The sequence below is a fragment of the Zingiber officinale genome, chromosome 7A (assembly GCF_018446385.1).
Source record: "Zingiber officinale cultivar Zhangliang chromosome 7A, Zo_v1.1, whole genome shotgun sequence".
In the NCBI taxonomy this organism is placed as follows: Eukaryota; Viridiplantae; Streptophyta; class Magnoliopsida; order Zingiberales; family Zingiberaceae; genus Zingiber; species Zingiber officinale.
Genome location: NC_055998.1, coordinates 12,996,463 through 13,068,551, shown reverse-complemented (window position 1 = coordinate 13,068,551; position 72,089 = coordinate 12,996,463). Strand labels below are relative to the sequence as shown.

The following is a 72,089-nucleotide window of genomic DNA, read 5'->3' as shown; positions in this document are numbered from 1 at the left end:
GTCACAAAGTGTGCAAGGATTGCGCTTTGATTGCCCGGCGGGCTGGTATTGGATATCAAATTCACTTAGTTACTGTCGTCCACTTGATGAGCCGTCCGGATAACCACAGTTCTTGACACTCTTCCTGGTGGACTGTTTGTCCGGACAATGATGGTGTGAGCCAAGAAATATGGTCGAGGCGCGGCGGCTAGAATCAAGCAAGGAGCCAGCTTCTCGAGCCGGTGTAGCAGTTATCTTTTAAAATGTGGCTTAGAAAATACACGGTACTCTTCTCGCTCGCCCTCACAAGTCTTGAGAGCCTCGCTCTTTCGATTGTGACGGAATCACGGATAAAGTGACTCACCCCGATCGGCTTGCTTAGTATAAGCGAGAGAATTCAGATATGTTTTCCAATTCTCCGAACATAGGTCACATTCCTCGTCCAACGCTGGAACTGTGTACGCGAGATCTTGAAGAATGGTGACTCCCGATTTGGCCAGTTTTCGGAGATGAATCTGGACAAAGCGATTATCAAAACCGGTTAACCATTGCACTTCCCTTGTATTTACGGGGCATGTCTTCGCGAACTTTCACCTTGCTAGGATTGGCTTCAATTCCCGCTTTCGGTCACTATATATCGAAAGCGCCCCCTTTTGCTCGAGCAAGCATTTCTGAGTTTAGCTTGACTCCATATCTGCGTAGCATTTGAAAGGTTTCTTCCATGTCCTTGAAGAGATCAGCGCTCGGAAGGATTTGATAGAATGTCGTCCACCAAACTTCCAGATTCCGCCCGATCTGCTCCTGAACACTTGTTCATCAAAGATTGATAAATTATTTGCGGCATTCTTCAATCAGTGACTGTCGCATTGTGGCAATATGTGCCGTCGGCGATCCTGAAATAACCTTTTCCTGATCTTCACGGTGGCGGTACTTGATGATAGCCTAGTAGGCGTCGAGCATGCAAATTAGTCCCGCGACCGACGTAGGAGTCCACCGGTGATCATCCAGGAAGCGAAGGATAAAAATCTTTGGGGCATGCTGTTTAAGTCCGAAAGTCGGTCTGAGCTCTCTACTTGCCGCGGCTTGGAGACCAATACCACGTTAGCCCGGCCGGCTCGGGAAGCGCACCTCGTGGTAAGCCTCCGAGGAGGATTTCTCTGCTACGCGGGATGATCAGCATTACGCTCGGCCTTTGAAATCTCTTTTCCTCGCTTCAGCGGCGGTACGGTGGTTCACAACTCATGCTGCGTTAGGCTCGTGAAATTCCGAACAACTCATGTATGCGTCGGTTGAAGACATCATGTTCGTTGGAGGCATTGGATCGAGTTCTCATACATTTCTTGCTCGGATCGGGAGGCGATAAAGTCATCGTGGCTTCGATGGTCGGATGGATCAGACTTCCTCCTTTCATCATAAATTAAAGCGGGAAGTTTCACCGGTTGTAAGTGTGCCGATTGGTGGCCTTCGGGTGGAACAAACTTCTGCCGGATCATATCTATATAGCACCACCCAGGGCTGCTAGGCGATCTCCGCGTACTTCTCTACTTTATCCTCACGGAATTTTATCTTACGGTGAAGGTTGAGACAACCGCTCGGAATTAAGCCCGTGGCCGTGTCGATCAAAATGACGTTGTGGGGCGAGGATGAGCCACCACGAGTTTATTGTCCTGGTCTCTGACGGCTCCTCTCCAGCGAGGTAGCGGTAGGATCTGTCGACCAAATTTGAACTTCGTTGCCGTAAACATTAAATGATGACCATGAGCATGACTCGGCTGATCAATTTGCGGTGATCAGCGCCTTCTTGAATATGATGTTGGCCGGGCTCCTGTGTCAACAAATATCGGTGAATGGTGTAATTTGCTATTACGCTTTGATAAGCGGTAGCGTCGTCATTGGGGTACTTCTACTCCCTCTAGTCCACAGGGTCGAGAAAGTGATTCCAGGTCCACTTGCCCGCTCTTGCTATAGCCGACGCGTGGATCTGCAGCTGCAGGCCCGCCTTCGCCCGGTTGGAATCTCTCCGGTCGGCCCACGGCAATAACGTTGATCTACTTGGGAAGTATTGCTCTGTTCCTCCTCCGGCGGACCAGTGTGGCCGCTCTACGGGCCTTGGCGATTCTCCACCGCCTCGGAGATGCATGCCCGTCGGGTGTGTGATGTTGCCTCGATGCGGGTCGGTCGACTTAGCTAGGTCCTCGTCTCACGTCGATGGAGCGGCCGTCGTTCGACTTTCACAGGGAGCGAGTTGGACCTGAAGGAAGACTTGACGATCCCTCGTGTTGTCATGTCAGTCGGTGGAAGGTCACGAACATGGGGTCCACCTCTTCTTTGGCTGGTAGGCCGCTTCTTATCACCCGTCGCAGTCGCGTGCGGGGATCGGTGCTTGACCCTCGGTCCTCTGGTCGTTAGCGGCGTCTTACATCTCCGCTCGTCGCCCAGGCGGTCTTGGCTGGTGCGGGTTTTCCTTTTCCGGGCTTGCGGCTTCTTCCGTTTATATATTCGTTGGCCCGATGTAGCATGTGATCGTAATCTGGGCGGCTTCCGGATGAAGCGTAGGAAGAGTCCCCGTCACAAGGCCTTGAAGGCATTCATCATAAATCTCCGATGTGGCGGTAAGGATATCCGCCGCCATGGTTGAATATTTGAATATAACCTCGAGCGTTCTCCTCGGCTCTTTCTTGATGGCGAATGGTGACACTTGTCTTTTGATATGGCAAAATTCATGGCGAAGTGGTGGAGGAGGCAGATTCGAATTCCTTGAAGCTAGTGATGGATCGATGAAACCTCACGGAACCACGGGTTGAGCGGATCCAGGAAGGTGGTAAGAAAGACTGGCACTTCACTCCATCGGTGTATTGATGGAGGCGTGGTTTGTCTTACAAACTTACCCGGATGATCATCCGGGTCCAGTTTCCATTGTACTTTCGATTGCTTGAGGCACGTAGTGCTAGTAGAGGGTCCTAGGAATAGTTTCGAGAATTGGCGACATCCCGCCGAGACAGTCCGCCCGGAGCTTTTCTCTTTCGGCTATCCCGCCTTGAATTTCGTCTCAAGAAGACGACCCTCTTTGCTTGCGCGCCTGGTCGTGCGAATAAGGCTCATGGAACGCGACGGCAATGAGGTGCTTCCGCTCAGCCACCGTATCATGGATGTTGCTTTGTTGTTGCTCTGGCCATTGGTATGTTTTTTGTCTTCGCCCACTAGTTTGGCAGCCCCTCATCTCGACTGTGAGTTTGGTTTTCCGCTGAAAGCGCCACCGGTGTCACTGCCTGCCTCGCTCCACGCCTTGCTCGAACGGAAAGTGCCCTGCACGGCGCCAATTTGTTCCCGCTCAACCAGAAATCACGCACACGTGGCTACGCCTCCTCGGCTCAACATGTAGATCTCCGATCGTGGCGCGATATTCGCTTAACTCAAGACAGAAGTCGCCTGAAGGTTCCCATGACGACCACCAACAAGTAAATTACGATGAACAAGGTGGCTCCCAAAGTCCGTGGTGAGCACGCACTACGTAATCCTTTGGTCGCATGGAAACCCCGAGGTTCTTTAGGTAGAGTCATGGAAAGGTTTGGTTTGAGCCGCAATGCAAGGTGCATAAGTCATCCTAGGTACGCGGCCATTTAAAGCCACTCTGTCCTTTCTTAGGTGTTGACTGTCAGGAAAGTCATATGACCCATATCGCTACAGTCAAAGCATGCCCCATGGAAGAACTCGTCACAAGATTTTAAGCATGGCACACACGTGAAACTCCATGTGCTACGCAAGAAAGAAATCAAAAAGAAATCCTTCGCTTCCAAACCTGTGTCCGAAAGTGACAGACACCCAAACATCCACCCCGAGCATCCCGCAGCGGTTTACTTGTGCCGGTGGAGACTAACAAACAAAGTGCTTTATGATCGCTACCGGCCAAAAGGTCGCCTACCCATGACCTTAATCGAAAGCCGAATCCCCGAAACCCGAGTGTGCTTCCTAACTATATGCGAGTTTACCGACTTCTCCTGCATCGCCGATCGATTCGTCGTCGGTAGTCCATCCGATCGCCGCTCACGACTTCGGTCCGTCCGGTCGACCACACTGGTGGGCTACCGTCTTGGCACTTCTCATGCTGACTTCTGGTAAGCAGGCAAAATTTTACCACGGATCAACAATCGCTCAACTAAACTAAACTATAAGGAGTTTAAAAAACTGACTAATCAAAACCTCCGTTATTCTCATGAAAATTTGGAATCTATATCTTAATACACCGGGTTGTAAGTATATGCTAAAGAAGGAACCTGAACTTTTCATTTGGTCAAAGAGCTGAAATCATACACTTAGCTGAATGATTTAATCGATCGGCCGATCGATTGGAGTTATTTTGATCAATCCACCGATCGATTCAACGCGGCTACCGCACGGAGGTCAATTTCGATCGACTTGATGATCGATCAGCCCATTCAATCGATCAATGATCGAATAAACATCGTCACGGAATTAAATTCGGACGATCGGCCGATCGATCCATGGTCGATCGATCAGTCGATTAATTCATCAGCTTGTCGACGCAGTTAGATTACTTCCTAACCGATCGGGTCAACGGTGACCCCGATCGGCTGATCGACTGATCGATTTCAAACAATGACCAGAAAATTTCGCGGTATGTACAACATGGATAACCAATAAACACTAAACCTTACTAAACAAAGTCATGATTCATAACTTCACTTGTACCAACATCAAGGCATTCCAGCCCAGGGCATAACCCACATACCTTCTTCATTCATCATAACATTTAGACACTAAAAGGTGTGGTAATAAACCAAGAGTTCTAACTTTAACTGTCGGGTCTCCCAAGGTCTTTATTCCAAGTTCCTTCTCACACACATCTTGTCGCATTGTTCTCCAACTCACTAATCCATCTTCCTTACCTTTATCCGCAGAGGAAAAATGAAACTATAAGCTCGAGCTTAGTAAGAATCATCTACCCTACACAACATGTGACTGAAATTTCAAAAAAAGATGCTATTTTGAAATACATAATATGATCACGAAAATGCTAAAACAAGGCATATGGGCATACAAGTCATAGCAATCAATCACCAATATGAAGCTATTTGTTATATCAATATAAAACTAAACCTAAGCTGAGCTATTTCTTTTACATATCTGGTTTTGTGGAAGTTCAAAACTATTTTCAAAATAGATAAAATACTAATCATGTCATTGAAGGGCCCATAACCGTATGTGTTATGTGCGCATCCTCAACTAGGGCCCGAGGATATAATCTAGTAGGGTTACTAGGTTATCTAAACCTAGGGGCGATAGGAGCCAACCGGGAGCCCAACCTATGACAATCGAAAGTCCAAAGATGGTCAATTATAAAAGCAAATAACTTATCTTACCTTGCCACACTAGAGTTATTTACTAGGTTATCAACTCAGAGGACTATGGAGCCCACCCATTGAATCGTAGTCCCATATCAACCGAGGCAAGGTTTAGCATGCTATTTTAAATACATCTATTGCATTTAACTAAGCTATTAGCCCCACGGGTGGGCATTTAACTCGCATTTAGTACCTATCGAACACTTGTGTTTTCTAAATCTCCTTAACCGAATAATCATGCATAAATAACTAAAAAAGAATAAACTTAACACGATTAACTACTTATACCGCAGTTCACTGCGCTAAATTTTCTTACAATCCGATAGCTAACCACCCGCTTAGGTTTCCTGAAAAAGAGATCTTCGGCCTTCTTTCTTGCGCCTTCATGGAGGGCCCTGCCGGAAAGGTCGCCGAAAAGCTTCCCACACCCTAGGATGGAACCCTAGGTCTCTCGAGGTCAAGGCCGAGAGAAAGCGGGAGAAGAGAGGTGTATGTAGGGTGGAGGGAAGAGAGTTGTCATCGTAATAATAACTCCCCACTTAAATTCCCATTTATATTAAGGGTTAATGCGCCCAACTACATCTAAATTTAATCTCTCCTCTCTTTTTCACACCCACTGGGGCCCCTTGGTTACTACAAAGTCACCTTATATGTCATAGAGTCTATAATGCAGTTCAACTCGCCTGTGCTATTTTACGCTTTTATTTAATTTTGCTACTTCAACTATTCTAAAAATTCCATAAAATATCCTAAAATTTCAGAAAATAATAGAATATTTCTAAAATTTAATTTGAGAATTTTATAATCCCCCATACCTTATAAAAAGTTAGTCCTCGAACTTAGAATAACTCTGGGTACTTCATACTAGCTTCTGTCTCCCAAGTTGCCTCTTTTGTTGTGTGATTTTGCCAAATAACTTTTACTAATGGTACCTCCTTATTCCATAATTTCTAACCTTTCGGTCTATTATCCGAATAGTGGTAGCCATGTTGAGGTCTTGTGACTTGATCCAGGGGCTCAATCACAGGTGGCATCACGGATATGCTTCTGACAGAGACATGAAATACGTTATGGATAGCCGACATCTCACAGGGTAGCTCTAGCTCATATGCTACCTTGCCAACTCTTCTAGCGATAAGGTATGGTCCCACATATCTGGACTTAATTTGCCCTTCTTCCTAAAATGCATTACTCTTCATGGGAGCCATTTAGAAATACTATATCCCAATGAAAACTCTAAATTAAGCCTTGTATCGGCGTAGCTTTTAGCGGCTACAGGGCCTCTATCCTCTGGCGGATCTCTTGTATAGCTCTTGTGGTATCTACTACTAGATATGTCTGGAGTTCTAGTTCTTCTCTCCACTTTCATACCAGCAGATTGGAGATCTACACCTCCGCCCGAGAGAGCCTCATGGGGTGTCATGCCGATAGTGGCCTGATGTTGTTGTATGATGCACGCTTTAAACACGGATATTTGCACCAACTTCCTTGAAGTCTAGGGCCACGCTCGAGCATATCTTGAGTACCTAATTTACTTCTCAGTTTGACCATCTGCTGGGATGGAAAGCATGCTAAACTTTAACACGGTGCCCAATCTGTTGCGTACACACTCCCGGAAGTGTGGCGTGAATCTCTGCTCACGAAATGATGGTCTGTGGGACTCCATGCAGTCTGATGATCTCCTTGAGATACAACTGAGCTAGCTGCTCCATGGAGTAGGATATCCTGATAGCTAAGAAGTGGGCTGATTTAGTCAACCTGTCGACTATTACCCAGATGACATCGAAACCGTTCGTGGTTCTGGGTAGTCCCACTATGAAATCCATGGAAATATTTTCCCACTTCCATTGTGGGATTTGAATAGGCTGCAGAACTCCTCCTGGTCTTTGGTGTTCTTCCTTGACCCTATGACAGGTCAGACAGGTACTGACATATCTAGCGATGTCTCTCTTCATTCTAGGCCACCAAAAATGTCTTTTTAGGTCTTGGTACATCTTGGTGGAGCTAGGATGCATCGCATAAGGAGTCTTGTGAGCCTCGTCTAGGATCTTCCTCCGTAGTTCCTACTGATCCGGAACACATAGTCTGTCACTAAAATATAATATCCCACTATCAGATACTCTGAACTCTCCACTTTCTGATTCTGTTAACCCTTCCTTGATCTTCTGAATTTCAGGGTCATGATCCTGAGCTGTCTGGATGTCACCAAGCAGGATAGATGCTAATGTCATAGTAGAGAGTTGCCCAACTATAAGTTTGAGACCGAACTCTATGATTTCCTTTTGTAGGGGCGGTGACATGGCTGCTAGGGATAGTAAGGTGGCACTGGACTTCCTGCTAAGTGTGTCTGCTACCTTATTGGCCTTTCCTGGGTGGTAGAGGATGTCTATGTCGTAGTCTTTGACCAGCTCGAGCCATCTGCGCTGTCGCATATTCAGATCCTTCTGAGTGAAGAAGTACTTCAAACTCTGATGATCTGTATACACTCTACACTGAGCTCCATACAAGTAATGTCTCCAAATTTTGAGGGCGAAGACAACTGCTGCAAGCTCAAGGTCATGAGTAGGGTAGTTCCTCTCATAGTCCTTGAGTTGTCTGGAAGCGTAGGCGAATACCTTGCTATTTTGCATCAATACTGCTCCTAGTCCTAATTTAGAGGCATCACTTGTAAATATCAAAGTCTGTGTTTTACGGATCGAGAATGGGAACCTTGGTCAATCTTATTTTAGCTCGATGAAGCTATTCTCACGATCCTCCGTCCCGAAAATTCATTCTTCTGGTGAGAGCTATCGGTGGGAGGCTATCCTAGAAACCCTCAAATTTTACGTGTTAACTGCTAGTCAAAGCTTACGATTTCAGGCGTTCTTAGGTCTTTCGATTACTCACGCCTCTATCTTCTTGGGGTCTACCATGATACCATCTCCGGAGATGATGTGACCCGAGAAAAGGATACTGATCGAGCAATTCACATTTAGTGAACTTGGCGTACTGTTGGATTCTGGCGAAGGATGCGTAGTACTATCTTCAGGTGCTCTGCATGTTCTTCCTGAGTTTTGGAATAAATAAGAATGTCGTCGATAAACACGATAACAAACTTATCTAAGTATTCTCTGAATACTCTGTTCATGAGGTCCATGAAGGTAGTTGGAGCATTCGTTACACCAAAGGGCATGACTATGAACTCATAATGTCCGTATCTGGTCTTGAAAGTTGTCTTGGGTATATCGCCTTCTTTAAATCTCACCTAATGATATCCCGACCTGAGGTCTATTTTAGAGAACACTGCTGCTCCCTTTAGCTGATCGAACAGGCATGCTCCCGTCCTTCTTCTTCACGAACAATACAGGTGCTCCCCATGGTGAGTGACTAGAGCGTATGAAGCCCTTGTCGAGCAGCTCCTGTAGTTGCTCCTGAAGTTCCTTCAGTTCGGCTGGAGCCAGGCGATAGGGTGCTTTGGAGATGGGATTTGTACCGGGGATGAGTTCTATCTCAAATTCAATCTCTCTGTCTGGTGCTAGGCCTGGTAACTCCTCAGGGAAGACTGCTGGGTAGTCACACACAACTCGGACCTCTTCTAGCTTTTGGTCCTCGTCTTGACTGGTATTGACTACATGTGCAAGGAACCCCCTACATCTTGACTCCAATAGTTTCTATGCTTTCAAAGCTGAGAGAAACTTCTTGGCCTTTCTCTTTGGTTCTCCGATGTACCCAAACTGTACTCCTGCTTCAGGTTGGAATGCAACTTTCTATTTATGACACTCTATGGAAGCACCGTACTTTATCAGAAAGTCCATTCCCAAGATGACATCGTAGTCAGTCATATCTAGCACTATCAGATCACCATAAAGCTCTCTGTCTGCTATAATGACTGGAACTGCTCGGAGCCAGTGCGTGGATGTCATGATTTCTCCTGAAGGTAGTGTTGTCAAAAACTGACCACTGAGTACCTCTTGAGGTATCGCCAACTTTTCAGCGAAAGTCCTGGATATATAAGAATGGGTTGCCTCCGTATCGAATAAGACAGTTGCTTTTCTTTGTAAAATCTGATCGACACTGTATAGCCTGAGGCATTCGCTACGTCCTCTCGGTGGTGAGTAGATCCTCGCATTACGTCATGGGAGGGGGCTAGTGCGCCTTGGCGATGTGTGACCATCTAAGCGACCGCATCTGGTGCAACTGGGCTGGTTTGTCTCCATACTGAATCGGCTGCGGTGGGGGAAAACTGGTCTTGTTCGGGCATTGCTTAGCCATATGCCCTTCCTGGCCACATTCAAAACATCCTCGTGTGCCCTTGTGACAAACTCCGGGGTGGAATTTCCCACAAGTAGAACACTTGGGATAGCTAGGCTGTTTACTAGCTAGTCCTCCTTTTGGGTAACTCCCTGGTTTACGTTTGTTACTAGAGTTCCCTTTCCAATTAGAGTTGTGGCCCTGGTGTTTCTGAGTACCTGAGCCTCCTTGGCCTTTAGACTCTGAAAAGGCTTGCTTCTCTTGCTTGATGTTGTTCTGCTAATGCTCGGTGATCAGAGCACTACTTACCATTTCTTCAGTAGTTTACGGCCTATGAACGCCGCTGGCCACATTCATTGCTATTTCCGGCCTTAGCATTTTGAGCATCAACCGGACTCGTTCTCTTTCAGTGCTGACTAGTTCAGGGCATAGACAAGCCAGTCTGTTGAATTTCTTCACGGCCTCCCCAACTGGAAGGTTGCCCTGGCGAAATTCAGTGAACTCGTCGTAGTGACGGTTCATGACCCGCATGTGAAAGAACTCCTCAAAGAATTCTCTCTCAAAGTCAGCCCATGTCATCTGGTTCACTGGGCGCTTCACTTTAATCCTTTCCCACCACATACGTGTGTCTCCTGCCAGGCAGAAGGAAGCACACTTCACCTTTTTATACTCTGGCCAGTCTAGAAGCTCCATCGTACTCTTCAGTGTTTTGAACCAAGTTTGGGCATCCCATGGTTCACTGATGCCTGAGAAATTCTCTGGCTTGATTTTCTACCACTGGATCAGATAAACTTCTCTCCTTGCCCCTGCTGTTGGGGCTACTGGTGCTGTAGGTTGGACTGGTGGAACCTCTATCACCACTGGGATTGCTAAGTTAGGTTTTGGAGTGACAGTGGGAGTGTTCTGCTGATTAGCTCTTAGGGTGGCTATCTCCTGTTGTTGTTCAGCTAGTTGCTTCTGTAACTGAGCCACTACCTCTGTAAGGTCTGGGGGAGGCACTGAGCTGCCAGCCTCATGCTGGGGCTCAGTAGCTGGTGTCTTTCTAGCTGGGCGTCCTCGTATCATTTTCTAAGGAAATAAAGGACATACATAACTAATACAATCATGTCTACATAACTACTATGATCTTGTTAGATGTTGTCATATATAAACAAGCTTTAGTTATCTATAAACATGAAAGCAAACAAAATATAAATAAAGTGAGAGGTATTCTTACTTGGAAGCTGCAGGTTCAATGCTGATGTGTGTGTGGAGGAAGTATGGAACTTGCTCTGATACCACTCTATAACGACCCGCCTCCTACTGACTAGGCTGCGAGGTCGGGGGTTACAATCATTATACTAAACTGAACTATAAGGTGCGGAAAAACTGGACTATTAAAACTCTCTGTTATTTGCTGTAAAATCTGGAATCTATATTCATAATACACCTCTGAAGTTGTACATATGCTAAAGAAGGGAATATAAACTTTTCATTTGGTCAAAGAGCTGAAATCATATACTTCTAGTTGAAATCAGACTTTCCAATCGATCGACTGATCGATTGGAGTTATTTGATCGATCCACTGATCGATTCAACGTGCTACTGTGCACGGAGGTCAATTCTGTATCGATCGGATGATCGATCCAGTCTGTCCAATCGATCCAATAATCGATTCAACAACTCTCTGTTAGCGGGAATTAAATTCCCGATTGATCGGCTGATCGATCCATGGTTGATCGATCTCTGATCCATTCATCAGCTTTCTATACACAACAGTTCACTTCCCAATCGATCGGCCGATCGATTGGAGCTCTGATTTCTGCTACATTTCAGAAATTTCGTGTACAACATGGATGTATCAACTAATAAACACTAAACTCTTACTAAACAGGTCATGATTCATAACTTACCGACTAACATCAAGGTAACTAGAAGTCTAGGCATAACCTAATACATACCTTCATGATTCATAACATTTAGACACTTAAAAGGTGCAGAAAATAAACTATAAGGAGTTCTAATCCTTTAACTTGCTGGTCTCCAAGGTCTTTATTCCAAGTTCCTTCTCACACACATCTTGTCGCATTATCCTCCAACTTCCGTTAATCCATCTTCCCTTTACCTTTATCTGCAGTATAAGGAAAAATGAAACTATAAGCTTGGGAGCTTAGTAAGAACCATCTACCTCACAAAACATGCATTCGAAGAAATCATGCTTTCAAAAGATGCTATTTGAAATACATGCTGATGATCATACTGAAAATTCTAAAACAAGGCATATGGACATACAAGTCATAGCAATCAAAGACTGAACATGAAGCTATTTGTTATATCAATAAGAAAACTAAACTGAAGCTGAGCTGTTTTTACATATCTGGTTTGTGAAGTTTGAAAACTATTTTCGTAATAGATAAAAAATACTAATCATGCTGCTGATGGGCCCGACAACTGTACTTGCTATGCGCACATCCCTAACTAGGCCCGAGGTAGCAAGTCCCGAATCTAGTAGGGTTACTAAGTTATCTAAACCTAGAGACGACTATGGGAGCCCAACCCAAGGACAACTGAAAGTCCAGTACAGTTCCACTAATAAAAGTAAAATATTGTTTATAAACTGATTTATCTTATCTTGCCTTTTACTAGGTTATCTGAACCTAGAGCTAGGTTATCTGAACCTAGAGGCGATTATGGAAGCCCACCCATTGGACCGTAGTCCCATATAAACTGAGGCAAGGTTTAGCATGCTATTTAAATGCATCTATGACATTTAACTAAGCTATTAGAATGCCTACTGTGGCATTTAACTGTACTAGTAATTCTATCGAACACTTGGTGTGCTCTAAATCTCCTTAACTGAATAATCATGCATAAGGCTGAACTAAAAGCATAAAAAATGCACGATTAACTACTTATACTGCAGGTGAGGGGTTACTTACTTCCTGCGCTAAATTTTCTTACAATCCGATCGCTAGGTTTCCGGAAAAGAGATCTTTTCGGTGATCCTCTTACGTCTACGCTTTCTTCTCGCGGAGGGGAAGCGTCCTCGTGCCGGAGTTGTCATCGGAAAGTGCTCCTACGACCCTAGGGATGGAACCCTAGGTCTTCTTGAGGCTGGTGTGCCGAGAGGGTGCGGGAGAAGAGAGGGGTGGCGGGTGAGGGTGAGGGGAAAGAGAGTTGTCGATCAAAAATAATAACTCTCCACTTAAATTCCCTATTTATATTAAGTGGTTAATGCGGCTCAACTACATCTTAAATTTAATTTCTCTCCTCTTCTTTCAGCACACCCCTGCTAGGGCCCCTTGGTTACTAAAGTCACCCTATATGTCATAGAGTCCATAGGTTGCAGGTTCAATCCCCACTCAGGCTATTTTAAGTTTTTATTTAATTTTGCTACTTCGGTTATTCTAAAAATTCCATAAAAATATCCTAAAATTCCAGAAAATAATAGAATATTTTTAAAAATTAATTTGAGAATTTTCGGGCGTTACAATAGTAGTAGGCATTCATGGCATAGCTTGCCATTTTGATGACATCCGTGGAGTAGCACAGGCCGTCTTCCTGTATCGCTTTGCAATATGCTAAGACGCTCCCGCAGGCATAGTTGATGTTCGCCACGAGTTTTTACGTTGTCATTCCCGGCTTGGACACGCACCACGATCTTGTGGCTGAGATCGTCGCCGCCAACACTGTCTGTCACATTCATTAATTTGTTCATTGATTAGATCAATCTTGATAGCACGACATATATTTCAAAACATGGGGAAAAAATTCTAAATGGTTTCAACTTTAATTAAATAATCAAAAATGATAATTATTTATCTAACAAAAGAATGAAAAAAATGACATAAGTTTGAGTTTATGAGAGAGAATCTCACCTTGCCATTCATTAGGTAAGGGAGGAGGAACATAGATAAAAGAAGTAAACTTGTGGCCTTCCTCGCTGTGCCCGTCATTGTTGATGGATTTGAGAGGCTTGAAGAAGATTTAATAGTGCTACTTGGAGTGGGAGGAAAAACAAGGAAGGTAAATAATTAAGAAAAGAAAGTCTTATTACATTATCGATTTCGAGCCAAGTAAATGAGAAAGGAAAATTAGAAAAAATGTCATTCAAATAAAAATATTAGCCGTGTCAATTAAAAATGCAAATAATAATTACATTAATATATCCCAAAGAGGAAAATAGTAATTATACATTAATATTTATACAAATTATAGGATCGGGCTCGGTCACCCGACGCTCTATCAAGGTGGAAGGCGGAGATAAAGATGCAAATAGTAATTATACATTACAATTTAAATAAATTTTATATTTAGTCAACCCATTAATGTTATAAGAACATCATATGCTGATGTTGATCAATCTATTATGTATAAAATGCTCATAAGAAATAGTCAAATCATGACTTCACTAAATAGTTCAAGGAAAATTTTTTACCCAATTTATGATTCCTTCCAAATTGAATTAAATATTAATATGGATCATATAATATATAGAATTTATATAATTAGTTATATATATTACACTTACTTTTTTTATAAAAAAAAGATAAACTTTAGAATATTACATTTTGAAATTCTCAAGATATATAAAATTTATCATAATAACAATTCATGTTTAAAGATTGCATTTTGAATGAAAAATTATTAGGATGTTCATGGTCATTTAGTCCTCTTGTAAGGGTGGGATGACTGTGATATGAGATATTATCATATGAGATCTTAGAGTTGAAATTTGATGTGTCTGAGCAAAATAAAAATATATATTAATAAATTCCATATATGATAAATAAAAAATATATATTTTTTAAAAAAATAAGATTATAATTAATTTAAAATTTAATTTATATCATAAGATACAATGATTAATATATTTTACTTTAATAATTAATGAAAATAATTATAATATCTATTATAAATATATATGTTTTTATTTATAGATGATGCACTTGTGACGAAACAATGGAGTTAAATTTTAAAAGTAGAAGTTAATCTAGCAGTAGATCAAAGAAATAAATAAAATAAAAAATATATTAATAAATTTTATACATGATAAATAAAAAAAATACAATTTTAAAAAAATAAGATTATAATTAATTAAAAAGATCATTTATATCTTATGATGATTAATATTTTTATTTTAATAATAAATAACTATAATATCTATTATAAATAGTATGTTTTATTGAAAATATTTATTCTTATAGAAGAAGTATACTGTCTTGTATATTAGGTAGTTTGAAATTAAGGTGGCATTCGGCATAGGGATTTGAAAATAAAATAATGGATTTATTCTAAACCTTGTGTATGGTTGATAAAAATGGAATTAAAATTTTAAAATGAAATCCAAAAATTTGGGTATTGATGAAACCTACATCCTCCTTTAGATTTTGATGGGGAATGAGTGTAACTACCATCCTTCTTACTACTACTACTACTCTCTAAGGATGACTGTTACTTAACTACTAACTCTACTTAACCGGTATGATTAAAAATCCTCAAAAAAACCCTACCGAAAAATTTCGACAAAGTCTCCCCTGTACCGGTGACCATATTCAACAATACATACAATATATACTCAGCCACAAGCGACTGGAACACATATCAATCAACCACGCAGTTAAATAAGCATCAAACACACAAATATCTACTTACTAAACTGGACTCATCTTACATGCAATCTAAACAGAATAATCTCAAATGACATGAACTTAAAATACAACTCAAATGTTTACAATAATTAAAATGCGGAAACTAAAATTAAAACTTCTTTCCTAGTCCCAAGGCTTCCATAGTCCTGGCATCACACATCCTTCGAACACCTCCTTGTCGCCTTCCTTTTTATATCTTTTCCTTTCCTGTATCTACAGTAAGAGGAAGTGTAGTCTATAAGCAAAATTTGCTTAGTAAGCGCTATCTAACTCACAAAAACATGAATGTGCATGTATACGAAAAGAACTAAAAACTATATGCTCTAAGAAGAAATAAAGTATAAACATAACTGCTCATGTCAAACTAATAGCAAAGAAAAGCTAAGGAATCTACTCATGTAATTCTAATAGCTGATCATGCTACTCATCTAATAGGTAAACATGAAAAACTACTCATCTACTAGATAAACATGGTAGAATAAAGAATTAAACTTACTGATTTTTAGAACTATATGAAACTTTATTTCATTTGTTCTAACTTATTCTTTAATACTTTATGTTTATGTAAAACTCGTTTTACTTGTTCAAAAACTTATACTTATAATACTTCAAAATAATAATCAACTTCTCTTGGGCCCGGCAATTGTACTTGCTTTTACTTTTGTAACGACCCGACCCATTTAGCGACCCATTTGACGGCTCATTTGGCAACCCTCAGGTCGTCGACCGTCGACCGTCGGCTGTGTCGTTACTACTAGGTTATCTGAACCTAGGGACTATAGAATGACCCAGACATTGAGAGTCGATCAAGATGCCACTGATAAAAGTAAAATACTTGTTATCTTTTAATGTTAGGACCAAAAGTAGCTAGAGGGGTGAATAGCTCGTCGCGTTCGCTCGGTACTCGGCGTTGCTTGTTCCTTCAAAGATGTGCAGCGGAAATACAAAGAACAATCACACAACGCTAACACGGTTGGTTTACTTGGTATCCACCTCACAAGAGGTGACTACACACCTACACACACACCCTCCACTAAATAAAACTCTCCTTTATGGTAACTACGGGAGGAGAAGCCCTACAAGACTCAATACAAGAAGAGAGGGAAAGGATACAAAATACAAGCACGAGCTTACAATGAGTATAAACCTAACCCTTCTCTTCGCTGATCCGCCTCTTGACTTGAAAAACTTCCAAAATCCTTGAACTAGCGATCCGAGCTTTGTGAGTCTTGTGGAGGAGCTGGCGAAATCTGGGGTGAATCGGAGAAGAGATGCCGAAGGAAATGAACGCTGCGGCTTTATCGACGCCAACGGTCGATGGATTGATCCCAATCGATCGGGAGGCTTTGGATCGATCCACGGATCGATCGAGCTCTTATCGCGCGAAAACGCTGGATCGATCCACGGATCGATCCGGCGCTTCTTATATGCGGCGGCCGCGTCGTCGATCGCGATCGATTGGAACATCTGGATCGATCCAGAGCGATCGATCAGTCTGATCGCTTGGAAGGCCGGATCGATCCATCGATCGATCCGACTCTGAATCGATCCAGCGATCGATCACTAAGTTTTCCAAAACCAAGTTCCAAGCCTCTCGAACCAACATCCGGTCAACCTTGACTGTTGGTACATCGTACCTAGCATCGGTCACTCCTTTGACTGCTAGGACTTCCCACGTGTCGGTCAATCCTGACCCAGACTTACTATTCATGCGGTATCGATCACTCCTTTGACCTGCGGACTTCCATGGATGTCCGGTCGATCCCTTTGACTATCTGTATTTCCTCGTGCAAGTATCCATCGATCCTTTGACTGCTGGACTGACACGGATCCGATCCTTGATCTGGATTTTCCCTGCACAACCGCTCACGGGACTTTCCACTAACCGCTCAAGGGTTTCCGTCCTGCTTAACTCACTAGGGCTTTCACGGCTTCACTTCACGGGACTTTCCACAGCCCTCACTAGGATTTTCCTTACGCGGCTTCGCTCACCGGGACTTTCACCTTACTCACTAGGGTTTTCACCTGGTTTCACTCACCAGGACTTTCACCTAGCTTCACTCACTAGGATTTTCACCTGATTTCACTCACCAGGACTTTCACCTAGCTTCACTCACTAGGAATTTCACCTAGCTTCACTCACTAGGGTTTTCCTTCTGCCTGGCTTCACTCACCAGTATTCAGTCAACCTTGACCTACTTGACTCTTCTTCAATCAATTTCTTATTGTCAAACATCTAAACTCAAACCAAGACTCAGCTTGGTCACCCAGGTCAACCTTGACCTGAGGGATGTTGCACCAACATTTAATACTTCTAATATATAATGCCTTGGCATTTTAATAAGCACCTTGTGTGTCAAAATTCCTAAAGTCTTGACTTTGGGATCTACTTAAGCCTTGGCCTTTTTCTTTCTTTTCTTTATCTGTCTTATACTTTTCTTTATCTTTCTTATACTTTTCTTAAACCCAAAATACTGTTAAGGTATCTTTCGTATGCATCTATGAATGAAACTAACTATGTAACACATAACCATGCATAGAATACAAAAGAAATCTGCACATACAATACTTATCAAAAATCTGCACAAATGCTTAACAGAAATCTGCATACTAGCTTGATAAAAATCTGCATAATAGCTTAACAGAAATCTGCATACTAGCTTAACAAAATCTGCACTTGCTTAACAGAAATTCTGCAAAGAAACATATTCTGGCTAGTACAGATTTTCATCGTCTCTCAAACTTCCTTTCCATAATATGACTAATACACAGCTTATCTGGAATTCACTCAATAAAGATATTATAACTCGTAATCCATTTAAAATTCCAGAATCAGCCAAGCACAGATGTTATCCATATACTTGAATGGAAGTAGCATAACTAAACCTCAAACTCAGATTCAACATAAGCAATTTATCTAAACCTCATGCTCAGATTTAATGTAAGCAAATTATCTAAACCTCATGCTCAGATTTAACATAAGCAAATTATCTAAACCTCATGTTCAGAACCTCAAATCTGTATACTCGAATGGAAGTAGCATATCTAAATTACTCACATACTTCTCACCTGTTAAATTCATTACATCAATTTAAATCATCTTTAGTCTTAACACATGATACTCACCAAATCTATACTTGAATCTGTAGGTTTTGCTACCACATCCAAGATCAACTCAAGAGAATCCAAACATCAACAATTAGCTTCACGGAACTTAAACTAGCTTCAAAGGGACTAACAAATAAAAATCTAACTCATGCATAGGGAAGTAAAAGATGGATCAAGAAAATTGCTACTAGAAACCAAAACTTCGTGCATGGATTAACTACTAAGAATCCAACTGAAACTTTTCGAATTAAATCAGTTCATTGTTGCTTACTTGGCAACAAAGGGTTTAGAACTGCATATTTAAAGAAATGAACAGAGAACTGCACAAATCCTAATACACAGCAAATTTCAAAGGCTGTTCTGTTCATGCCAATTTAGTAGCACCACCCATCCTGATACTATCAAAGCTATCTCATCCAGAATCAAGAAAAGTATAAACATAACATCAAGATCATTGTTTCATTGACCTAACAACATGGAATTATCTTATACTAAAAAGAACCAAAATCGATAATCCTTCTTCATGTTCGATGCTACAAAGATTTGCTACTAAGAACTTATGAACATAGCTGTTCTTCACGTTCTGTTAACAAAGTATACTATTCTGCGGTAAGCTACAACATCAACCTACAAACTTTAGAACAAAACTAAACCCTCTCTTGTACCTTGCCCAACAACAAGATTCCAAATTAATCATCCTCTTTCTTTCTTTAGGCTCACGGCAGTAAAACTCCTAACTCAATCATCCTTCTGATCAGTATCACAGTAAACAAACAAGAGAAACCAAAGTGCTACTAATAAGGAAAAATTGTCACTGAAAACCTAAATTCAAATCTGTTCTTCATGCTTACTGAACTAATTTGTCTCTTCTTTCTTTAGGATTCACGGCAGCCAACAAAAACCAAGTTTTCTTCACAGTAAAACTCAAGAAAACAAGAAGACAGCAAAGCAAAAATCGGAACAACTCTTACCGCAGGTGAGTAGCAACTTACCTAGCGTTCTTGGACTTACAACTGAACGCAAGGAGGACTTCTAGGTCTCGGAGCTCTAATCGGAAGACTCGAAATCGCGGCTCCTCCTCGTGCTCCAGATTTCTCCTCGTCGAGAGAAGCTCAGGGGTGTGAAGAATCCATAGAACCTTGCCTTGGCCGGCCGCCGGAGTGAAGCCCTAAGCCCTCTTTTGTGTTTTCGTTCGAGCAGAGAACGGCGTCAGGAGAGAAAGAAGAGGTAGGGTTTTTTGGTCACGAGTAATCAAGCCCTAAGTTCTCACTTTATAACTCAAATATTTCTATTAACTACTATTGCTTATATAATTTTCGCTTCCCATCTTATTAATAAAGCCCGCTGGCCCAGTTGGTTGGCTGCATTCTGCTTCGGGCGCGGCTCGCGGGTTCGAATCCCAGCTGCAACTCTTTTATTTCCTATTATTCTCTGTTTCCTAACTACTGCTTAAATAGAATTTTTCTCCTTCATTAATAACAAATGACCGCTAGCACACTTGGTTAACTCAGTTTTAACTAAATCCCAAGTCGCAGCTTCGATTCCTCATTCGCGCACTTTTGTTTCCAATTTATTTAAACATTCCTAAATACTACTTATATATATTTCATCCCATATACACACAAACAGGTCGTAGTCTAGTTGGCTGGTTGGATTCGGTTAAGACTCAGCCAAGTCCGAGTTCTTTGGTTCAAAACCCGGTTTCAATATTTTTTTTTCTTTTTTTTAAACTTCTTCCTCTTGGTAAAAATACCAAACGAACTCAAAAAATTACATAAAAATACTCTAAAAATTCCTAAAAATCTCTAGAATTTTTTTATAGCATTTCAAAATATTTTTGAATTATTTTTGGAGCTCAAAATGAGGAAATTTGGGTCGTTACAATGAGAATGAGAATTAAGTTTTGGATGAAAATACTCTTAATATATTTATTTAATTTTCATTCATATCCCTTTCTCTCTCCTTAATCTCTATCATCATGCTTTCTCTCTCCTCATTTTATCATCACACATTCTTTCTCCTCAATCTCTTCCATCATACACTCTCCTCATTTTTTTCTCATCTTACTTTCTTTTTTCATTCTCTCCCATTACATTTTATCTCTCATCACACTTTTTCTCTCCTCATTATCTCTCATCATGCTTTCTCTCCCATCATACTCTCATTTCTTATTTTTTCTCATCATGTTATCTTTCTCATCACACTCTCTCTTCTCATGTTCTCTCATCACAATTTCTCTATTTTCATTCTCTCCTATCACTATTTCTCTCTCCTCATACTCTCTCATCATGCTTTCTCTCCCATCACACTCTCTTTTCTCATTTTTTTCCTCATGTCACTTTATCTCTCATCACATTTTCTCTCTTATCATACTTTCCCTTTCCTCAATCTCTCCCATCACACACACTTTCTCCTCATTTTCTCTCATTGCAATTTCTCTCTCTTCATTCTCTCCCATCACACTTTCTATCTTTATTCTCTCTCATCACACTTTCTCTCTCATAAAATTTTCTTTCTCCTCATTCTGTCTGATTATGGTCTCTCCCATCACACTCTCTTTCCACTAAGAATTTCTTGATGTTAAAACAACAGGATGACTAAATGTTCAAGAGACCCAACTAGCATTCCTGCGGGCAAAACTAAACGTCATGAAGGCTGGAGCAGATGTTGCTCAAGCTGAGCTATCCACTTATTGGGCTAGTGAAGAGGAATGCTTCGAGATGGGGAGGAAGTCTTACCTTGGCTCAATTGATTTCAAAAGGAAATTAGCTGTGAGATTTTTTTTTTACACTTAACCACGCAGCAGTGGGAGTGATCCAACAACTATAGGAGGGTGGTCATCTATCACCAAAACTTTCTAGACAATCTATAGATCAAAATCAACTCCTTAGAGAGCTCTCGGTGGTCCTATTAAATAAATTGGACTAGGGTATTTAATGCCATACATCATGTCCTGTAACTATATGTAATTGTTGAACGAGAATGAAATTAAATATTTCTTAACCGTTGCTACATATTACCTGCCCCTTTGTAGATCTTCAGAACAACCAATATTTTTGATAAAAATAGATCTGGCAAGTTCTCTTCATACAATATATATATCAGTTCAAACAACATCCTTAGTAGAAGAACCAAGCCCATCTTTCACTCTGATGTGCGATTGTTGATTCTACCGGGTTTGGCAGTGGTAACGTACCTCCAATAGCCGCTTTCCTCTATTGTAATGCTTTCTGCACTCAGGTTTCTACAATCATCTCGAACTCTTTTGGCGATAAAGCAATTGTGGTAAGTTTCCTTGCCTCCTCCATCTCGAAGCTTCAGATTCATGTGAAGATTCCCACAAACGATGCCAAATTTGATCATGTCTGAAGGCTAGAGAGATGGCGCACTGACTCTAGTGGATGCTTTGTTGGTCAGTGGATGACTTCTTCAATAGAGAACTAGGGTTTCTTCTGATCCTACACACAATTCAACAATCCAACGGATGTTAGTGACCAAAAACAAGGGAAGGGGTCCATGGCAAGGCCCTCCAACGCTCAAGTTAGTATGGTCTTGGATAGAGGAATGAAGAATAGTAGAGAAAGTTCTTGCGCGAGAGAAAAACTCAAATGATGCTGATTGCGTACCTTACCAATGGAGAGGACCCCCCCCCCCCTTTATATACCACCTCTTGCAATCTTCGTCGTCATGAGGTGGCTCAGTTTATTAGAGTTTGTTAGGTGATAAGATGTATACAACCTGTAGCATGTGAAATGATTATCCAAGGAATTATTTTTCTTACCCATTGATATACCTCTTTTGTTGCCTATACTCTGCGCCATTACTGAAGCGGTTAGAGGAATATGATATCATGCTTAGTTGGCTTATGAGAAACACAATAACCTTTGAAAGGGGTTTTCAAGGAATATTCCCTGACTAGCTTTGATAATCTATCATAATTAATATTGTTAGAAGTTGTCTGTTGAGCACATCTCGGCCAATCTCTCTGACCGAAAGTATTTATGCTTGCCATGGTATAAATCTGCTTGGTTGTGTATTTAAATACTAGGGAAATCTATTTGGAGACTAACATGGTATCCGAAGTATGTTAATGATCTATCTAAGAAGTTATATGATTAATTGTATATGGAAATAGCATTTAAGAGAATGTGATATCAAGTAACTTTAGACTTGACCAACCTTTGCTTGATCAAACGTATATGTAGAGTTTCCTATGGATAAGTTTCTTTAAGCTTTCTCAATCGAGCATACACAAGGAGCCTTATGTTTGACTGGCCTCTATCCGGTCGTTCGTGTGTTAAAGTTTTTAATGAGACTAAGTGTGGCTAACCCGTCGGGTCCTAGACCAGCCGAGCGTACACAAAGAGTCTTATGTTCGACCGACATCTATATCAGCTTGTTTTTGTATTGAAACCTTTGTGAGGCTAAGGGTGCTAAATTTGGCTGGCCTTTGCTCGTCGGGCGAACCCATAGAACATTAAGTACCCGGAGCCCCGTTAGTCCGTCACTCGGTTATATAGATGTAAAGAGTTTTTGGAAGGCCTAGAGCCTTACTATTCTTTTATCCAGCCAGACTCCTTTGAACTCAACATGCCCTTAACTGATCCAGTGCGTCCTCCCTAGAGTGAAACCCTAGAGTCGTTATATCTAATCGAGGTCGTATATAGTCGTCTTTACTTGGGTGTCTTGCTATAGAGTCACCCGAATAGGATCCAAAACCATAGAGGTCAAGCGATCAACAGAACTAAGAGCGAGATGCCCATTTATCCCTACTTTGATCGCCACATCACCTTAACTTTGACTAATACATCATTTTCTTTACTAGCTCGTTATAACCCGTACAAGTAAGAGTAAAAAGTTTTATTCCTTTTCAAAATTTCTACAATTGTCGGGTACAGTAAAAATGGTTTCAAAATTCTTAGGAGACGTGTGTGGAGTTTTTAGATTTGATTTTTTTATTTAGAGGAAAAAAAATATGTACACTGGTATTATTTTTTAATATGTTTAACCTTATATATAGTTATATATATCCCAATGATGCATGAAAATTAAAAACAAAAAGAGATAAATGATCGCATTATTAATGAATTTAATACATGGAAACACGTAAGCAAATTTAAATTTATTTATTTGTTTTATATTTTTTGGTGCGACCAAACTAAACTTCAAACTCCATCATATCCTCAAGCAATCCAGATTGCTTCATGAAGGATCCAATTTGCTTCATTAAGGATATATGCAGTCATCGTAAGCTGCCACAGTGGTGAATCAAGCATCAGAATCAAGAATAGTGCGGCGTACAAATTAGTCAAATTAATTAATTAGTAATTTTAATTAAAGAATTGATTATCGACTTACAGGGGTCATGCTAGACTATGAGGGCGCTACCATCGAAGTAGCAGTTGATTTCCCTGTGGCCGACACTGTAGTAGTAGGTATTCATGGCGTAGCTTGCCATTTTGATTACGTCCGTGGAGTAGCATGGGCCGTCTTCCTGTATCGCTTTGCAATCTGCTAAGCCGCTCCCGCAAGCATAGTTGATGTTCACCACGAGTTTCTCCGTTGTCATTCCCGGCTTAGACACGCACCACGATCTTGTGGCTGAGATTGTCGCCGCCAACGCTGTCTGTCACATTCATTAATTTGTTCATCGATTAGATCAATCTTGATAGCATGACATAGAGTTCAAAACATGGGAAAAAAATTTCTAAATGGTTTCAAATTTGATCAAATAATCAAAAATGATAATTAATTATCTGACAAAAGATTGAAAAAAAATGACATAAGTTTGAGTTTATGAGAGAGAATCTCACCTTGCCATTCATTAGGCAAGGGAGGAGGAACAAAGATAAAAGAAGTAAACTTGTGGCCCTCCTCACTTGTGCCCGCCATTATAGATGGATCGAAATTGTTGATGGATTTGAGAGACTTGTAGAAGATTTATATAGTGCTACTGGGAGCGGGAGGAAAATCAAGAAAGGTAAATAATTAAGAAAAGAAAGTCTTATTACATTATCGATTTCGAGTTAGAGTAAATGAGAAAGGAAAATTAGAAAAAATGTCATTCAAATAAAAATATTAGCCGTGTCAAATAAAAATGTAAATAATAATTATATTAATATAACCCAAAGAGGTAAATAATAATTATATATTAATATTTACGCAAATTCTAGGATTGGCTCGGTCATCCCGATGCTCTATCAAGGTGGAAGGTGGAGATAAAGATGCAAATAGTAATTATACATTACTATTTAAATAAATTTTAGATTTAGTCAACCCATAAATGCTATAAGAATATCATATGTTTTGATACTGATCAATTTATTATGTATAAAATCCTCACAAGAAATAGTCAAATCATGACTTTACTAAATAGTCTAAGGAAACAAATTTACCCATTTTATGATACCTTCCTAATTGAATTAAATGTTAATATGGATCATATAACTATATAGAATTTATATAATTAGTTATATATATTACACTTACTTTTTTTATAAAAAAAAAGAAAACTTTAGAATATTACATTTTGAAATTCTCACAATATATAAAATTTATTATAATAATTATTCATGTTTAAAGATTGCATTTTGAATGAAAAATTCTTCAAGGATGTCCATGGTCATTTAGTCCTCTCGTAATGGTGTGATGGTTGAGATATGAGATATTATCACATGGGGTCTTAGGGTTGAAATTTAATGTGTCCGAGCAAAATAAAAATATATATTAATAAATTCTATACATGATAAATAAAAAAATATACTTTTAAAAAATAAGATTATAATTAATTAAAATTTTAATTTATATCATATGATATAATGATTAATATTTTTTTTTAATAATAAATAAAAATAATTATAATATCTATTATAAATAGATATGCTTTTATCTATAGATGATGCACTTGTGAAGAAACAATGGAGTTAAAATTTCAAAGCAGAAGTTAATCTAGCAGTAGATCAAAGGAAATAATTAAATTAAAAAATATATTAATAAATTTTATACATGATAAATAAAAAAAATGCAATTATTTAAAAATAAGCTTATAATTAATTAAAAAGATAATTTATTTCTTATAACGATTAATATTTTTATTTTAATAATAAATAATTATATTATTTTTTATAAATAGTATGTTTTATTGAAATTATTTATTCTTATAGAAGAAGTATATTGTCTTGTATTTTAGGTAGTTTGAAATTAAGGTGACATTCAGTGTAGGAATTTGAAAATAAAATAATCGATTTATTCTAAACCTTGTGTATGATTGATAGAAATGGAATTAAAATTTTGAAATGAAATCCAAAAATTTGGATATGGATGAAACCTACATCCTCCTTTAAATTTTGATAAGAATGAGAATGAGAATTAAGTTTTGGATGAAAATACTCTTAATATATTTATTTAATTTTTCATTCATATCCCTTTCTCTCTCCTTATTCTCTCTCATCATTCTTTCTCTCTCCTCATTTTATCTTCACACTTTCTTTCTCCTAAATCTCTTCCATCATACACTCTCCTCATTTTTTTTTCTCATCGCACTTTCTTTTTTCATTCTCTCCCATTACATTTTATCTCTCATCACACTTTTTCTCTCCTCATCATCTCTCATCATGCTTTCTCTCCCATCATACTCTCATTTCTTATTTTTTTCTCATCATGCTATCTTTCTCATCACACTCTCTCTTCTTATGTTCTCTCATCACAATTTCTCTATTCTCATTCTCTCCTATCACTATTTCTCTCTCCTCATACTCTCTCATCATGCTTTCTCTCCCATGACACTCACTTTTCTCATTTTTTTCCTCATGTCACTTTATCTCTCAACACACTTTCTCTCTTATCATACTTTTTCTTTCCTCAATCTCTCCCATCACACACACTTTCTCTTCATTTTCTCTCATTGCAATTTCTCTCTCTCCATTCTCTCCCATCATACTTTCTCTCTTTATTCTCTCCCATCACACTTTCTCTCTCATCTTATTTTCTTTCTCCTCATCCTGTCTGATCATGGTCTCTCCCATCACACTCTCTTTCCACTAAAAATTTCTTGATGTTAAAACATCAGGATGACTAAATGTTCAAGAGACCCAACTAGAGTTCTTGCGGTCTAAACTAAACGTCATGAAGGCTGGAGCAGATATTGCTCAAGCTGAGCTATCCAATTATTAGGCTAGTGAAGAGGAATGCTTCGAGATAGGGAGGAAGTCTTACCTTGGCTCTATTGATTTCAAAAGGAAATTAGTTGTGAGATTTTTTTTGTACACTTAACCACGCAGCAGAGGGAGTGATCCAATAACTATAGGAGGGTGGCCATCTATCACCAAAACTTTCTAGACAATCTATAGATCAAAATCAACTCCTTAGAGAGCTCTCGGGGGTCTTCTTAAATAAATTGCACTAGGGTTTTTGATGCCATACATCATGTCCTACAACTATATGTAATTGTTGAACGAGAATGAAATTAAATATTTCTTAACCGTCGCTACATATTACCTGCCCCTTTGTAGATCTTCAGATCAACCAATATTTTTGATAAAAATAGATCTTGCAAGTTCTCTTCATACAATATATATCAGTTCAAACAACATCCTTAGTAGAAGAACCAAGCCCATCTTTCACTCTGATGTGCGATTGTTGATCCTACCGGGTTTCGCAGTGGTAACGTACCTCCAATAGCCGCTTTCCTCTGTTGTAATACTTTCTGCACTCAAGTTTCTACAATCATCTCGAACTCTTTTGGTGATAAAGCGATTGTGGTGAGTTTTCCAGCCTCCTCCATCTCGAAGCTTCAGATTCATGTGAAGATTCCCACAAACGATGTCAAATTTGATCATGTCTGAAGGCTAGGGAGATAGCGCACTGACTCTAGTGGATGATTTGTTGGGCGGTGGATGACTTCTTCAATAGAGAACTAGGGTTTCTTCTGATCCTACACACAATTCAACAATTCAACGGATGTTAGTGACCAAAAACAAGGGAAGGGGTCCATGGCAAGGGCCTCCGACGCTCAAGTTAGTATGGTCTCGGATAGAGGAATGAAGAATAGTATAGAAAGTTCTCACGTGAGAGAAAAACTCAAATGATGCTGATTGCATACCTTACCAATGGAGAGGACCCCCCCCCTTTATATACCACCTCTTGCAATCTTCGTCATCATGAGGTGGCTCAGTTTATTAGAGTTTGTTAGGTGATAAGAAGTATACAACCTGGATCATGTGAAATGATTATCCAAGGAATTATTTTTCTTACCCATTGATATACCTCTTTTGTTGCCTATACTCCGCGCCATTACTGAAGCGGTTAGAGGAATATGATGTCATGCTTAGTTGGCTAATGAGAAACACAATAACCTTTGAAAGGGGTTTTCAAGGAATATTCCCTGACAAGCTTTGATAATCTATCATAATATTATTAGAAGTTGTCTGTTGAGCACATCTCAGTCAATCTCTCAGGCCGAAAGTATTTATGCCTGCCATGGTATTAATATGCTTGGTTGTGTATTTAAATTCTATGGAAATCTATTTGGAGACTAACATGGTATCCGAAGTATGTTAATGATCTATTTGAGAAGTTATATGATTAATTGTATATGGAAATAGCATTTAAGAGAGAATGTGATATCAAGTAACTTTAGACTTGACCAACCTTTTCTTGATCAAACGTATATGTAGAGTTTCCTAAGGATAAGTTTCTTTAAGCTTTCTCAATTGAGCATACACAAGGAGCCTTATGTTTGACTGGCTTCTATCCGACTGTTCGTGTGTTAAAGTTTTTAATGAGACTAAGTGTGGCTAACCCGCCCGGTCCTAGACCAGCCGAGCGTACACAAAGAGTCTTATGTTCGACCGACATCTATCCGGCCATTCGTATATTAAGGTTATTAAAGAGGCAAAGTGTTTCTAATCCCACTTAGTCCTTGCCCGGCTGGGCATACAGTGAGAGTCTTATGTTCGACAAGCATCTATCCGATCGTTCGTATATTAAGGTTGTTAATGAGGCTAAGTGTTTCTAAGTCTGCTCGGTCTTTACCCGGCCGAGCGTACACAAAGTCTTATGCTCGACTTGTATCAGTACGTCCATTCATATATTAAGGTTATTTAATGAGGCTAATTGTTGTCAACCCCGCCCGGTCCTTGCCTGGTCGGGTATACATAGAGAGTCTTATGTTCGACCAGCCTCTATCCGGCCATTTGAATATTGAGGTTTTCATTGAGGCTAAGTGTTGCTAAGCCTGCTCGGTTTTTGCCCAACCGAGCTTTATATGCCTGTTTTTGTGTTGATACCTTTGCGAGGCTAAGGGTGCTAAATTTGGCTGGCCTTTGCTCGTCGGGCGAACCCATAGAACCTTAAGTACCCTAAGCCCCGTTAGTCCGTCACTCGGTTATACAGATGTAAAGAGTTTTTGGAGGGCCCAGAGCATTACTATTCTTTTATCCAGCCAGACTCCTTTGAACTCAACATGCCCTTAACTGATCGAGTGTGTCCTCCCTAGAGTGAAACCCTAGAGTCGTTATATCTAATCGGGTTTATATATAGTCGTCTTTACTTGGGTGTCTTGCTATAGAGTCACCCAAATAGGATCCAAAAACATAGAGGTCGAGCGATCAACAGAACTAAGAGCGGGATGCCCTTTTATCCCTACTTTGATCGCCACATCACTTTAACTTTGACTAATACATTATTTTCATTACTAGCTCGTTATGACCCGTACAAGTAATCGTAAAAAGTTTTATTCCTTTTCAAAATTTCTACAATTGTCGGGTACAATAAAAATGGTTTCAAAATTCTTAGGAGACGTGTGTGGTGTTTGTAGATTTGGTATTTGTATTTAGAGAAAACATAAGTACACTGGTATTATTTTTTAATATGTTTAACCATATATATACTTATATTTATCCCACTGATGCATGAAAATTCAAAACAAAATGAGATAAACGATTCTTTATTAATGAATTTAATACATGGAAACACGTAAGCAAATTTAAATTTATTTATTTGTTTTATATTTTTTGGTGCGACCAAACTAAACCTCAAACTCCATCATATCCTCAAGCAATCCAGATTGCTTCACGAAGGATCCAGTTTGCTTCATTAAGGATATATGCAGTCATCGTAAGCTGTCACAGTGGTGAATCAAGCATCAGAATCAAGAATAGTGTGGGCGTACAAATTAGTCAAATTAATTAATTAGTAATTTTAATTAAAGAATTGATTATCGACTTACAGGGGTCATGGTGGACTATGAGGGCGCTACCATCGAAGTAGCAGTTGATTTCCCTGTGACCGGCGCCGTAGTAGTAAGCATTCATGGCGTAGCTTGCCATTTTGATTACGTCCGTGGAGTAGCATGGGCCATCTTCCTGTATCGATTTGCAATCTGCTAAGCCGCTCCCGCAAGCATAGTTGATGTTCGCCACGAGTTTCTCCGTTGTCATTCCCGGCTTGGACACGCACCATGATCTTGTGGCTGAGATCGTCGCCGCCAACGCTGTCTGTCACATTCATTAATTTGTTCATCGATTAGATCAATCTTGATAGCATGACATAGAGTTCAAAACATGGAAAAAAATTTCTAAATGGTTTCAAATTTGATCAAATAATCAAAAATGATAATTACTTATCTGACAAAAGATTGAAAAAAATAACATAATTTTGAGTTTATGAGAGAGAATCTCACCTTGCCATTCATTAGGCAAGGGAGGAGGAGCAAAGATAAAAGAAATAAACTTGTGGCCTTCGTCACTGTGCCCGCCATTGTAGATGGATCGAAATTGTTGATGAATTTGAGAGACTCGAAGAAGATTTATATAGTGCTATTGGGAGCGGGAGGAAAATCAAGAAAGGTAAATAATTAAGACAAGAAAGTCTTATTACATTATCGATTTCGAGCCAGAGTAAATGAGAAAGGAAAATTAGAAAAAATGTCATTCAAATTAAAATATTAACCATGTCACATAAAGAGGCAAATAATAATTGTATTAATATAACCCAAAGAGGCAAATAATAATTATATATTAATATTTTCACAAATTCTAGGATCGGCTCGGTCATCCCGATGCTCTATCAAGGTGGATGGTGGAGATAAAGATGCAAATAGTAATTATACATTACTATTTAAATAAATTTTAGATTTAGTCAACCCATAAATGCAATAAGAATATCATATGTTGATGCTGATCAATTTATTATGTATAAAATGCTCACAAGAATTTTCAAATCATGACTTTACTAAATAGTCTAAAGAAACAAATTTACCCAATTTATGATACCTTCCTAATTGAATTAAATATTAATTTGGATCATATAACTATATATAATTTATATAATTAGTTATATATATTACACTTACTATTTTATAAAAAAAAAAGAAAAACTTTAGAATATTACATTTTGAAATTCTCACAATATATAAAATTTATTATAATAATTATTCATGTTTAAAGATTGCATTTTGAATGAAAAACCCTTCAAGGATGTCCATGGTCATTTAGTCCTCTCGTAATGGTTTGATGGTTGAGATATGAGATATTATCACATGGGATTTTAGGGTTGAAATTTAATGTGTTCGAGCAAAATAAAAATATATATTAATAAATTCTATACATCATAAATAAAAAAAATATACTTTTAAAAAAGAAGATTATAATTAATTAAAAATTTAATTTATATCATATGATATAATGATTAATATTTTTTATTTTAATAATAAATAAAAATAATTATAATATCTATTATAAATAGATATGCTTTTATCTATAGATGATGCACTTGTGATGAAACAATGGAGTTAAATTTTCAAAGAAGAAGTTAATCTAGCATTAGATCAAATGAAATAAATAAAATAAAAAATATATTAATAAATTTTATACATGATAAATAAAAAAATGCAATTTTTTAAAAATAAGCTTATAATTAATTAAAAAGATAATTTATATCTTATGACGATTACTATTTTTATTTTAATAATAAATAATTATATTATTTATTATAAATAGTATGTTTTATTGAAAATATTTATTCTTATAGAAGAAGTATATTGTCTTGTATTTTAGGTAGTTTGAAATTAAGGTGGCATTCGGTGTAGGGATTTAAAAATAAAATAATCGATTTATTCTAAACCTTGTGTATGATTGATATAAATGGAATTAAAATTTTGAAATGAAATCCAAAAATTTTGGGTATGGATGAAACCTACATCCTCCTTTAGATTTTGTTAGGCATGAGAATGAGAATTAAGTTTTGGATGAAAATACTCTTAATATATTTATTTAATTTTTCATTCATATCCCTTTCTCTCTCCTTATTCTCTCTCATCATGCTTTCTCTCTCCTCATTTTATCATCACACTTTCTTTCTCCTCAATCTCTTCTATCATACACTCCCCTCATTTTTTTCTCATCGCATTTTATTTTTTCATCATCTCCCATTACATTTTATTTCTCATCACACTTTTTCTCTCGTCATCATTTCTCATCATGCTTTCTCTCCCATCATACTCTCATTTCTTATTTTTTTTCTCATCATGCTATCTTTCTCATCACACTCTCTATTCTCATGTTCTCTCATCAAAATTTCTCTATTTTCATTCTCTCCTATCACTATTTCTCTCTCCTCATACTCTCTCTTCCATCACACTCTCTTTTCTCATTTTTTTCCTCATGTCACTTTATCTCTCATCACACTTTCTCTCTTATCATACTTTTTCTTTCCTCAATCTCTCCCATCACACACACTTTCTCCTCAATTTCTCTCATTACAATTTCTCTCTTTCCACTCTCTCCCATCACACTTTCTCTCTTTATTCTCTCCCATCACACTTTCTCTCTCATCTTATTTTATTTCTCCTCATCCTGTCTGATCATGGTCTCTCACATCACACTCTCTTTCCACTAAAAATTTCTTGATGTTAAAACAACAGGATGACTAAATGTTCAAGAGACCCAACTAGAGTTCCTGCGAGCTAAACTAAACGTCATGAAGGCTGGAGCAGATGTTGCTCAAGCTGAGCTATCCACTTATTAGGCTAGCGAAGAGGAATGCTTCGAGATAGGGAGGAAGTCTTACCTTGGCTCTATTGATTTCAAAAGGAAATTAGTTGTGAGATCTTTTTTGTACACTTAACCACGCAACAGTGGGAGTGATCCAATAACTATAGGAGGGTGGTCATCAATCACCAAAACTTTCTAGACAATCTATAGATCAAAATCAACTCCTTAGAGAGCTCTCGGGGGTCCTATTAAATAAATTGCACTAGGGTTTTTGATGTCATACATCATGTCCTGTAACTATATGTAATTGTTGAACGAGAATGAAATTAAATATTTCTTAACCATCGCTACATATTACCTGCCCCTTTGTAGATCTTCAGAACAACCAATATTTTTGATAAAAATAGATCTGGCAAGTTCTCTTCAGACAATATATATCAGTTCAAACAACATCCTTAGTAGAAGAACCAAGCCCATCTTTCACTCTTATGTGCGATTGTTGATCCTACTGGGTTTGGCAGTGGTAACATACCTCCAATAGCCGCTTTCCTCTGTTGTAATGCTTTCTGCACTCAGGTTTCTACAATCATCTCGAACTCTTTTGGCGATAAAGTGATTGTGGTGAGTTTTCCAGCCTCCTCCATCTCGAAGCTTCAGATCATATGAAGATTTCCACAAACGATGCCAAATTTGATCATGTTTGAAGGCTAGGGATATGGCACACTGACTTTAGTGGATGATTTGTTGGTCAGTGGATGACTTCTTCAATAGAGAACTAGGGTTTCTTCTGATCCTACACACAATTCAACAATCCAACGGATGTTAGAGATCAAAAACAAGGGAAGTGGTCCATGGCAAGGCCCTCCTACGCTCAAGTTAGTATGGTCTCGGATAGCGGAATGAAGAATAGTAGAGAAAGTTCTCGCGCGAGAGAAAAACTCAAATGATGCTAATTGCGTACCTTACCAATGGAGAGGACACCACCTTTATATACCACCTCTTGCAATCTTCGTCATCATGAGGTGGCTCAGTTTATTAGAGTTTGTTAGGTGATAAGAAATATACAACCTGGAGCATGTGAAATGATTATCCAAGGGATTATTTTTCTTTCCCATTGATATACTGCTTTTGTTGCCTATACTCCACGCCATTACTGAAGTGGTTAGAGGAATATGATGTCATGCTTAGTTGGCTAATGAGAAACACAATAACCTTTGAAAGGGGTTTTCAAGGAGCTTTGATAATCTATAATAATATTGTAAGAAGTTGTCTGTTGAGCACATCTCGGCCAATCTCTCAGGCCAAAAGTATTTATGCCTGCCATGGTATTAATCTGCTTGGTTGTACATTTAAATACTATGGAAATCTATTTGGAGACTAACATGGTATCCCCAACATGTTAATGAACTATCTGAGAAGTTATATGATTAATTGTATATGGAAATCGCATTAAAGAGAGAATGTGATATCAAGTAACTTTAGACTTGACCAACCTTTGCTTGATCTAACGTATATGTAGAGTTTCCTAAGTATAAGTTTCTTTAAGCTTTCTCAATCAAGCATACACAAGGAGCCTTATGTTTGACTAGCCTCTATCCGGTCGTTCATGTTTTAAAGTTTATAATGAGACTACGTGTGGCTAACTCGCCCGGTCCTAGACTAGCCGAGCGTACACAAAGAGTCTTATGTTCGACCGACATCTATCCGACCATTCGTATATTAAGGTTATTAATGAGGCAAAGTGTTTCTAATCCCACTTAGTCCTTGCACGACCAGGCATACAGTGAGAGTCTAATGTTCGACCGACATCTATCCGGTCATTCGTATATTATGGTTGTTAATGAGGCTAAGCGATTCTAAGTCTGCTCGGTCTTTACCTGGCTGGGCGTACACAAAGTCTTATGCTCGACTGGTCTCTATCTGTCCATTCAAATATTAAGGTTATTTAATGAGGCTAATTGTTGTTAAGCCCACCCGGTCCTTGCCTGGTCGGGTATACATAGAGAGTCTTATGTTCGACCAACCTCTATCTGGCCATTTGAATATTGAGGTTTTTAATGAGGCTAAGTGTTGCTAAGCCTGCTCTGTTTTTGCCCAACAAGCCTTTATCTGTCAGTTTTTGTGTTGATACCTTTGAGAGGCTAAGGGTGCCAAATTTGGCTGGCCTTTGCTCATCGGGCGAACCCATAGAACCTTAAGTACCCTGAGCCCCGTTAGTCCGTCACTCCGTTATACAGATGTAAAGAGTTTTTGGAAGGCCTAGAGCATTACTATTCTTTTATCTAGCCAGACTCCTTTGAACTCAACATGCCCTTAACTGATTGAGTGCGTCCTCCCTAGAGTGAAACCCTAGAGTCGTTATATCTAATCGGGTTTGTATATAGTCGTCTTTACATGGGTATCTTGCTATAGAGTCACCCGAATAGGATCCAAAAACTTACAGGTCGAGCGATCAACAAAACTAAGAGCTGGATGCCCTTTTATCCCTACTTTGATCGCCACATCACCTTAACTTTGACTAATACATCATTCTCTTTAGAAGCTCGTTATAACCCGTAGAAGTAATCGTAAAAAGTTTTATTCCTTTTCAAAATTTCTACAATTGTCGGGTACAATAAAAATCGTTTATAGGAGATGTGTGAGGAGTTTTTAGATTTGATTTTTGTATTTAGAGAAAAAAATATGTACACTGGTATTATTTTTTAATATGTCTAACCTTATATATACTTATATTTATCCCACTTATGCATGAAAATTAAAAACAAAAAGAGATAAACGATTGCTTTATTAATGAATTTAATTCATGGAAACACGTAAGCAAATTTAAATTTATTTCTTTGTTTTATATTTTTTGGTGCGACCAAACTAAACCTCAAACTCCATCATATCCTCAAGCAATCCAGATTGCTTCACGAAGGATCCAGTATGCTTCATTAAGGATATATGCAGTCATCGTAAGCTGCCACAATGGTGAATCAAGCATCAGAATCAAGAATAGTGCGGCCGTACAAATTAGTCAAATTAATTAATTAGTAATTTTAATTAAAGAATTGATTATCGACTTACAGGGGTCATGGTGGACTATGAGGGCGCTACCATCGAAGTAGCAGTTGATTTCCCTGTGGCCGGCGCCGTAGTAGTAGGCATTCATGGCGTAGCTTGCCATTTTGATTACGTCCGTGGAGTAGCATGGGCCGTCTTCCTGTATCGCTTTGCAATCTGCTAAGCCGCTCCCGCAAGCATAGTTGATGTTCTCCACGAGTTTCTCCGTTGTCATTCCCGGCTTGGACACGCACCACGATCTTGTGGCTGAGATCATCGCCGCCAACGCTGTCTGTCACATTTATTAATTTGTTCATCGATTAGATCAATCTTGATAGCATGACATAGAGTTCAAAACATGGGAAAAAAATTTCTAAATGGTTTCAAATTTGATCAAATAATCAAAAATGATAATTATTTATCTGACAGAAGATTGAAAAAAATGACATATGTTTGAGTTTATGAGAGAGAATCTCACCTTGCCATTCAATAGGTATGGGAGGAGGAACAAAGATAAAAGAAGTAAACTTGCGTCCGTCCTCACTGTGCCCGCCATTGTAGATGGATCGAAATTATTGATGGATTTGAAAGACTCGAAGAAGATTTATATAGTGCTACTGGGAGCGGGAGGAAAATCAAGAAAGGTAAATTATTAAGAAAAGAATGTCCTATTAAATGAGAAAGGAAAATTAGAAAAAATGTCATTCAAATAAAAATATTAGCCGTGTCAAATAAAAATACAAATAATAATTATTTTAATATAACCAAAAGAGGCAAAAAATAATTATATATTAATATTTACACAAATTCTAGGATCGGCTCGGTCATCCCGATGCTCTATCAAGGTGGAAGGTGGAGATGAAGATGCAAATAGTAATTATACATTACTATTTAAATAAATTTTAGATTTAGTCAACCCATAAATGCTATAAAAATATCATATGTTGATGCTGATCAATTTATTATGTATAAAATGCTCACAAGAAATTGTCAAATCATGACTTTACTAAATAGTCTAAGGAAACAAATTTACCCAATTTATGATACATTCCTAATTGAATTAAATATTAATTTGGATCATATAACTATATAGAATTTATATAATTAGTTATATATATTACACTTACTTTTTTTTATAAAAAAAAAAAGAAAAACTTTAGAATATTACATTTTGAAATTCTCACAATATATAAAAATTATTATAATAATTATTCATGTTTAAAGATTGCATTTTGAATGAAAAACTTTTCTAGAATGTCCATGATCATTTAGTCCTCTCGTAATAGTGTGATGGTTGAGATATGAGATATTATCACATGTGATCTTAGGGTTGAAATTTAATGTGTCCGAGCAAAATAAAAATATATATTAAAAAATTCTATACATCATAAATAAAAAAATATACTTTTAAAAAATTAGATTATAATTAATTAAAAAATTAATTTATATCATATGATATAATGATTAATATTTTTTATTTTAATAATAAAAAAATAATTATAATATCTATTATAAATAGATATGCTTTTATTTATAGATGATGCACTTGTGATGCAACAATGGATTTAAATTTTCAAAACAGAAGTTAATCTAGCAGTAGATCAAGGGAAATAAATAAAATAAAATATATATTAATAAATTTTATACAGGATAAATAAAAAATGCAATTTTTTAAAAATAAGCTTATAATTAATTAAAAAGATAATTTATATCTTATGACGATTAATATTTTTATTTTAATAATAAATAATTATATTATTTATTAAAAATAGTATGTTTTATTGAAAATATTTATTCTTATAGAAGAAGTATATTGTCTTGTATTTTAGGTAGTTTGAAATTAAGTTGGCATTCGGTGTAGGGATTTGAAAATAAAATAATTGATTTATTCTAAACCTTGTGTATGATTGTTAGAAAAGGAATTAAAATTTTGAAATGAAATCCAAAAATTTGGGTATGGATGAAACCAACATTCTCCTTTAGATTTTGATAGATATGAGAATGAGAATTAAGTTTTGGATGAAAATACTCTTAATATATTTATTTAATTTTTCATTCATATCCCTTTCTCTCTCCTTTTTCTCTCTCATCATGCTTTCTCTCTCCTCATTTTATCATCACACATTCTTTCTCCTCAATCTCTTCCATCATACACTCTCCTCATTTTTTTCTCATCGCACTTTCTTTTTTCATTCTCTCCCATTACATTTTATATCTCATCACACTTTTTCTCTCGTCATCATTTCTCATCATGCTTTCTCTCCCATCATACACTCATTTCTTATTTTTTTCTCATCATGCTATCTTTCTCATCACACCCTCTATTCTCATGTTCTTTCTTCACAATTTCTCTATTTTCATTCTCTCCTATCACTATTTCTCTCTCCTCATACTCTCTCATCATGCATTCTCTCCCATCACACTCTCTTTTCTCATTTTTTTCCTCATGTCACTTTATCTCTCATCACAATTTCTCTCTTATCATACTTTTCCTTTCCTCAATCTCTCCCATCACACACACTTTCTCCTCATTTTCTCTCATTGTAATTTCTCTCTCTTCATTCTCTCCCATCACAATTTCTCTCTTTATTCTCTCCCATCACACTTTCTCTCTCATCTTATTTTCTTTCTCCTCATCCTGTCTGATCATGGTCTCTCCCATCACTCTCTCTTTCCACTAAAAATTTCTTGATGTTAAAACAACAAGATAACTAAATGTTCAAGAGACCCAACTAGAGTTCCTGCGGGCTAAACTAAACGTCATGAAGGCCGGAGCAGATGTTGCTCAAGCTGAGCTATACACTTATTTGGCTAGTGAAGAGGAATGCTTCGAGATAGGGAGGAAGTCTTACCTTGGCTCTATTCAATTCAAAAGGAAATTAGTAGTGAGATTTTTTTTGTACACTTAACCACGCAGCAGTGGGAGTGATCCAATAACTATAGGAGGGTGGTCATCAATCACCAAAACTTTCTAGACAATCTATAGATCAAAATCAACTCCTTAGAGAGCTCTCGGGGGTCCTATTAAATAAATTGCACTAGAGTTTTTGATGCCATACATCATGTCCTATAAGTATATGTAATTGTTGAACGAGAATGAAATTAAATATTTCTTAACCGTCGCTACATATTACCTGCCCCTTTGTAGATCTTCAGAACAACCAATATTTTTGATAAAAATAGATCTTGCAAGTTCTCTTCATACAATATATATCAGTTCAAGCAACATCCTTAGTAGAAGAACCAAGCCCATCTTTCACTCTGATGTGCGATTGTTGATCCTACCGGGTTTGGCAGTGGTAACGTACCTCCAATAGCCGCTTTCCTCTGTTGTAATGCTTTCTGCACTCAGGTTTCTACAATCATCTCGAAATCTTTTGGCGATAAAGCGATTGTGGTGAGTTTTCCAGCCTCCTCCATCTCGAAGCTTCAGATTTATGTAAAGATTCCCACAAACGATGCCAAATTTGATTATGTTTGAAGACTAGGGAGATGGCGCACTGACTCTAGTGGATGATTTGTTGGTCGGTGGATGACTTCTTCAATAGAGAACTAGGGTTTCTTCTGATCGTACACACAATTCAACAATCCAACGGATGTTAATGACCAAAAACAAGGGAAGGGGTCCATGGCAAGGCCCTCCGACGCTCAAGTTAGTATGGTCTCGGATAGAGGAATGAAGAATAGTAGAGAAAGTTCTCGTGCGAGAGAAAAACTCAAATGATGCTAATTGCGTACCTTACCAATGGAGAGGACCACCCCCCCCCTTTACATACCACCTCTTGCAATCTTCGTCATCCTGAAGTGGCTCAGTTTATTAGAGTTTGTTAGGTGATAAGAAGTATACAACCTGTAGCATTTGAAATGATTATCCAAGGAATTATTTTTCTTACCCATTGATATACCTCTTTTGTTGCCTATACTGCGTGCCATTACTGGAGCGGTTAGAGGAATATGATGTCATGCTTAGTTGGCTTATGAGAAACACAATAACCTTTGAAAGGGATTTTCAAGGAATATTCCCCGACAAGCTTTGATAATCTATCATAATATTGTTTGAAGTTGTCTGTTGAGCACATCTCGGCCAATCTCTCAGGCCGAAAGTATTTATGCCTGCCATGGTATTAATCTGCTTGGTTGTGCATTTAAATACTATGGAAATCTATTTGGAGACTAACATGGTATCCCCAGCATGTTATTGAATTATCTGAGAAGTTATATGATTAATGGTATATGGAAATAGCATTTAAGAGAGAATGTGATACCAAGTAACTTTAGACTCGACCAACCTTTGCTTGATCTAACGTATATGTAGAGTTTCCTAAGGATAAGTTTCTTTAATCTTTCTCAAACAAGCATACACAAGGAGCCTTATGTTTGACTGGCCTCTATCCGGTCGTTCGTGTGTTAAAGTTTTTAATGAGACAAAGTGTGGCTAACCCGCCTGGTCCTAGACCAACCAAGAGTACACAAAGAGTATTATGTTCGACCGACATCTATCCGGCCATTCGTATATTAAGGTTATTAATGAGGCAAAGTGTTTCTAATCCCACTTAGTCCTTACCCGGCCAGGCATACAGTGAGAGACTAATGTTCGACCGACATCTATCTGGTCGTTCGTATATTAAGGTTGTTAATGAGGCTAAGTGTTTCTAAGTTTCCTCGGTCTTTACCCGGCCGGGCGTACACAAAGTCTTATGCTCGACTAGTCTCTATCCGTCCATTCATATATTAAGGTTATTTAATATGGCTAATTGTTGTTAAGCCCACCCGGTCCTTGCCTGGTCGAGTATACAAAGAGAGTCTTATGTTCGACCGACCTCTATCCGACCGTTTGAATATTGCGGTTTTTAATGAGGCTAAGTGTTTCTAAGAATGCTCGATTTTTGCCCAACCGGGCTTTATCTGCCTGTTTTTGTGTTGAAACCTTTGCGAGGCTAAGGGTGCCAAATTTGGCTGGCCTTTGCTCGTCGGGAGAACCCATAGAACCTTAAGTACCCTGAGCCCCGTTAGTCCGTCACTCAGTTATACAAATGTAAAGAGTTTTTGGAAGGCCTAGAGCATTACTATTCTTTTATCCAGCCAGACTCCTTTGAACTCAACATGCCCTTAACTGATCGAGTGCGTCCTCCCTAGAGTGAAACCCTAGAGTCGTTATATCTAATTGGGTTTGTATATAGTCGTCTTTACTTGGGTGTCTTGCTATAGAGTCACCCGAATAGGATCCAAAAACATAGAGGTCGAGCGATCAACAGAACTAAGAGCGGGATGTCGGTTTATCCCTACTTTGATCACCACATCACCTTAACTTTGACTAATACATCATTTTCTTTACTAGCTCGTTATAACACGTACAAGTAATCGTAAAAAGTTTTATTCCTTTTCAAAATTTCTATAATTGTCGGGTACAATAACAATGGTTTCAAAATTCTTAGGAGACGTGTGTGGAGATTTTAGATTTGATTTTTGTATTTAGAGGAAAAAAATATGTACACTGATATTATTTTCTAATATGTTTACCCTTATATATACTTATATTTATCCCACTGATGCATGAAAATTAAAAACAAAATGAAATAAACGATCGCTTTATTAATGAATTTAATACATGGAAACACGTAAGCAAATTTAAATTTCTTAATTTGTTTTATATTTTTTGGTGCGACCAAACTAAACCTCAAACTCCATCATATCCTCAAGCAATCCAGATTGCTTCACGAAGGATCCAGTTTGCTTCATTAAGGATATATGCAGTCATCGTAAGCTGCCACAGTGGTGAATCAAGAATCAGAAACAAGAATAGTGCGGGCGTACAAATTAGTCAAATTAATTAATTAGTAATTTTAATTAAAGAATTGATTATCGACTTACAGGGGTCACGCTGGACAATGAGGGCGCTACCATCGAAGTAGCAGTTGATTTCCCTGTGGCCGGCGCCGTAGTAGTAGGCATTCATGGCGTAGCTTGCTATTTTGATTACGTCCGTGGAGTAGCATGGGCCGTCTTCCTGTATCGCTTTGCAATCTGCTAAGCCGCTACCGCAAGCATAGTTGATGTTCGCCACGAGTTTCTCCGTTGTCATTCCCGGCTTGGACACACACCACGATCTTGTGGCTGAGATCGTTGCCGCCAACGCTGTCTGTCACATTCATTAATTTGTTCATCGATTAGATCAATCTTGATAGCATGACATAGAGTTCAAAACATGGAAAAAATTTCTAAATGGTTTCAAATTTGATCAAATAATCAAAAATGATAATTATTTATCCAACAAAAGATTGAAAAAAATGACATAAGTTTGAGTTTATGAGAGAGAATCTCACCTTGCCATTCATTAGGCAAGGGAGGAGGAACAAAGATAAAAGAAGTAAACTTGTGTCCTTCCTCACTGTGCCTGTCATTGTAGATGGATCGAAATTGTTGATGGATTTGAGAGACTCGAAGAAGATTTATATAGTGCAACTAGGAGCGGGAGGAAAATCAAGAAAGGTAAATAATTAAGAAAAGAAAGTCTTATTACATTATCGATTTCGAGCCAGAGTAAATGAGAAAGGAAAATTAGAAAAAATGACATTCAAATAAAAATATTAACCATGTCAAATAAAAATACAAATATTAATTATATTAATATATCCCAAAGAGGCAAATAATAATTATATATTAATATTTACACAAATTCTAGGATCGGCTCGGTCATCCCGATGGTCTATCAAGGTGGAAGGTGGAGATAAAGATGCAAATAGTAATTATACATTACTATTTAAATAAATTTTAGATTTAGTCAACCTATAAATGCTATAAGAATATCATATGTTGATACTGATCAATGTATTATGTATAAAATGCTCACAAGAAATTGTCAAATCATGACTTTACTAAATTGTCTAAGGAAACAAATTTACCCAATTTATGATACCTTCCTAATTGAATTAAATATTAGTAGGAATCATATAACTATATAGCATTTATATAATTAGTTATATATATTACACTTACTTTTTTTATAAAAGAAAAAGAAAAACTTTTGAATATTACATTTTGAAATTCTCACAATATATAAAATTTATTATAATAATTATTCATGTTTAAAGATTGCATTTTGAATGAAAAACTCTTCAAGGATGTCCATGGTCATTTAGTCCTCTCGTAATGATGTGATGGTTGAGAAATGAGATATTATCACATGAAATCTTAGGGTTGGAATTTAATGTGTCCGAACAAAATAAAAATATATATTAATAAATTCTATACATGATAAATAAAAAAATATACTTTTAAAAAATTATATTATAATTAATTAAAAAATTAATTTATATCATATGATATAATGATTAATATTTTTTTTAATAATAAATAAAAATAAATATAATATCTATTATAAATAGATATGCTTTTATTTATAGATGATGCACTTGTGATGAAACAATGGAGTTAAATTTTCAAAGCAGAAGTTAATCTAGCATTAGATCAAATGAAATAAATAAAATAAAAAATATATTAATAAAATTTATACATGATAAATAAAAAAATGCAATTTTTTAAAAATAAGCATATAATTAATTAAAAAGGTAATTTATATCTTATGACTATTACTATTTTTTTAATAATAAATAATTATATTATTTATTATAAATAGTATGTTTTATTGAAAATATTTATTCTTATAGAAGAAGTATATTGTCTTGTATTTTAGGTAGTTTGAAATTAAGGTGGCATTCGGTGTAGGGATTTGAAAATAAAATAATCGATTTATTCTAAACCTTGTGTATGATTGATAGAAATGGAATTAAAATTTTGAAATGAAATCCAAAAATTTGGGTATGGATGAAACCTACATCCTCCTTTAGATTTTGATAGGCATGAGAATGAGAATTAAGTTTTGGATAAAAATACTCTTAATATATTTATTTAATTTTTCATCCATATCCCTTTCTCTCTCCTTATTCTCTCTCATCATGATTTCTCTCTCCTCATTTTATCATCACACATTCTTTCTCCTCAATCTCTTCCATCATACACTCTCCTCATTTTTTTCTCATCGCACTTTCTTTTTTCATTCTCTCCCATTACATTTTATCTCTCATTACACTTTTTCTCTCGTCATCATTTCTCATCATGCTTTCTCTCCTATCATACTCTCATTTCTTATTTTTTTTCTCATCATGCTATCTTTCTCATCACACTCTCTATTCTCATGTTCTCTCATCACAATTTCTCTATTTTCATTCTCTCCTATCACTATTTCTCTCTCCTCATACTCTCTCATCATGCATTCTCTCCCATCACAATTTCTCTCATCACAATTTCTCTCTTATCTTACTTTTCCTTTCCTCAATCTCTCCCATCACACACACTTTCTCCTCATTTTCTCTCATTGTAATTTCTCTCTCTTCATTCTCTCCCATCACACTTTCTCTCTTTATTCTCTCCCATCACACTTTCTCTCTTATCTTATTTTCTTTCTCCTCATCCTGTCTGATCATGGTCTCTCCCATCACTCACAACAAGAAAACGGGGCTTTAGAGACGAAAAAATCTGTCTCTGAAAGTCCTTTTTCCGTCTCTAAAGAAAATTTGAGACGAAATTTTTCGTCTCAAAAATCTGTTAGTGAAAGCCCCGTAGCTAATTTTGAGACGGAAATATTCCGTCTCTAATTTTAGAAACGGATAAAAAAAATTGTTTATAAATCTGTTTTTAAGTTAACAAAATAAAATTGATTTTAAATGTAAATTCTGTCTCTAATTTTGTTTTAAATTTGTTAGTAATCTTGTTTATAAATCTATTTACAATTCCATTTATAAATCCGTATATAATTTTATTTTTAAATTTATCACTAAATATTATTATATTTCTCATCAATATATTAAAACAAATTTTCATTTCAAATAAATTAAAATTATTAAAAAGAAATGATTTCTAATTCCAAATGTATGATACAATTAACATTAAAATAAATAAATATTTACATTATCCAAATAAATTTGACCAATAATCAAACTATAAACAACTATACAAATTTTTAAATCTTACCATAAGTAATCTAATTTTTATATTACATTGTCTATCACGACCCTCCATGTCTTCGAACTCCATGAGAGAAATTGCTTCTCTTGTACAAATTAACGAACCAACCAATTTTGTTGAGACAATCGAACAAATCAAAACATGAAACGAGTAAGTCTTTCAATATCAGAATTTTTAATACAAATAAATTGAAATGGTACAAAAGTCATAGTCAATCTCAATGTCCATTCACTAATTAGTCCATAGTTAGTTGGCAATGCTAAAGAATCAACAAGTCATGAAGACTCTTTTGGCTCTGAAACAATAGGCATAACAAAACCATAAAAATTAGGTCAATGTGAACAAATACTTAAGTAGGATTTTCTTCGAATTTGAATCTTAAACTTAGAATCTCTAAGTACATATAACAAAATCAAATACAAGACAATAGAAAAGATTCGTTGGTCTTCTTATTGCACATTAATTAATTTAAATCATAAACTAAAAAATCTTAATATCCACAAACACAATACCACACAAACTATAAATATTGCTAAGAAATAATCTTGTAATATTAATAAACAAGACTATAGCAGATAGTAAGTAAATATTACCTACCAAAAGATTAAAAGATGGTTTTGAATGCAACATTTGCTCTTGGTTGTTGTGGCTAATGCAACATTTTCTCTTGGTATCCTGCATGATACTAACGAGTGAAACATAAGTCACAATAGAATATGGAAAAGTAGAATGACCTCATTAAATAATTATGGATCATTCTTGGATAATTTGATTGCCTCCAGATAACCTCATTCTCATCTACAAATTAGTTACAATATTATGGCTATAAGGAAACAATATGTAACAACTTAAAATACAATACACACTAAACATAGAAATAAAGACATAAAACTAACTGCATTTAAATGAAGACACTAACTTAACCTAATTGCATTTAAATGAAGACATAAAACTTAGCAATTGAAAGATCAATACAAAGCAAGAGTTAAGCAAACTAAGATGCGTCAAATTGAACCAAACTATTGAAAGAGACATTTTACCGAACACGTTACATGCAGGAATTAGAAGATTAGAACATTTAATCAAACAAGTTGTGTGCATGAAACAATTAAAATCAAGTGCGTTCAATCTAATTAAAGAAGATCAAGTTTGATACAAGCATTCAATAAAAAATATCAACACAGATCCGTGATAAAAGAAACAACCCAATTTCTGTGAAGTGCATATGAAGCTGTCTGGTGGTGAAGGGAATTGCTGCGAACTTGGCGAAGAAGAGAAGGCTGCTGGATCGAAGATGGATGAAGAAGATAGCTGTCCAGATCGAATACGAAGCTGGGAAAGCCCAAGAACTCATAGATCGAAGAGCGGATATGGAAGAGATGTGGTGGAGCTGCTGTTGGAAGCTTGAAGGCTTATCGTGGAAAGAAGATGAGAAGAGGAAGGAGATGCGTGATGGGCGATGACTAGAGGGAGAAAACCCCTTTCCTTGGTGTTCCGGTGGTGGTGGAGTTAGCATTGGGCAGCGTTCGCGTCGGTAAGAAGATGAGGCCGGGATGGAGGAGGGTGACGGGATGCAGATGGGCGAGATGGAGAGGATCGATCGACCGGAGGTGGAGTGGTAGATGAATTCGCCGGTTGATTGAAGGTGTAGTTCGATGAGAAGGGGCGGCGTCCCGGCAACGATCGTGTGAGGAAGCAGAGAATAGGTGAACAAACTGTGCTTCATCCACTCTTATTTTCCTAGATCTGATCGGACGGTCAGGATTGGCCCAGATCTAGGTGAATGGATGAGATCAAATCTGATTGAACGGGCAGGATCGGCTAGAACTAGTTGAATGATCAAGATGGCTAGATCATAGTGAGCGGCTCTGAAAATCCCAGATCTACACAGATCGACCAAAATCAATCAGATCTCGATGAACGACTAAAATTAATTAGATCGGAGTCCTTTGATTACTTTGCTTCATATTTGATCCAATGGCTCATATTTCTCCATATTAGACTTCTCCTTGACTCAAGTCTTTAAGTTTAATTTGGTCCAACTTGAGTTCAATCCCTAAAAAAAAAATGTACAATTATAAGTAGAAATCCATAAAAATAACAAGAATTATAACAAAACTCATAATATGCATCAAACTTAATAAACATGATAAGAATCAATAATTAACCATATGAGTGGATTAAAACATTAAAATATAGGGGAAAATAATGCATCAAAATGTTAATTATCACATATTAGTAGTAGGTGACATCCAGGGGCCGTAGGGTGCACAACCTCTCGGTTGCATGAGGGGGTCGATTGAAGCGGTCGCGAACCTTGTGGCCATGAGAAGCGACAACAGTCAACCTCTAGTAGCCGCGACTGACCTCACAGTCGCTGCTGGCCTTGCAGCTACGACCAACCTTGCAGCCACATGAGATGGCCCCAACAAGAACGAGAAAAAAAAATCAGAGGCGGGGGAAGAAGAATGCGTACCTATTCTACTAAAACCAAAGACAAATTAAGGCAAGGAGGAAGGGTTAGAAAACATAATTCATAGTTATTTTTGTTTATAAAAAGTTATATGTAATTTCATATTAAATTTTGTTTAAATTATGTTTAAAGTTTTTTCATATATTATATTTTATCAAAGTGAACATATTTACAATTTTGTATCAAATCTGTCTCTGATTTATATAAATCTAAAACTGATTTTATTTCTGTTTTAATTTTCATTAAATATTTAAACAAAATTTGTAACAGAGATTTTGCGGTCTCAAATTCTGTTTATAATCCATATTTATTTTTTTTTATAAAATTTATATGTAATTTCGTATCAAAATTTATTTTAATTTTTTTTCAAATATTATATTTTATTAAAGTTAAATAAATTAATGATTTTGTAGAGAATCTGTCTATCTGATTTATATAAATTTGAAACAGATTTTATTTCTGTTTTAAATTTTAATTAATTTATAAACAAAATTTGTCACAGAAATTATACCGTCTCAAATTCTGTTTATAATTAAAATTTATTTTTGTTTATAAAAATTTATATGTAATTTTGATTCAAATTTGTTTTAAATTCTGTCTTATTTTTTTTAAAAAAAATTATAATTTACTAAATTGGAACAGATTAATAATTCCGTATCAAATCTGTCTCTGATTTATAAAAATCTGAAACAGATTTTATTTTCGTTTTCCTCATGTCACTTTATCTCTCATCACAATTTCTCTCTTATCATACTTTTCCTTTCCTCAATCTCTCCCATCACACACACTTTCTCCTCATTTTCTCTCATTGTAATTTCTCTCTCTTCATTCTCTCCCATCACACTTTCTCTCTTTATTCTCTCCCATCACACTTTCTCTCTTATCTTATTTTCTTTCTCCTCATCCTGTCTGATGTCTCTCCCATCACTCTCTCTTTCCACTAAAAATTTCTTAATGTTAAAACAATAGGATGACTAAATGTTCAAGAGACCCAACTAGAGTTCCTGTGGACTAAACTAAACGTCATGAAGGACGGAGCAGATGTTGCGCAAGCTGAGCTATCCACTTATTAGGCTAGTGAAGAGGAATGCTTCGAGATAGGGAGGAAGTCTTACCTTGGCTCTATTCAATTCAAAAGGAAATTAGCAGTGAGATTTTTTTGTAGACTTAACCACGCAGCAGTGAGAGGACCCCCCCCCCCCCCCTTTACATACCACTCTTGCAATCTTTGTCATCCTGAGGTGGCTCAGTTTATTAGAGTTTGTTAGGTGATAAGAAGTATACAACCTGTAGCATTTGAAATGATTATCCAAGGAATTATTTTTCTTACCCATTGATATACCTCTTTTGTTGCCTATACTGCGCGCCATTATTGAAGCGGTTAGAGGAATATGATGTCATGCTTAGTTGGCTTATGAGAGACACAATAACCTTTGAAAGGGGTTTTCAAGGAATATTCCCCGACAAGCTTTGATAATCTATCATAATATTGTTAGAAGTTGTCTGTTGAGCACATCTTGGCCAATCTCTAAGGACGAAAGTAGTTATGCCTGCCATGGTATTAATCTGCTTGGTTGTGCATTTAAATACTATGGAAATCTATTTGGAGACTAACATGGTACCCCCAGCATGTTATTGAACTATCTGAGAAGTTATATGATTAATGGAATATGGAAATATCATTTAAGTGAGAATGTGATATCAAGTAACTTTAGACTCGACCAACCTTTGCTTGATCTAACGTATATGTAGAGTTTCCTAAGGATAAGTTTCTTTAAGCTTTCTCAATCGAGCATACACAAGGAGCATTATGTTTGACTGACCTCTATCTGGCCGTTCGTGTGTTAAATTTTTATTGAGACTACGTGTGGTTAACCCGCCCGATCCTAGACTAGCCGAGCGTACACAAAGAGTCTTATGTTAGATTGACATCTATCCGACCATTCGTATATTAAGGTTATTAATGAGGCAAAGTGTTTCTAATCCCACTTAGTCCTTGCCCGGCCAAGCTTACAGTGAGAGTTTTATGTTCGACCGGCATCTATCCGGTCGTTCGTATATTAAGGTTGTTAATGAGGCTAAGTGTGTCTAAGTCTGCTCGGTCTTTGCCCGGTCGAGCATACACAAAGTCTTATGCACGATTGGTCTCTATCCGTCCATTCATATATTAAGGTTATTTAATGAGGCTAATTGTTGTTAAGCTCACCCGGTCCTAGCCTGGTCGGGTATACATAGAGAGTCTTATGTTCGACCGGCCTCTATCCGACCGTTTGAATATTGTGGTTTTTAATGAGGCTAAGTGTTGCTATGCCAGCTCGGTTTTTGCCCAACCGGGCTTTATCTGCCTGTTTTTGTATTGAAACCTTTGCGAGGCTAAGGGTGCTAAATTTGGCTGGCCTTTGTTTGTCGGGCGAACCCATAGAAACTTAAGTACCCTGAGCCCCGTTAGTCCGTCACTCAGTTATACAGATGTAAAGAGTTTTTGGAAGGCCTAGAGCATTCCTATTCTTTTATCCAACCAGACTCCTTTGAACTCAACATGCCCTTAACTGATCGAGTGCGTCCTCCCTAGAGTGAAACCCTAGAGTTGTTATGTCTAATCGGGTTTGTATATAGTCGTCTTTACTTGGGTGTCTTGCTATAGAGTCACCCGAATAGGATCCAAAAACATAGTGGTCGAGCGATCAACAGAACTAAGAGCGGGATGTCCGTTTATCCCTACTTTGATCGCCACATCACCTTAACTTTGACTAATATATCATTTTCTTTACTAGCTCGTTATAACCCGTACAAGTAATCGTAAAAAGTTTTATTCCTTTTCAAAATTTCTATAATTGTCGGGTACAATAACAATGGTTTCAAAATTCTTAGGAGACGTGTGTGGAGATTTTAGATTTGATTTTTGTATTTAGAGGAAAAAAATATGTACACTGATATTATTTTCTAATATGTTTACCCTTATATATACTTATATTTATCCCACTGATGCATGAAAATTAAAAACAAAATGAAATAAACGATCGCTTTATTAATGAATTTAATACATGGAAACACGTAAGCAAATTTAAATTTATTTATTTGTTTTATATTTTTTGGTGCGACCAAACTAAATCTCAAACTCCATCATATCCTCAAGCAATCCAGATTGCTTCACGAAGGATCCAGTTTGCTTCATTAAGGATATATGCAGTCATCGTAAGCTGCCACAGTGGTGAATCAAGAATCAGAAACAAGAATAGTGCGGACGTACAAATTAGTCAAATTAATTAATTAGTAATTTTAATTAAAGAATTGATTATCGACTTACAAGGGTCACGCTGGACTATGAGGGCGCTACCATCGAAGTAGCAGTTGATTTCCCTGTGGCCGGCGCCGTAGTAATAGGCATTCATGGCGTAGCTTGCCATTTTGATTACGTCCGTGGAGTAGCATGGGCCGTCTTCCTGTATCGCTTTGCAATCTGCTAAGCCGCTACCGCAAGCATAGTTGATGTTCGCCACGAGTTTCTCCGTTGTCATTCCCGGCTTGGACACACACCACGATCTTGTGGCTGAGATCGTCGCCGCCAACGCTGTCTGTCACATTCATTAATTTGTTCATCGATTAGATTAATCTTGATAGCATGACATAGAGTTCAAAACATGGGAAAAAATTTCTAAATGGTTTCAAATTTGATCAAATAATCAAAAATGATAATTATTTATCCGACAAAAGATTGAAAAAAATGACATAAATTTGAGTTTATGAGAGAGAATCTCACCTTGCCATTCATTAGGCAAGGGAGGAGGAACAAAGATAAAAGAAGTAAACTTGTGTCCTTCCTCACTGTGCCTGTCATTGTAGATGGACCGAAATTGTTGATGGATTTGAAAGACTCGAAGAAGATTTATATAGTGCTACTGGGAGCGGGAGGAAAATCAAGAAAGGTAAATAATTAAGAAAAGAAAGTCTTATTACATTATCGATTTCTAGCCAGAGTAAATGAGAAAGGAAAATTAAAAAAAATGTCATTCAAATAAAATTATTAGCCGTGTCAAATAAAAATGCAAATAATAATTATATTAATATAACCCAAAGAGGCAAATAATAATTATATATTAATATTTACACAAATTCTAGGATCGGCTCGGTCATCCCGATGCTCTATCAAGGTGGAAGGTGGAGATAAAGATGTAAATAGTAATTATACATAACTATTTAAATAAATTTTAGATTTAGTCAACCTATAAATGCTATAAGAATATCATATGTTGATACTGATCAATTTATTATGTATAAAATGCTCACAAGAAATTGTCAAATCATGACTTTACTAAATTGTCTAAGGAAACAAATTTACCCAATTTATGATACCTTCCTAATTGAATTAAATATTAATAGGAATCATATAACTATATAGCATTTATATAATTAGTTATATATATTACACTTACTTTTTATATAAAAGAAAAAGAAAAACTTTAGAATATTACATTTTAAAATTCTCACAATATATAAAATTTATTATAATAATTATTCATGTTTAAAGATTGCATTTTGAATGAAAAACTCTTCAAGGTGTCCGTGGTCATTTAGTCCTCTCGTAATGGTGTGATGGTTGAGATATGAGATATTATCACATGAGATCTTAGGGTTAGAATTTAATGTGTCCGAGAAAAATAAAAATATATATTAATAAATTCTATACATGATAAATAAAAAAATATACTTTTAAAAAATTAGATTATAATTAATTAAAAAATTAATTTATATCATATGATATAATGATTAATATTTTTATTTTAATAATAAATAAAAATAATTATAATATCTATTATAAATAGATATGCTTTTATTTATAGATGATGCACTTGTGATGAAACAATGGAGTTAAATTTTCAAAGCAGAAGTTAATCTAGCAGTAGATCAAAGGAAATAAATAAAATAAAACTTATTTTAATAAGTTTTATTCATGATAAATAAAAAAAATGTAATTTTTTAAAAATAAGCTTATAATTAATTAAAAAGATAATTTATATCTTATGACGATTAATATTTTTATTTTAATAATAAATAATTATATTATTTATTATAAATAGTATGTTTTATTGAAAATATTTATTCTTATAGAAGAAGTATATTGTCTTGTATTTTAGGTAGTTTGAAATTAAGGTGGCATTCGGTGTAGGGATTTGAAAATAAAATAATCGATTTATTCTAAACCTTGTGTATGATTGATAGAAATGGAATTAAAATTTTGAAATGAAATCCAAAAATTTGGGTATGGATGAAACCTACATCCTCCTTTAGATTTTGATAGGCATGAGAATGAGAATTAAGTTTTGGATGAAAATACTCTTAATATATTTATTTAATTTTTCATTCATATCCCTTTCTCTCTCCTTATTCTCTCTCATCATGCTTTCTCTCTCCTCATTTTATCATCACACATTCTTTCTCCTCAAAATCTTCCACCATACACTCTCCTCATTTTTTTCTCATCGCACTTTCTTTTTTTATTCTCTCCCATTACATTTTATCTCTCATCACACTTTTTCTCTCGTCATCATTTCTCATCATGCTTTCTCTCCCATCATACTCTCATTTCTTATTTTTTTCTCATCATGCTATCTTTCTCATCACACTCTCTATTCTCATGTTCTCTCATCACAATTTCTCTATTTTCATTCTCTCCTATCACTATTTCTCTCTCCTCATACTCTCTCATCATGCATTCTTTCACATCACACTCTCTTTTCTCATTTTTTCCTCATGTCACTTTATCTCTCATCACAATTTCTCTCTTATCATACTTTTCCTTTCCTCAATCTCTCCCATCACTCACACTTTCTCCTCATTTTCTCTCATTGTCATTTCTTTCTTTATTATATTCCATCACACTTTCTCTCTCATCTTATTTTCTTTCTCCTCATCCTGTATGATCACTCTCTCTTTCCACTAAAAATTTCTTGATGTTAAAACAATAGGATGACTAAATGTTCAAGAGACCCAACTAGAGTTTCTGTGGGCTAAACTAAACGTCATGAAGGCTGGAGCAGATGTTGCTCAAGCTGAGCTATCCACTTATTTGGCTAGTGAAGTGGAATGCTTCGAGATAGGGAGGAAGTCTTACCTTGGCTCTATTCAATTCAAAAGGAAATTAGCAGTGAGTTTTTTTTTGTACACTTAACCACGCAGCAGTGGGAGTGATCCAATAACTATAGGAGGGTGGTCATCTATCACCAAAACTTTCTAGACAATCTATAGATCAAAATCAACTCCTTAGAGAGCTCTCGGGGGTCTTATTAAATAAATTGCACTAGGGTTTTTGATGTCATACATCATGTCCTGTAACTATATGTAATTGTTGAACGAGAATAAAATTAAATATTTCTTAACCGTCGCTACATATTACCTGCCCCTTTGTAGATCTTCAGAACAACCAATATTTTTGATAAAAATAGATCTGGCAAGTTCTCTTCATACAATATATATCAGTTCAAGCAACATCCTTAGTAGAAGAACTAAGCCCATCTTTCACTCTAATGTGCGATTGTTGATCCTATCGGGTTTGGCAGTGGTAACGTACCTCCACTTTCTGCACTCAAGTTTCTACAATCATCTCGAACTCTTTTGGCGATAAAGCGATTGTGGTGAGTTTTCCAGCCTCCTCCATCTCGAAGCTTCAGATTCATGTGAAGATTACCACAAACAATGCCAAATTTGATCATGTCTGAAGGCTAAGGAGATGGCGCACTGACTCTAGTGGATGATTTGTTGGTCGGTGGATGACTTCTTCAATAGAGAACAAGGGTTTCTTCTTATCCTACACACAATTCAACAATCCAACGGATGTTAGTGACCAAAAACAAGGGAAGGGGTCCATGGCAAGACCCTCCAATGCTCAAGTTAGTATGGTCTCGGATAGAGGAATGAAGAATAGTAGAGAAAGTTCTCGCGCGAGAGAAAAACTCAAATGATGTTGATTGCGTACCTTACCAATGGAGAGGACCCCCCCCCCCCCCCCTTTATATACCACCGCTTGCAATCTTCGTCATCATGAGGTGGCTCAGTTTATTAGAGTTTGTTAGGTGATAAGAAGTGTACAACCTGGAGCATGTGAAATGATTATCCAAGGAATTATTTTTCTTACCCATTGATATACCTCTTTTGTTGCCTATACTGCGCGCCATTACAGAAGCGGTTAGAGGAATATGATGTCATGCTTAGTTGGCTTATGAGAAACACAATAACCTTTGAAAGGGATTTTCAAGGAATATTCCCCGACAAGCTTTGATAATCTATCATAATATTGTTAGAAGTTGTCTATTGAGCACATCTCGTCTAATCTCTTAGGCCAAAAGTATTTATGCCTGCCATGGTATTAATTTGCTTGGTTGTGTATTTAAATACTATGGAAATCTATTTGGAGACTAACATGGTATCCCCAGTATGTTAATGAACTATCTGAGAAGTTATATGATTAATTGTATATTGAAATAGCATTTAAGAGAGAATGTAATATCAAGTAACTTTAGACTCGACCAACCTTTGCGTGATCTAACGTATATGTAGAGTTTCCTAAGGATAAGTTTCTTTAAGCTTTCTCAATCGAGCATACACAAGGAGCATTACGTTTGACTGACCTCTATCTGGCCGTTCGTGTGTTAAAGTTTTAACGAGACTACGTGTGGTTAACCCGCCCGATCCTAGACTAGCCGAGCGTACACAAAGAGTCTTATGTTAGATTGACATCTATCCGACCATTCGTATATTAAGGTTATTAATGAGGCAAAGTGTTTCTAATCCCACTTAGTCCTTGCCCGACCAGGCTTACAGTGAGAGTTTTATGTTCGACCGGCATCTATCCGGTCGTTCATATATTAAGGTTGTTAATGAGGCTAAGTGTTTCTAAGTTTGCTCGGTCTTTGCCCGGCCGAGCATACACAAAGTCTTTTGCTCGACTGGTCACTATCCGTCCATTCATTTATTAAGGTTATTTAATGAGGTTAATTGTTGTTAAGCTCACCCGGTCCTTGCCTGGTCGGGTATACATAGAGAGTCTTATGTTCGACCGACCTCTATCCGACCGTTTGAATATTGAGGTTTTTAATGAGGCTAAGTGTTGCTATGCCTGCTCTGTTTTTGCCCAACCGGGCTTTATCTGCCTGTTTTTGTATTGAAACCTTTGCGAGGCTAAGGGTGCTAAATTTGGCTGGCCTTTGTTCGTCGGGCGAACCCATAGAACCTTAAGTACCCTGAGCTCCGTTAGTCCGTCACTCGGTTATACAGATGTAAAGAGTTTTGGGAAGGCCTAGAGCCTTACTATTCTTTTATCCAGCCAGACTCCTATGAACTCAACATGCCCTTAACTGATCGAGTGCGCCCTCCCTAGAGTGAAACCCTAGAGTCATTATATCTAATCGGGTTTGTATATAGTCGTCTTTACTTGGGTGTCTTTCTATAGAGTCACCTGAATAGGATCCAAAAACATAGAGGTCGAGCGATCAACAGAACTAAGAGCGGGATGTCCTTTTATCCCTACTTTGATCGCCACATCACCTTAACTTTGACTAATACATCATTTTCTTTACTAGCTCGTTATAACCCGTACAAGTAATCTTAAAAAGTTTTATTCCTTTTCAAAATTTCTATAATTGTCGGGTACAATAACAATGGTTTCAAAATTCTTAGGAGACGTGTGTGGATATTTTAGATTTGATTTTTGTATTTAGAGGAAAAAAATATGTACACTGATATTATTTTCTAATATGTTTACCCTTATATATACTTATATTTATCCCACTGATGCATGAAAATTAAAAACAAAATGAAATAAACGATCGCTTTATTAATGAATTTAATACATGGAAACACGTAAGCAAATTTAAATTTATTTATTTGTTTTATATTTTTTGGTGCGACCAAACTAAACCTCAAACTCCATCATATCCTCAAGCAATCGAGATTGCTTCACGAAGGATCCAGTTTGCTTCATTAAGGATATATGCAGTCATCGTAAGCTGCCACAGTGGTGAATCAAGAATCAGAAACAAGAATAGTGCGGGCGTACAAATTAGTCAAATTAATTAATTAGTAATTTTAATTAAAGAATTGATTATCGACTTACAGGGGTCACGCTGGACTATGAGGGCGCTACCATCGAAGTAGCAGTTGATTTCCCTGTGGCCGGCGCCGTAGTAGTAGGCATTCATGGCGTAGCTTGCCATTTTGATTACGTCCGTGGAGTAGCATGGGCCGTCTTCCTGTATCGCTTTGCAATCTGCTAAGCCGCTCCCGCAAGCATAGTTGATGTTCGCCACGAGTTTCTCCGTTGTCATTCCCGGCTTGGACACGCACCACGATCTTGTGGCTGAGATCGTCGCCACCAACGATGTCTGTCACATTCATTAATTTGTTCATCGATTAGATCAATCTTGATAGCATGACATAGAGTTCAAAACATGGAAAAAAATTTCTAAATGGTTTCAAATTTGATCAAATAATCAAAAATGATAATTATTTATCTGACAAAAGATTGAAAAAAATGACATAAATTTGAGTTTATGAGAGATAATCTCACCTTGCCATTCATTAGGCAAGGGAGGAGGAACAAAGATAAAAGAAGTAAACTTGTGGCCTTCCTCACTGTGCCCGCCATTGTAGATGGATTTGAGAGACTCGAAGAAGATTTATATAGTGCTACTGGGAGCGGGAGGAAAATCAAGAAAGATAAATAATTAAGAAAAGAAAGTCTTATTACATTATCGATTTCGAGCCAGAGTAAATGAGAAAGAAAAATTAGAAAAATGTCATTCAAATAAAAATATTAGCCATGTCAAATAAAAATGCAAATAATAATTATATTAATATAACCCAAAGAGGCAAATAGTAATTATATATTAATATTTACACAAATTTTAGGATTGGCTCGGTCATCCCGATGCTCTATCAAGGTGAAAGGTGGAGATAAAGATGCAAATACTAATTATACATTACTATTTAAATAAATTTTAGATTTAGTCAACCCATAAATGCTATATGAATATCATATGTTGATGCTGATCAATTTATTATGTATAAAATGCTAACAATAAATTGTGAGATCATGACTTTACTAAATAGTCTAAGGAAACAAATTTACCCAATTTATGATACTTCTTAATTGAATTAAATTTTAATATAGATCATATAACTATATAGAATTTATATAATTAGTTATATATATTACACTTACTTTTTATATATATAAAAAAGAAAACTTTAGAATATTACATTTTAAAATTCTCACAATATATAAAATTTATTATAATAATTATTCATGTTTAAAGATTGCAATTTCAATAAAAAACTCTTCAAGGATGTCCATGGTCATTTAGTCCTCTCGTAATGGTGTAATGGTTGAGATATGAGATATTATCTCATGAGATCTTAGGGTTGATATTTAATGTGTCCGAGCAAAATAAAAATATATATTAATAAATTCTATACATGATAAATAAAAAAAGAGATTATAATTAATTAAAAAATTAATTTATATCATATGATATAATGATTAATATTTTTTTTAATAATAAATAAAAAAATTATAATATCTATTATAAATAGATATGCTTTTATTTATAGATGATGCACTTGTGATAAAACAATGGAGTTAAAATTTCAAAGCAGAAGTTAATCTAGTAGTAGATCAAAGGAAATAAATAAAATAAAAAATACATTAATAAATTTTATACATGATAAATAAAAAAATGCAATTTTTTAAAAATATGATTATAATTAATTAAAAAGATAATTTATATCTTATGACGATTAATATTTTTATTTTAATAATAAATAATTATATTATTTATTATAAATACTATGTTTTATTGAAAATATTTATTCTTATAGAAGAAGTATATTGTCTTATATTTTAGGTAGTTTGAAATTAAGGTGGCATTCGGTTTGAAATTAAGGTGGCATTCGGTGTAGGGATTTGAAAATAAAATAATCGATTTATTCTAGACCTTGTGTATGGTTGATAGAAATAGAATTAAAATTTTGAAATGAAATCCAAAATTTGGATATGGATGAAACCTATATCCTCCTTTAGATTTTGATGCGAATGAGAATGAGAATTAAGTTTTGGATGAAAATACTCTTAATATATTTATTTAATTTTTCATTCATATCCCTTTCTCTCTCCTTAATCTCTCTCATCATGCTTTCTTTCTCCTCATTTTATCATCACACTTTCTTTCTCCTCAATCTCTTCCATCGTACACTCTCCTCATTTTTTTTTCATCGCACTTTCTTTTTTCATTCTCTCATTACATTTTATCTCTCATCACACTTTTTCTCTCCTCATCATTCCTCATCATGCTTTCTGTCCCATCATACTCTCATTTCTTATTTTTTTCTCATCATGCTATCTTTCTCATCACACTCTCTCTTCTCATGTTCTCTTATCACAATTTCTCTATTTTCATTCTCTCCTATCACTATTTCTCTCTCCTCATACTCTCTCATCATGTTTTCTCTCCCATCACGCCCCCGCGGGCTGGATCAACCGGTTAAGGCGTGGCATTCTTGCACAATGGGTTGTAGGGTCGAAGGTCCACGGACGCGCACTGGATGAATAATCTGGGCCGGCTGTGTTAAATTCCGGAGACACCACGCTTTAACCGGGCCAGCATTCACCGCTGATTTACTTCCTCCTAGGATTCCTGTGGGGCCAGGCCTAGGGGGCCGCTGGGCGGCGGGACCCGCCTTTGCACAATGTTTTCTCTCCCATCACACTCTCTTTTCTCATTTGTTTCCTCATGTCACTTTATCTCTCATCACACTTTCTCTCTTATCTTAATTTCTCTCTCCTCAATCTCTCCCATCACACACAATCTCTTCTCATTTTCTCTCATTGCACTTTCTCTCTCTTCATTCTCTCTCATCACACTTTCTCTCTTTTTTCTCTCCCATCATACTTTCTCTCTCATCATATTTTCTCTCTCATCATCTTGTCTCATCATGGTCTCTCCCATCACGTCCCCTCAGGACGATTTAGTGGCTAGCACATGAGGTGTTGCCACTATGAGGTACGGGGTTCGGCAAAAGCCGAGGTAAATACCTCCCTTATGTGCTAGTCTCTATTCCAAAGGCTAGTAGTCACCCGCAATTTATCTCCTCCGTGTTGGCTCTGGGACGGGTTGGCGGGGATGCTGGGGTACAAGCGTATTCACCTTTTGCCACCATGGTCTCTCCCATCACACTCTCTTTCCTTATTTTTTTCTCATCAGACTTTCCATCTCTTCATTCTTTCCCATAACATTTTATCTCTCATCATACTTTCTCTCTCACATTCAACTTTCTCTCACATCTAATTTTTCTCTTATTTTGCTCTAAGGATATAAAAGGAAATTTAATTTATTATGATAGAAAATATTCGACTTACTAAATATTATTTTTAAGAATGATATTCATACTCATACTCATTCCTATTCCATAATACTATGATTCTCATTCTCATTCTAATTCCTAAGAAAAAGCCAAACGCTATCTATATAACCTTTAATTTAATCTTTTCGTGTGAGGTTATTTGCTTCATTAACTTCATTCATAGTTTATGAGTGGTTTGGCATTTTTACTTGGATGTGATGTTTATTATTTTTTTTAGATTTTCTTAGTTATTCTATATGAACAGCATGTTAATCCTTTGTTACTATTGGGGTGAGCAATCAATTTAAAATCAAATTGAACAAATCGAAACCAATCTAATCAATTTTTTTTATAAATTGAACTGATCGAACTTTGTTAATAAAATTGAACAAATTGATCCGATATAAAATTGATTCATTCAGTTGATTATTAAATTAATTGAACTTTTCATATCAGCCAACTTATGTTACATATTATGTGACTGCTATTGGACAGTCGAACCACCACTCACCAATCAAGAGAGTCGAGTCATAATTTAGAGATTTTCTTTGAGACACTAGTTCAGGTATATCAATTGAATACTCAAGATATAATAGTTGATTGATATCGATTTGGTTTAATCAATTTCTGAATTTTAAAATCATGACTAAATCAAATAAATCAAAATACTGAGATTATTTTTAAAATAAAATACAATTCTAAATTAACCCAACCTAAGTTTAAAATTTGAACGGTTATTTAGCTAATGTGCAGAGATATAATTCATTGCCTTCATTGATAGCTCACCATCATGGGTTCTGAAACAAAAATGCAATGTGTTTATGCTTTACTAGGAGTTGCACAAGCCATTCTTAAGGGGTCAAAGATTTCAAACATGATCCGTGGCTCGATATTTTAGAAAGTCTTAAGAATTTGTCCCAGGGATAATGGTGTAGTGGTTAGGCTTTTTAGGTAGTTAACTAGGCATCAAAGGATCAAATCTTAGGTAAGACACACCGAGCACTTAAATGAGAAAGAAAGTGTCAAGAATAGTTCTAACTAGTTAATCTTTACATCTCCTTCAAGTCTAGTCGAAGGAGGGTGTATGCCGACAAACTAGACAAGTATTATGTTCAATGATCATCCAGATCCATGTGGCTGATTACCTCAAGGCAGCGCTGAAAGGGAGGACTACAACATATATTCAAAAATGGAATGCATATGCTCAGACCTAGTGTGAAGATATTGAGTCGAAGTTTGTCGAAGCTTAGGAGAGAAACAAATCCACGATTAAATCCTAGTCAGGAGAATAGGGCGCTTGATCTCACAACACTTTAGTACGATCCGTTACAATGTCCGAGTTGGAAGAGAATGGGCCAATTTGCGACTATGTTAAAGTTGATAGAAAATAATAAGCTCGATCTCATGATTCACAAGTATCTGCGGAGTCAGAGAGAGAATAACTTGATTTACAACTATGTTCGACTTGGGAGAGAATAATAAGATCGATATCATGACTCCCGAGTACCCGTGGAGTCGAAGAGAGAATAGCTCTATACACAAATGTCTGGCCCAGCTACAAGAATTGTAGACTAAACATGTTGTTGAATTGACCTCCAAAGAGTCTAAGCTAAGAGGCCAAACTTCTGAGCGGGATCCCTACTATCCGATCTAATGACTGCTTAGATTGAATCATTAGCATCCTGATTGGAGTTGACAGCTTACTAGGAATAAGAAGATGATCGGTTTGAGATGAGAAAGATAGCCATTTTCAACACACGCGAGTTTAATGTACCAATTACCAACTCCATTTCCACAGTTAAAAGAAGGCGGATTTTTAGCATCTGATCCCTTTACTAGTTTCCTGAACCATAAGAAGATAGCTCATGCTTCCGCGTCTAACCTACTCCCAAAACTGTTAAAATGTGTATTGTTCTTCGCTATTTGTTCAATTAATGAATTAGTTTTAACTTTCTATTATATCTATATTCTATACTTAAATTGTTGGTTAAACTGTTCTAATGTTTCCATTGTGGAGTCTAATTGTAGCTATCTCTCACATAGAATTAGATAAACTATCAATGATCTGAAGTTATCTATTTAGTAGGAAAGACAAAACCTATAAAGAAGATGAAAGAACTAGAGGTAAAGTTATTTATCTCAGTTTGGGGAGTATTCTAGGAGTTCAGTTTTATTGTGGTGTGTACTAATATATCACGATCTACCATTTTCCTATCTTCAATTAACGTGCCCTTATAGGAAGTTAGAGTCATTATCTCTAAGTATTGAATAGAGATTATTCCTTTGAAAGCCTGTAATGGTTAGCCCTTGTCACGAGGGCACCTCGGTCATAAATCAAAGGAATATATGACTAGTTAATAACAATAAAGATAAAGATATAAGTTTAGAACAGTTTCCTACTTCCTTATGAGGGAGTTGTTGTTAGATCGAATGAGTGCGATAGAGGGGGGGGGGGGGAAGTGAATATCACGCTTTTTAAAAACTTCACTTTTTCTTTGAAAGCAGAGTCGTGCATAGCGAAAAGTAAAAAAGAAATACAAGCTTATTTACTTCATTCGGAGTCTAGGTTGACTCCTACTCGAAGGCCCGTGATCCTTGATCGCACCGATGGGCAATCCACTATAACCCTTCTTTTCGAAATCCTCGGAAAGAAGCAGAATGTATAAAATGAGCAAGATAGTAACAACCTACTATCTTTCTTAAGTTAATTACAATGCAAGCTAATAAAATATACCGACAAGTAATGGAGTTGAAGCTTTGGTCGGTACTATCGGATGGAGTGACTTGCAGAGCTGATGAAGACTTGTAGAATGAGCAACTTGCAGAAGAGGACTTCAGTCGATCAGAAAGTTGTATCCCTGCCTCAGACCTCGAACCCCTTTTTATAAGTGTCTTTGAGGTTCGGTCGACTGATCCCTCTGTTCGGTTAACCGAACCAGCTCCCTTTCTTCCTGGCTGGAGTCTGATGCTGCTCGATCTTTTGCATTAATTGCTCATTAAGGGTTTGGTCGACCGATCCCTCTTTTCGGTGGCCCGAACAGGCTCCTTCCCTGTTCGTCGAGATTTTCCAAGATACTCATTTAATAGTGTTTTAATGTTGATTGGTTCGGTCGACCGATCCGTGGGTTTGGTTGATCGATCAGCTTTTTTTCCTTTTGCATCTTATCGATGTTGATGAAATAGCCTATCTCGAGTCATCATGGTTTGGTCGACCGATCCATACATTCGGCCGACTGATCTGACCAAACCTGCAACACAGAGTACAAAGGTTAGAATAGTAATATATATAATGCATGAGTAATATTAAACAGCAGAACCGTCTAGATCTCAACTTGGAAACCTTCCTGGTTTCTTCAGTTGAATTAGCGACCTTAGGTTGTTCCCTTCAAAAACCTGACCTCATTGTCGCTCCTCCAGTTGTTTACCTCAACTTACCTGCCAAACATGGTCCTCTAGACATGTTTGGACTTTGCCTGCTCAGTGTCTGATCGCCTAATCCAGTAAGACTTTTCCTGCAATACTATATTAGCCAACTGCAATAATAGTAATACAGAATATAATGGTAAACCTAAATCTAGATTTACCGAGATCCACTGCTCTGGTCGAACCCGCACGGTCGACCGGAAACCATCCGATCAACCTTGCTTGGAGTTCACTCCTCCAAGACTTCCCGTTACCTAAGGTTACCACCCCCTAGGGTTTTCTCAACCTGGCTTCACTCACCAGGACTCAGTATTCGGCTACCCAGGGATCATGTCCTCTTGACCTATCCACCTTGTTTCCATGATTATCGAGATTTCTCTTGCCTCAGTATTCGACTACACAGGGATCAGGTCCTCCAGACCTATCCACCTACCTTCCATGATATATCGACATTTCCCTTGCCTAGCCTCCAACTAGGACTTCCCTTGCCTAGCCTACAACTAGGACTTCCCTAGATCAAGCTCCATACTTAAGCATACCTAAACATATTTGTTTGACATTAAAACCTTGGAGGTCGATTGCACCAACAGTGCTTCTCCTTTCAAGGGAATATCCTATACGTCCGTGAACGAGTTACCCCATGTCACTAGGGTCCCTCAGGTATATGATCTAAAGTACTCTTTCAACGAGATTTGCAACTCGTACACAAACATTCAATCTACATGGAAATCAAACACGAGCAATTCTCATGCATGTAAATAGAATAGATACAAGAGAGAGTCAATATCACATAATAGGTAAAGGCATAAACATGAGTTGTTACATCGTACCCTTAACCACAACTACTCTCTAATCCTAAAACAATGAGTCTACTCCATAGACGAAAGAGGAGAACCAAAGACATCATGATATATAGCATTCAATTCCAAATTAAGAGAAAGAAGGAAGAGAAACGATTATCCAATGACGTCAAGTGATCCTTGGATCCAACCCTTTGCTTCTAGAATTGATGTGATTATGAAGACACTCTCGAATCGTTGAACAGAGGTCTAGGATGACATGAAATGTCACCCAGGTGATCTTTCTTCAAACAATCGCCTCCCCCCCTGAGAAGAAGTTTAGAAATCCTTTTGTAGTGTTGGGCAAGGGCACGACACGACCTTTGCCATGGTCGTGCAGGATCGCACGACCAACTCCTTCTTGGCTACGGGTTAAGTGGCACGGCCGTGAGAGATCCACACGGCCATGTTCTTCTCTGGCTTGGGATGCTCCACACGGCCATGTAGGGTCACATGATTGTGTTCTCCTTCTCCTTTGGATGTGCAACACGACCATATAGTGTCACACGACCATGTTCTCCTTCTCCTATAAATGTGTTGCACAGTTGTGTAGGGTCACACAGCCATGTTCTCCTTCTCCTCTAGATGTGTTGCACATTCATGTAGCGTCACACAGCCAATGTCGGTTAGCCTTCTTCTTTGCTCCTCGGTATGTCGATGATCACCGCTTTTGCTCTAAAAGTCATCCCTGTCAACACAAATGCACACAAAGAGCATATCTCCGAAATAGAAGAGTAATTATGCTGTAAACATGATAAACAGTGTAAGAATGCATAAATCCATCATGAATAAAATATGTGAATGTGCGTCGAAACATGCATAAAATATTATAAGATCTACGCACATCACATCCCAGACTTGAACCTTTGCTTGTCCTCAAGTAAAATGTTGCAATCTAAATCCATGAGTCCTTATAGTGTTTCATAATCCCTAGTGCACTCGCTTAACTCTATCAACTAGTTTCATTGATAAACATGATTGTGGAGTAACCTAAGTATGACCTAAGCATATGTTCTTTGTGCTCAGTGCAATAAGCGACTTAAACTTTTCAAGTTTAAAATTTCTGTCCTAGTCTGTTATCATACAATTGAGTTCCAAATGTTCTCGGTGATAGATAATTACTGCCACACACTTGGTTCATTTTCCTTAAATTATAGAAGCTCTCAAAGGACTACTCGGAATCAAGAGAAATATAACATTTATTTTTTCAGTAACCTAACTCGGTCTCAAAGGGGTAAATTGTTAGTTTCCACTCACGACAACTGTTTTTTAATCCATTCTTCAAATTTTTTTTTAGATACAAGTGTGGAACTAATCACAAATACAAGTAAGATAAATGTAAATGTTTGGGATATAGATTTTTCTAAATGAGCTTTCATGATTCGAAGTAGTCCAGTAACAAAAATGTAAATAAGAAATCACCATGGGAACAAAAGCACTAAACAATTTGGATGAATCATAACTATTACAAAATGCATCCACTCTTCAAGCTTAAGTGAAGCAAAGGTAAGATCCTTAAAGTTAGGACAAAACTCATATTTATCTCCGTATAATACTTAGCTCGTTTCATACTACTAGAGATGGAGAAAAGAGGTACACTAAGTATACTAGTACTACTATCTCTACAACAATATGAATTAAGAAATACACGTGCTAGTCATTTTACTATCGGATAAGTCAGGAGATAAAGTGGTCAGTTTGATGCTCTCAATAATGCCTCAAAAACAAACAAACTGAAAAAAATCAAAATCAAAACAAAAATGTAATTGGAAAGAAAACAAACTAAAAGTGCAAGGTGCAAGTAAAATAAACTAAAACTGCAAAAAGTGAAAAGAAAAGAATAATGAAAAGATACGACTCAGGTTGTGCAGACACAACACCCCGACTTGAAAATTTCATCGTCCCGATGAAACAATCATGGTGGTGGGGGAGCGGGAAAAGGGGGTCCTCATCATGTGCCGAAGGGGAAACGAGGCATACCATGGAGATGGCCAATATGTTGATGGTATTAGAAAAGAGAATCCACTTGTTGTCTAATAATATCCATACCATCCATAAAATTCCACATTCTATAATGGTCAACCTCATAATCTTGTACAAATCCGGTCACTCGGTTGTGGAAATCTCTAGTAAACTAAAAATGGTCTTATACCTCTTTGAATTGGTCGTCAGAGAACTTGAAGTGACCCTCTAACAATTGGTGTTGGGTAGTGTACTTTTCACAAAGCGAGTCCAAAGAGGCATGAAAATTAGAAAACTCGAATCCAGAAGGACCCACCCCATAGGCAAAAGAGTGCCTAGCAAGTTCTAGATATCCGGATGGTTGCGGGGGTCCAAACGATGAGGCCCCTTGGTGGGGTTCATTATCTCCTAAGAGGGGGGGGGGGGGGGGGGGGGGGAACCCAGGTACTAAATCAATGATAATCCAATTAGCGGGGTTATGAACTGAAGTGCGCTCAGAATAGGGAAGGGGTAATGGAAAACCATCATTTATAGGAAAGGCAAACTCATTCTCATCCCTACAGATCATCTTCATGGCTAGATAAGAATCGATATCAATCTTGTCATTACCATTAACGACTTCTAGTCCATCAAGGTTACAACCCAGATTTATTGCTATTTGGGTGATAAAATTGCCAAAGACTATCATCCCCGAAGATGCCTTTTCTGCTCTCCAAAGGTTTTGTAAAAAGTGAAAACCTAGAATCAAAATTAACTTGATTAAGCATAGCCCAAAGAGAATAAAGTTTCACCTTTCTATCTACCCCATCACTATCACCTCTACCAAAGATTATTTTACTCATGACACGGTGAAGGTATTTAAAGATAGAGTTTTGCATTCGGGATGCCTTAGCTTTAGAGGTCTCAAAAAGTGTTCTTTGATCCAGTGATTAAAGTCCAAAACCCATTCCATTGGAATTTCACCAGTAGGTAAACCAAAACAAATATTAAAGTCCTAAATTCCATTGGAATTCCTTGTTCATCAATCTAAAATTTTTTTTTCCAATGTAATCATCCTCAGTAGAAAATATGACATCAATTGAGCTTAAAAATTCAAGGACTAGGCGGGGATATTTCGGAAGACGTGTAAACATAATATCATTCCAATCAAAAGAACTAATCATCCAATCTATATCATCCCTAATGCCTAACATCTCTATAGTAGTTGGATCCATATATCTAGTACACACAATTTTTCTAATGACAAGTAAATCATATCTAGTTTTTTGTTCTTGATTTCTAAAAATAATATGAAATTTGTTGTTGTTACCTTCGTTGTGTGCTACCCTTTTTCCTTTGCCCTTTGATGAAGTAGAGTTTCCTTTATCCTTGTCTCCTTCCAATGCATCTCCTCCGCTAGATCCTCCACTCTCTCATTGGAGCCTTTTCAAGAGGTAAGACATGCTTTTCAAGGTGAGTTTGAGAAAGTTTTTGTGGGTAGAGGTGGGTCTTGAAGAAATACGAGGAGGAAGAAGAAGAAAAGTAGGGACCTAGATCTAGATCTTGAAAGAGAGGAATCGTAGATCTAGGTATTTGAGTTTGATGAAAAGGGATGAGGGAGAAAAAGGATTGGGAACAATAGGAGATGGAAATTTGGGTGGGTGGAGGTGTTTGGTGGTGCACACCGGTGTGGCACGGCTATGTCTTAAGGGTACAACTTAGTTGAGGGTATCGCCGCACAGCCATGCTGTTTGGCACGGACCCTCGCCCTTCTCGGCCTCAGTCACACGACCGTGTCAATCGACACGGCCCATGTCTTCTTCCTCTTGGGTGGCCACGCACGGTAGAGTCAGTTGACATGACCAGCTCCATTCTCTGCTCTGCCAAAGCCACACGTTAGTGTGAGTTCACACGGCCTATGGTATTTTCATTTCTGCCAGCATCACTCGGTCGACCTCTTGACTTACATAGTGGTTGGATTTTCTCCTCTTTGACTCCTCTGACGCCTTCATGCCCATGAAATAATCATGGCCAGCTTGTGGAGGCTATGCACAACCTGTAAATAAAGAGTTAGAAACAAATGAACTTAACTAAGGAAACAAAATAAAAAATTGAAAACCAATTAAACGGGAACCCTTGGGTTGCATCCCAAGAAGGCTTGTTTTAGGTCTTTAGCTCTACCCGATTGGACTCATTCAGGTGGGCGTGGATTTGAAAAGTATAATAGTAAATTTACTTCAGTCGGCATGTCGTGGAGGTATTTTTTTAAATGATGCCCATTTACTTTAAATTCTCCACGCTCTTCATTCCAAATATCTATTGTTCCAAACGGATACACCTTCTTGACTTGTAATGGCCCTGTCCATCTTGATTATAACTTTCCTAGAAAAAGTTTCAATCTTAAATTAAACAATAATACTGAGTCCCTTTCCTTGAATTCTCTGCGTAGAATATCTTGATCATGGCATCTCTTTGTTCTTTATTTGTAGGATTTGGCATGTTCATAGGCATCCATCCTCAGCTCATCAAGTTCATTCAATTGGAGCTTCCTTTTTTCTCCTGCTAACTTGAGGTCCATGTTAAGCCATTTAATCACCCAATAAGCCTTGTATTCTAGTTCTACTAGAAGGTGACAAGGTTTTCAATACATAAGTCTAAATGGGGTCATCCCAATTGGAGTTTTGAAAGCAGTACGGTATGGTCATAGTCTTCATCTGACTAGGAGTAGGAGAATTTGGGTCTTGGAAGTCTTCCCAGTTAGTCGGCTCATCTGGTTGTGAAAGATGTGATTTGTCCAATGAAAAATCATCCTAAAACTCTGGCAAACTTTGATTTACTTGGGAAATATGCTCAACATTTTGTATGTAGTTGTAGTCCAAATTTTGATGGTTCATCCAAAATTGATTGTAATGTTGATGTGTGTAAGGATTCTACTACTAGGATAGTGACTGCTCATGTTACTCAGGAATTAGTTGGAGTTGAAAGTTTTAGATTTGATAATCTCCCCAATCATAGTTATAAGTATCAGGAACTTGCTCATATGTATCTTGATGTTGAGGTTGGAATAAGTGTTGAAGTTCCGTGGAAGAGCTAGCAACATTTTGGAAGAAGTTGCATAAAACAGCTGGATGGGATGAACTGCCACAAGTCGTGCAGATATTATCAGTTGGTTTTGTGGGAGGGCCATCTTCCTTTTGAACGAGGTGACATATGGCAGACGGATGAGACGTGCTACCACATCCTCCACAAAGGAACTCAAGTTGTTCATCTGGATCATAGCCTTTATCAATGGGAGATCTGGGTTTTACACTCATGGGTGTGAAAAATTCTCTTAAAGACCTACTTGACATGTTACTGCTCAAGATATCTAAAAAAACAAGAAACAAAATGCAGAATTTAAATTGAAAGAAAAAAAATAAATGTAGAATTTAAAAATAAGAAAAAAAAATGCAGGTTTTTTTTATTATGTATATGGAAAACAAATTGTAATATTTTTTTTGAATTATGAAAATGGAAAAACAAAAACTATTCACAAGTCTAGATTAACTAAATTGCTAATCTACTAATGTTAATGCGAACAATCTCCGACAACGGCGTCAAAAACTTGTTACGAACCGCAAGTATACAGTTTCATCGTCAGTAATATATAAGATTTGTCTAATCCATAGGGATTGTTGATTAAGCACTAGAGATGTCGCAAAGTAAGTTATCTAGAAGGTCGGAAGTTGGCTTTGGCGCTTGCAAACTAACGAGAGTGATTGAAGAGAGAAAGAGAAGGATGAGAGAATCGATCTTGGAGGGAATTGAGCTTGGGAGAAGGATTCTAGGATTTCAGTTTCATTATGATGTAGGATTATGCCCCTAATGCATAGTCACTTCCTTACCCTCCATGTTTAAGGATTAATCCCTATGTTAAGACCTTTTGACTCAAGAAATTGGGTAAGTATCGATGTCCTCTGTCACTAAGGGCATAATATGTCTGGTTGAATGGGTATCCTCTGTCACTAAGGACCCCCCGATTATCTAGCCTAGTAGCAACCTTAACAAGGAGATAAATCCCCCATGTCTACATGCTTTTACCATTCACACGCTTTATCAAACACATAAGAGGCACAACATAAGTAGAGAATGGTATAAAACCTTCATTGAACAAGGGAATTAGCGTACACTAGTTCATACATCAATCAATACATCAAAATTGCTCCCTACATCCATAGAAAAGGAGATCTACTCCATTGTGAGGGAAGAACAACTCCAAAACATAAAGTAAAGCATACTTACAACCCTTGATGTGAGAAGAAGGGGAAGAAGAGATGCTTGCCAATGTTTTTGATGTCTTGGGGATGTCTCCTTGCTCTGGAGATGGACGGAACGTCAAGGGATGGCGGTGGATGAAGCTCTAGGGTTTCCCCCGGAGGGGAGAACCCTTTCCCTAGGAGAGGGGCGAAGTCCCAAGCCAAAGATGTGTTGATGCGGGAAGCATCCGACGATCGAACCTTATTCTTGATAATGGAAAAAGGGATTCAAAGATAAGTTTAATTGTCATCTAATGTGCTTGAATGAACTTTTCAGGAAAGTTCTAACTACGGTTAGGCAGGTGAAAAACCCTAGGGGGTGGTAACCCTTGGTCATAGGGGGTGGTAACCCTATGTGGAAAGCCTTGGTGGGTCGAGGTCTTCGGGCAAAAGTCCTAGAGTTTATCAAACATTTCATCTATTATGTTTATTATTGTTGGTGTGGGAAGCACCAGATGATCGAACCCAAGTTTTGATAATGGCAAAGGGTTCAAAGTTAAGTCATCTTGTGATCTAACAAATTCATGGAGCTTGCAGGAAAGTCCTAAGTGGTACTTAGGCAAAAGTCCTAGCTGCGGTTAGGTAGGTGGAAAAACCTAGGGGATGGTAACCCTATGCAGAAAGTCTTGGCGGGTCGAGAGCTTTAGGAAAAAGTCCTGGGGGGGGGGGGGTAACCCTAGGTGGAAAGTCCTAGTGTCGCGAACCAGGTAGAAGATTGGATGGGTCGGGAAGTGGAAGTCCAGCAGAAAGTCCGGAAGCTTCGAACGCTGAGCAAAAGTCCAGTCGATCTGGATGATCGCACTGGCAACAAGTAAATCTCCTGAGTGGAGTATGTGAGGACGTGTTCCCTGTAGAGGAAACAGTAGGCGTCGGGTCGACCTATGTAATGACCCCACCCTCCACTCTACTAGTCTGTGAGGGTGGGACGTTACTGGACTATTAACTTTACTTAACTAGTATTGCTCACATGTTGATAGTTATACTTATAACTCCTTACAAACTCGAAACATGCAATAAGTAACAGCTGAAAACATAAATAACTCATCTATACATTCTACTCAAGCATTTGTTCTCAACTAAAACTATATATCAATCTGAACATGCATGCAACAATAATACAACTCAAATAATAGAACTAATGTGCATAGCAATTTAAGTGGAAAAATTCTAAATACATAAAAGCATTCTATGAATAAACCATCAACATGAAAGAATAATTCTAACAATGCAAAAAGGACATAATCCACCTAAATTTCACTAACAATCTAAATACAAAATTTTAATAAATTCTTTAAAAAAATCCAAAGGCTTCCATAGTCCAGACATCACACATCCATCCACACCTCCTTGTCGCCTTCCTTCACTATAGCTTTCCTTTTCCTTTATCTGCAGTAAGAGGAAATGCATCTATAAGCGAATGCTTAGTAAGCGCTATCTAACTCACAAAACTCGGATAAGCATGTGAACAGGAAGAAATCTAGGAACTGAATGCTTTAAAAAGAAACACTACTCATGCTCATCTAATAGCAAAGGAATCAAAACAGACTGAAATACTAAACATGTAAAACTGCTCATGCTCATCTAATAGCAATAAGAAAGTCTAAACATGTAAGAATAAAAGAGCTAAGCTTGCTGATTTTTAAACTTATGGGAAGCTTATTCCATTTGTTCAAAACTTATACTTTTATACTTCAAAATAATAATCTCTTGGGCCCAGGCTTAGTATCATTTGCGCACTCCCTAATAGAAACTGAGGTATCGAGCCACCAGTCCTACAAGGGTAAAGACCTTGGTCTTACCAGGGCCGAGACCTCGGAAACGGTCACCTAGATTTGTTTAACGACAACCTCGGAAGTCGGGTACTAACCTCTTCAAGTAAAATACTTGTTACTTGTTAATACTTCTAATAAAAGATTGCCTCATAAATTAAACAGTAAGCTAACAAAATATACTATTCATATTCATTGCATAGCACAAACTGAACCCAACAGCAAGGCTGTTCGTGCCCCTTCCTTGGCATAAATCTGAACTGCACAGCAGCTCCAAGGGTTGTTCGTGTCCAGTAAATTCCAAAAGAACCAAAATCTGTAGTGCCAAATACGAAGGCTCTTCACACTCAACCCAAACTAGCAACAAAGATAAATCAGCATGGCTACGAACAGGCTGACCATGCCTGTTTACTGTCAACTAAACAAATTTAGAAATGCATACTGAAAAGAGAAAATTATTCATGCTCAGATTTAACAAGAAAATTATGAAATTGAAATTCTAAACTACACAACCAATGAATCTAAAAAAACTGCATGTACAGAACCAATAACAAAAGTTCTAACAACAAGTTACCCAACTAATAACGCA

General features: G+C 37.1%; 4 protein-coding genes across 4 annotated transcripts; all 4 read right to left on the bottom strand.

The window, feature by feature from the left end:
- Positions 1 to 29,404: 29,404 nt before the first annotated feature.
- On the bottom strand, positions 29,405 to 30,068 carry LOC121999217 (glucan endo-1,3-beta-D-glucosidase-like). The gene is made up of 3 exons (XM_042553924.1): positions 29,991 to 30,068; positions 29,538 to 29,805; positions 29,405 to 29,430 (listed from the first exon to the last, which is right to left on the bottom strand). Exons 1-3 carry the CDS (start codon positions 30,066 to 30,068, stop codon positions 29,405 to 29,407), a joined length of 372 nt encoding a protein of 123 aa, XP_042409858.1.
- Positions 30,069 to 35,056: 4,988 nt separating this feature from the next.
- On the bottom strand, positions 35,057 to 35,960 carry LOC122000993 (glucan endo-1,3-beta-D-glucosidase-like). The gene is made up of 3 exons (XM_042555528.1): positions 35,822 to 35,960; positions 35,368 to 35,635; positions 35,057 to 35,260 (listed from the first exon to the last, which is right to left on the bottom strand). The coding sequence occupies exons 1-3, from the start codon at positions 35,897 to 35,899 to the stop codon at positions 35,235 to 35,237; spliced, it is 372 nt and encodes a 123-aa protein (XP_042411462.1). The 5' UTR covers positions 35,900 to 35,960; the 3' UTR covers positions 35,057 to 35,234.
- Positions 35,961 to 40,989: 5,029 nt separating this feature from the next.
- On the bottom strand, positions 40,990 to 46,093 carry LOC121999216. The gene is made up of 4 exons (XM_042553923.1): positions 45,573 to 46,093; positions 44,965 to 45,052; positions 41,215 to 41,482; positions 40,990 to 41,107 (listed from the first exon to the last, which is right to left on the bottom strand). The coding sequence occupies exons 1-4, from the start codon at positions 46,091 to 46,093 to the stop codon at positions 41,082 to 41,084; spliced, it is 903 nt and encodes a 300-aa protein (XP_042409857.1). The 3' UTR covers positions 40,990 to 41,081.
- Positions 46,094 to 55,816: 9,723 nt separating this feature from the next.
- LOC121999215 (glucan endo-1,3-beta-D-glucosidase-like) lies at positions 55,817 to 56,480 on the bottom strand. The gene is made up of 3 exons (XM_042553922.1): positions 56,403 to 56,480; positions 55,950 to 56,217; positions 55,817 to 55,842 (listed from the first exon to the last, which is right to left on the bottom strand). The coding sequence occupies exons 1-3, from the start codon at positions 56,478 to 56,480 to the stop codon at positions 55,817 to 55,819; spliced, it is 372 nt and encodes a 123-aa protein (XP_042409856.1).
- Between the last annotated feature and the right edge of the window lie 15,609 nt (positions 56,481 to 72,089).

Bases quoted from the DNA above. Each gene is read 5' to 3' on its own strand.
- LOC121999216 (XM_042553923.1), bottom strand. From the start codon at position 46,093: ATGAAGCACAGTTTGTTCACCTATTCTCTGCTTCCTCACACGATCGTT. The intron at 45,053-45,572 runs GTTGTTTCTTTT...TTCACTCGTTAG, and splicing joins ATGCACTTCACAGAAATTGG to TATCATGCAGGATACCAAGA. The intron at 41,483-44,964 runs GTAGGTAATATT...TGAATGTGACAG, and splicing joins AACCATCTTTTAATCTTTTG to ACAGCGTTGGCGGCAACGAT.
- LOC122000993 (XM_042555528.1), bottom strand. From the start codon at position 35,899: ATGGCGGGCACAGTGAGGACGGACGCAAGTTTACTTCTTTTATCTTTG. The intron at 35,636-35,821 runs GTGAGATTCTCT...TAAATGTGACAG, and splicing joins CATACCTATTGAATGGCAAG to ACAGCGTTGGCGGCGATGAT. The intron at 35,261-35,367 runs GTAAGTCGATAA...CCATTGTGGCAG, and splicing joins CATAGTCCACCATGACCCCT to CTTACGATGACTGCATATAT.
- LOC121999217 (XM_042553924.1), bottom strand. From the start codon at position 30,068: ATGGCGGGCACAGTGACGAAGGCCACAAGTTTATTTCTTTTATCTTTG. The intron at 29,806-29,990 runs GTGAGATTCTCT...TGAATGTGACAG, and splicing joins CTTGCCTAATGAATGGCAAG to ACAGCGTTGGCGGCGACGAT. The intron at 29,431-29,537 runs GTAAGTCGATAA...CCACTGTGACAG, and splicing joins CATAGTCCACCATGACCCCT to CTTACGATGACTGCATATAT.
- LOC121999215 (XM_042553922.1), bottom strand. From the start codon at position 56,480: ATGGCGGGCACAGTGAGGAAGGCCACAAGTTTACTTCTTTTATCTTTG. The intron at 56,218-56,402 runs GTGAGATTATCT...TGAATGTGACAG, and splicing joins CTTGCCTAATGAATGGCAAG to ACATCGTTGGTGGCGACGAT. The intron at 55,843-55,949 runs GTAAGTCGATAA...CCACTGTGGCAG, and splicing joins CATAGTCCAGCGTGACCCCT to CTTACGATGACTGCATATAT.